Here is a 55,517-nt window from a genome sequence, read left to right as displayed (position 1 = left end):
ACTTACGAAAACGGTGCAAAGTTCCAGTTAAAACCACGACAAAAACTAGCGATCTTGACGGAATTACGTGCACAATCTGCCCGGCGCTGGGATCATTGTTTTAGCCTAAATTGGCCACCAGAGGGCGAAGGTGAACGTAGTTCAAGATCCTAAGCAGCGGCTTATTCCCTTGACCCTAACATTATATCATGTTACAACCACAAGCTCCAAAAGATTTAATGTAGTAAACAACTAAGTAATGCGTAATTTTAAGGTGGAAGGAAAAGGAAGCTCCTTGGATCCAGTCACAACTCCAAGTCTTTTGGGGTATGTCTCCATTAGCGTTCAACATCTAGAGACACATTTCTTTCTTTTTGTTCATGTGTCAATACAAAGTTGATCATCAGTCAGATTTAATAATAATAAGCATCCGTTCACTAATGTTTTCTAACAAACCTGTGAGGCCTTCATAGGACAGCTGGATTTATACTGAGATTAAAATACACACAGTTGGTCTCTTCAAGTTACTTTTGAAGGAAGTTTGTTGCACTAGATATTTTTAGGGGTGTCAAATTACAGGAGGCTGAATACAAATGCATGCAACAAGCTTCTGATTTTTTTGTTGTTGTCATTTTCTGTCTTCATCACAATCATACATTACTTTTTTTTGTTTCTGTTGTGTTGGTTCATCACATAATAGACTAAAATACTTAAAATGATAGAGGGAAGTTTGTGCTTTATTTAGTTTGGTGAACTTTGATAGAAGTGGTTTGAATACTTTTCATATTTATCTTGAGTGTTTTATGAATTATTAACAGAATTGTCATCTTGTCTTAGAGTTGCATTTGGGTGGTTGCTATGCAGACTGAGCAGGAACTTGTGTGCATGCAGGGGATTTCTGGGAAGAGGGCTGTTCACACCACAGCCAATCTTCGTGTCTTTGAATGCCAGATGTGGACATGTGTGCTGTATCAGTATCTGGACAGAACCAGTTTTATTCAGTAGAACTTGTATTTGTGAAACTCTGTGTGGTCACACACACGATGCTGTAACATGAGTGTTTTTTTTTTTTTTCCTTTCTCCAATAACAGGCTGTGTTTTAGAGAGGAGCCCCCTTCTCTGAGTTTATCAGTGTGTCTAACTCTAAACACAGTCACAGGCCACAAGCTTTAACCACTCAAACGTGCAAAATTTTTTCAAATGCTTTGGGTGGGTCATGCAGAGGTATAATTATGATGGGAGCGATATATGGAATGTGGATGAAACTAGTGTAACAACAGTGCAGTCACCCAGCTGCGTTGTTTTACGTCATGTAGTCGAGCACATGGCTGTGCTTGTGTCAATAGCATGCCCTGTACAAGCACTGCGATATACAGCTGCCCTCTTTTTTGTTTTACCACGTAAACGTTAATCTGGCAACTGCCTCCTCTTCTCCAACTCATATAGTCTCTTCAGACTCATCTGAAAAGTCATGATGTCACCATGCTGGTTGTTTCCAGTTCGCACATTCAGTCCTTTAGCTCTATACGCCCATTCCCAAAAGCTGGGTCAGTCTGAAGAGGAAATCTGAAATTCTTACTAATACACCAGTTAAAAAAGGCAATGACAGAGGAGAAACAGTGCAAAAATGCAAAAAACAACATGCTGGGGAAAAATAAAGAAAAACTATCCTAAAAGCTGGATGCAGTGAAGGTTCCGAGATTTCAGGTGAAGAAAACAGTTGTGTTGTTTGTACTTTCATTTGGTAACTCCACGCCAAGAGAAACGTGGGTAAAATGTGGCCTGTGCAGTCTTTTGGCCCACCAAGCCAACACTGTGATTCAGATTAAACACAAACAAACACACTAACTATGTGATTGTTTGTGTTTTCTGTCAGAACAGTATGTTTTTTGTTTTTACGGAAAATGCACAATGAGCACTGATCCTGTTAGAGTTTGTTTTGCAGACAGAGGGTGTGGTTGAGTCACCGCAGCATGTGTTGCAGCTTACCCCGGTAGTGTAAAGGGTTGTAATAAAGGAGGACAGTAACTTACATACAGTGCCTTGCGAAAGTATTCAGCCTCCTTGGACTGGTCAAGCTCTTGCCACATTTCAGGCTTCAAACATAAAGATAGAAAATTCTAATTTTTTGTGAAGAATCAACAAGTGGGACACAATCGTGAAGTGGAATGAAATTTATTGGATGTGTCAAACTTTATTAACAAATAAAAAACAGAAAAATGGGGCGTGCAATATTATTCAGCCCCCTTGCGTTAATACTTTGTAGCGCCACCCTTTGCTGCAATTCTCTTGGGGTTTGTCTCTATCAGTTTTACACATCGAGAGACTGAAATTCTTGCCCATTCTTCTTTGCAAAACAGCTCGAGCTCAGTGAGGTTGGATGGAGAGCGTTCGTGAACAGCAGTCTTCAGCTCTTTCCACAGATTCTTGATTGGATTTAGGTCTGGACTTTGACTTGGCCATTCCAACACCTGGATATGTTTATTTGTGAACCATTCCATTGTAGATTTGGCTTTATGTTTTGGATCATTGTCTTGTTGGAAGATAAATCTCCGTCCCAGTCTCAGGTCTCTTACAGACTCCAACAGGTTTTCTTCCAGAATGGTCCTGTATTTGGCCCCATCCATCTTCTCATCAATTTTGACCATCTTCCCTGTCCCTCCTTGGGATGTTTAAAGCTTGGGAAATCTTTTTGTATCCAAATCCGGCTTTAAACTTCTCCACAACAGTATCTCGGACCTGCCTGGTGTGTTCCTTGGTCTTCATGATGCTCTCTGTGCTTTGAACAGAACCCTGAGACTATCACAGAGCAGGTGCATTTATACGGAGACTTGATTACACACAAGTGGATTCTATTTATCATTATCAGTCATTTGGGACAACATTGGATCATTCAGAGATCCTCACTGAACTTCTGGAGTGAGTTTGCTGCACTGAAAGTAAAGGGGCCGAATAATATTGCACGCCCCACTTTTCAGTTTTTTATTTGTTAGAAAAATTTGACACATCCAATAAATGTCATTCCACTTCACAATTGTGTCCCACTGGTTGTTGATTCTTCACAAAAAATGTGAATTTTATATCTTTATGTTTGAAGCCTGAAATGTGGCAAAAGGTTGACCAGTTCAAGGAGGCCGAATACTTTCGCAAGGCTCTGTATACATTTGTGATACATTTCCAAAACGGCTTTTAATTTATAAACCCTTCACCGGAAGCTGTAGAGGAAGTCCACCCATAACATCTCTGCGGGACTCCGGGAGACAACAGATGCGCGGAGCCGGGATGAGGTGCTGGTAGCAGCCTGTTGAGGCATTTTTTCCCCGGAAATTAAAGACAACAGACTGTTGGCAATGAGAGCTTTCATGACGATGTGGTTTTTGTCTAAATGGTCGTAGGAAACTGCGCGGACCGGTGAAGAGGCCATAAAGTAGAAAACAAAAAGGGAGTTTTTTTGTCAGGGACGCTGTTGCTCCTCTTTGTGCTCCCCTTTTCCCCCTTTTGGGCAGTAAGGTAAGACCACCCTGCAGGATTTACACGCATGTGTTCTGAGGCTGTTACATGTGGGCTGTTTGGTCACACAGTCTTGTTTATAAGTTGCAAAATGAACATTTTTAGAGTTGTCACATTCTTATCATTATTACCCTGATCTGCGTGTTGAGGAGTGAGGAGCTGGAAAACATCTCTGCCGCTGAATTATAACTTGTTTGCACGCTTTCAGGTGCTCCTAAAAGACGCGCACACGCTGTGTTTGTGCGCGTTTACGCACGGCGCGTTTAAACCGGGCAGCTTTGAAAGGCGCATCTGTGAGCCCTGAGCTCGCAGTGGTCACAAGCGTTTCTGCGCCTGGGGTTTGTGGTGGAGTTATAGCCTGTGGCTGCTTCGAGTCGCATTATTGCATGTTGGGTGTGTTTGCTTTGTCTTTAATGGCACCTCTGCCAGTTGGGGTAGGGGGGTGGGGATTTGATTTCGGTTTCACACCCACATAGAGTAGGTATAAATATATCTACTGTAGAGAAAATAAAGATAAAAACCAAAACATGCACATAGATGTGTATATTTTTCTTATAAAGTTAGGTTGTGGTAATGCATTTATATTTATTTTGTTTCACAGTAGAGTAGCTCATTACTTAAGTTTTGTGTTCATCAGGAAGCCAGCCTGGGGGAATAACATGTCTCAGCAGCTAGTTCTTGCAAAATAGCGCTCTGAAGCCCGACCTGAAGGTAAAAGTTTGAACAGTTTGTGTCCAGGATGTGTGGGGTCTGCAGAGATGATAGCTGCCCTTTTCTGGACCCTAGACATGTACAAGAATTAGATGGAGGGGAGGGCAGCCCTGATGATCCTCTCTGCAGACCTGGTTGTTCGTTGGAGGCTGGACCTGTCCTGTTATATGGCTGAGTCATAAATAGTGCGGACTGAATAAAACAGTGTGAACGATGAATCTCTGCTGGGCCTTCTTCCAAACCGTGTCCATGTCTAAGCATCTTGGGTCACGAGAGTGGGTGACTTCTAGAAACCAGAAGTGATCCACAGTAAACACTGTGTTGCTAAGGGTGGTGAAGGTGAGGGGGGAGTGTTTTCTGAAGGACCACTGTCATCACCCATCTTTTCTGAATATACACTTTAGCGAAGGGAAAACAAGTTTGAATGAGTTGGAAAATGTATTTATTTACGCTAATGTGATTATGAATCCTCTCAACCAATCAGTATGCTTTAAACCGCCTAAATCCTGCGAGATAAAATGCAGTACAGTCCTGCACAAAATCTGTAAAATAGTCTCCCTATTCTTAGCAGCAAGATGTGGGAGCCTACTCCCCATTTACTGTGTATGCATTAAAGCATTTAAAAAGGTCAAGGCAAAAATCGAAGGTTATATTTTTGGTGCTTGTGCACCCCTCTTTTTAATGCCACCCTGGGCAACTTTGTACATTTTTTAAAATGTTTGGTGTAGCGGCATTCAAGTTTGACTCAATAGTGCCAATACAGGTATAACAGATTGTCATGGCTATCCTCTAGGTCCTATCAGCTTGAAATTCTACACATTTCTTAATGAGCTAAATTAAACCCCTTCTTTTTGTCAATTATCGAGCCAATTTTAAATGCCCATCCCTTACCCTCTATATAAAGCGACAACATAATAAAGCTTCTGAATCAGTGGCCACATATTTCAGACCCTTCTGGTGGCACCTCTGCTTGCTGTTTCTCCAGGCCACACCTGGCTACTGGACTGTGTTGATGGGTTGTCACAGTTGTCAATTATTGTATCAACTTAGTTTTTCATTTTACCTCAGCATGAAGGGCTTAAAACCAGGATAACCATCGTTGTAAGCATGTTCGACTATGTCTCTTTGAGAAATCCAGTGCAATAAACGCTACTTTTATTCATACATTTTCCTGGCAGGAGAGAACATTTCACTTGCTGGTAAAGACAAGAAACTATCACAATGCAAAACTGAAAGTGGAATAGCAACGCAGGTAAGTTAGATATTTAGATTTGTGACTTAAATAATTAAATCATTATTAATTAATCTACAGTACAGACCAAAAGTTTGGACACACCTTCTCATTCAAAGAGTTTTCTTTATTTTCATGACTATGAATATTGTAGCTTCACACTGAAGGCATCAAAACTATGAATTAACACATGTGGAATTATATACTGAACAAAAAAGTGTGAAACAACTGAAAATATGTCTTATATTCTAGGTTCTTCAAAGTAGCCACCTTTTGCTTTGATTACTGCTACACACACTCTTGGCATTCTGTTGATGAGCTTCAAGAGGTAGTCACCTGAAATTGTTTTCCAACAGTCTTGAAGGAGTTCCCAGAGATGCTTAGCACTTGTTGGCCCTTTTGCCTTCACTCTGCGGTCCAGCTCACCCCAAACCATCTCGATTGGGTTCAGGTCTGGTGACTGTAGAGGCCAGGTCATCTGGCGCAGCACCCCATCACTCTCCTTCTTGGTCAAATAGCCCTTACACAGCCTGGAGGTGTGTTTGGGGTCATTGTCCTGTTGAAAAATAAATGATGGTCCAACTAAACGCAAACCGGATGGAAAAGCATGCCGCTGCAAGATGCTGTGGTAGCCATGCTGGTTCAGTATGCCTTCAATTTTGAATAAATCCCCAACAGTGTCACCAGCAAAGCACCCCCACACCATCACACCTCCTCCTCCATGCTTCACGGTGGGAACCAGGCATGTAGAGTCCATCCGTTCACCTCTTCTGCGCCGCACAAAGACACGGTGGTTGGAACCAAAGATCTCAAACTTGGACTCATCAGACCAAAGCACAGATTTCCACTGGTCTAATGTCCATTCCTTGTGTTCTTTAGCCCAAACAAGTCTCTTCTGCTTGTTGCCTGTCCTCAGCAGTGGTTTCCTAGCAGCTATTTTACCATGAAGGCCTGATTCACACAGTATCCTCTTAACAGTTGTTCTAGAGATGTTTCTGCTGCTAGACCTCTGTGTGGCATTGACCTGTTCTCTAATCTGAGCTGCTGTTAACCTGTGATTTCTGAGACTGGTGACTCGGATAAACTTATCATCCGCAGCAGAGGTGACTCTTGGTCCTGGGGCGGTCCTCATGTGAGCCAGTTTCTTTGTAGCGCTTGATGGTTTTTGCGACTGCACTTGGGGACACTTTCAAAGTTTTCCCAATTGTTCGGACTGACTGACCTTTATTTCTTAAAGTAATGATGGCCACTTGTTTTTCTTTACATAGCTGCTTTTTTCTTGCCATAATACAAATTCTAACAGTCTATTCAGTAGGACTATCAGCTGTGTATTGTATCCACCTCCTGCACAACACAACTGATGGTCCCAACCCCATTTATAAGGCTTGAAATCCCACTTATTAAACCTGACAGGGCACACCTGTGAAGTGAAAACAATTTCAGGTGACTACCTCTTGAAGCTCATCAACAGAATGTCAAGAGTGTGCAGAGCAGTAATCAAAGCAAAAGGTGGCTACTTTGAAGAACCTAGAATATAAGACATATTTTCAGTTGTTTCACACTTTTTTTGTTCAGTATATAATTCCACATGTGTTAATTCATAGTTTTGATGCCTTCAGTGTGAAGCTACAATATTCATAGTCATGAAAATAAAGAAAACTCTTTGAATGAGAAGGTGTGTCCAAACGTTTGGTCTGTACTGTATATATGCTAACAATTAGAGATGCACATACCAGAGATTTTCTTTCAAACTCAGACCTGCCATTACCAAATTTAACTAACTCCAACTTCTCTTTCAGAGCTAGAAATAACAACACACTTTTTTCCTGTTTTGTGTGTAAACTGAAAGTCAAACTGTCTTAACAACATTTTTAGAGTCATATTTCAGAGGGAAACAGGAACCTTCCTGTGTGTGTTTTCTGGAGAATCTTAGCACAGATTTCTGCTAGCATTTCTTAATCCAGCATGATACATTACAAACAGACCTGGAGGCTCTGAAAGGATAAAACAGAGCAGCTTTTCTGTAATACGTTCAGCTTCCTGTTATCTGCTGACGTCTAGCTCTCTGCTGTAGCAGCTTCGATGAACAGCTGACCTGGCTAAACAGAAAATAGTTTCATTTTAAATAGCTTCAACCTTTTGTTGAATGGTTGTGTCCAATGTGAATCAATAAGTTTAAATGAATCACGAGAGGAGAAAAGCTTGTTGATGCAATCAATAGGATTGACTCTATCATGACTGAATGAGAAACAGAGCCATAGAGAGACACCACTGGTTTTGTTTACCTTCACTTCACAAGAGATTGCCTTAAACTCAGAAAAAGCTCAGATATATTTGCTCTTCCTGCATCGGTGTTTTAAGAATTCTGCAGAACATTCCTGCCCATCCAAAGATTCCCAATACACTATCACCATGTCATTATTGCATTAGTCACCTTGAAATACTGTGTTTTGCAGCAGGTGATAAACACCTAGATTTACCTTCCTTACTAAACAGTCTAATTTAACTAGTATTCCAATGTATGAGCATGTAATAGACACTTGCAAAACGTTGCTCCTTTTTCTACAACTAATCTAAAATCGTAAGTAACAAACTGACAAGAAATGCTTTGAAATATTTTTTTTTCAATATTAAGATCTTGATCGTTTTGCCTGAACTGCAGCAAAACTCTAAATATAATATCCATGTCATTAATAGGAATGTGGGTTCTTAGGTCAATGAGATTTCCATTTTTAAACAGAAAGCAAGATGAGTACTCTGACTTGTGTGACACTGTGTCGTAGTGGAGCTATTTTAATCTTTTTTTTTTTTTTTTTTCCATAAAGGCCTAAAGCTGTAATTTTATGATTACACTTGAGCTACAATCACTCTAATATGGCTGCTAAGGTCATTAATTGGGCTGTATAGGTCATAACTCACTGACCCTACCCTCTATTTGGTTCAATGTTTGGGTTGATCCAAACATCCCATCTAATGATGCCAACATGTGAATTGTTTTGGTCACATGTCTCAAGGGTTAAATGTCTGTAAAACCACCTGAGGAGATGAGTCCTTAAAAGCCCTAACAGTGTGATTGTTCCTACTAAAACAAATGAGCCAGATACTTCCAACCCATGTTCTAACCTTACAAAATGTTCTGGGTGAGAGGGGAAACATCTTCGCGAAATAAGAGACGTCCATTTGCCTTCTATTTAAGCACTTAGATCTGTGTCCGTTGAGAGAAAATCCTTTGATAAAGTCGTCCTAAACAATGGTTCTCAAAGCAATTTGAAGGTCCTCCAAAGCTTTTCTTGGGCTTTGGCTGCTTTTTAATTTATTTTCTGTCTGTTACTTGTATCTGAACGTATAAAAGGAACTCATAAAGTTTGTCAAGCCGCTGAACTCAGGCCTAAAAAGTCTGCTTAAGTTCAGGTAAAAAACAGCTATGAAAAAAATCAACCAAAATCAATAAAAAACAGAACCAAGTTGAACACAAGATAGGGGATCTCCAAAGAGCTTTTAGCTGATAACTTGTCATAAAATAAAGGTAATGCGTTATTTAGGGCCCGTGTCAGTACTGTGATGATTTTAAATGAAAATCAGACCTTAGATATAGGAATTATGTCATAAATGTACAGACAATGTGTCTGAGCTCCACACGAGCTCTTTTATCAATTAGAATCAAATTTTCCACATATGTAATTTTAAGTGACTAATTTGTAGACTGAGAACAGACGCTGTAATATTCTCCTCGAGAGGGACACAGGAAGCATTGTACATCATTGACATTATTGCAGCATATTATAGACCAGTTCACCTGAAATGTTTTCCGCTTGAATCCCCATCTACATATGCACCTCTTTGCTTTGCAGAACTTCCCTCAGTAGAAGTCCATGTGGGAATCACATGAAATTCCTTAGTGCAAATTAAAATGTCTGATATAGAAAGCAGAGACAGGAGGTTGGAGCACAAATTAGAAAGCACGAGGACATTCATTATTAGATCTAAGGTTAGTTTGTAAAGTACCAAGAAGATAACAAGATGTCCTGTCCTGATGGAGACAAAATTTTGAAAACAGAAAAAGATTGGGGATTTACAGATGAAGTACAACACATCCTAAATGTGAAGTCGGAGTCACAGCTTTGGTGAAAGGATTGTCTGTTTTTGTTTTCTGGGGTGTGTAGCTGAAGGGTCGGCTAGGAGATGGAGCGCTGAGTTGTTGTTCTGGTCACCATGACAACACCCCACCACCATCTCCCTTCTTTGTCTTTTCTCACCCCTAGACTCCCATTCATCCCCATTGTTGTAGCTGAGCTGTGTTGCCCTGAGAAACCTCAGAGGACACTTGAGAATGCGGCGCTTGGGTGCGGAGAATTCAACACTGCGAAATGCAAGAAAATGTACAGCATGTTGCGTTTTTTATCATTGCGTTTATGGAAATCTAATGTAAAGCTTGCAGGTTTTAGAGCTGTGAAGATGCTCGTCCTCCTTTCTGATGTGTCCTGAGTGCTGGAGATTTGAGGCCTGGAATAGAAGGTGGCATAGTTGCCCTTTATTAGGCTGAGAACAGTCTCAGGGCCAATGTGCTTATGGTTTCTCATGAAAAAGTCTCCCATAAGGCGGTCGGATGGGCTCAGCTACGTCCTGTGCTGCAGACAGCACACAGGCTTTCAACACAGCGCACAGTGCCAACATTTTAACAATGCTGTCTCTCTTCTTTCTGCTCCTGCTTGGTATGTGCCCCTTTCAAGACACTCTTACTTGTCTCACATGACAAATTATCCTCTTCCTTTGGACTCCCTCCTCACTCGTAATCTCTCCTCCGTCCCCTGGCTCACACAGGCTGTGTGCTCTACTAGGTTACAGACTCTACAACTCGCTTCTCACTTTATCTTCCTCTCTCATCCTTTCTATTCTACTTCAGGGCTCCAAGATAGATTCCCTCAGGAGTAAAGTGGATTTGCTGCGTCTCCCGTTGGTCCTTTCCACAAAGTCCATCAGCAACCGTAAGAGTCAATTGGGTGTGATCTGGGAGAAGGGCGGTGGCACGGGGACAGGAGTGGCACGAAAACTCCGCCCACCGCCGGCCTTCGACATGGACAACGAGTCAACGTATTCAGGGTATTCCTACAAGTCATCCCACTCGCGTACGTCCCGCAAAAACAGGTAGGAAATTGTCTTTCTTTCTTGTTATCTTTAGAATGAGACCTTTATGGTGCCTTGCAAAAGTTCATAATTATAGTCATGAGAAGTTGCATGAGCAATTTGCAGAAAGCTGTGAAGGGGAGACAGCAAACATGGAAGAAGATACTTTGGTCAGATTAGATCAAAATGTAACTTTTGGGCTGACATACAAATCAACATTGCACATAACCTTGAACACATCCTTACCATGGTTAAACATGGTGGTGACAGCATTATGCTGTGGGAATGCTTTTCTTTGGCAGGTAGAAGGAAGCAGGTCAGGGTTGGTGGGAAGATGGACACAGCAAAATACAGGACAATGCTGACAGAAAACCTGTTAGAGGCTGCAGAAAACTGGAGATTGAGACAAAGGTTCACCTTCCAGCAGGACATCAACCATACACACAGAGCCAGAGATACAATGTAATCGGTTAGATCAAACAATACTGACATTAAAGTGACCTGGTCGGAGTCCCAACTTTAAACCAATTGAGAATGGGTGGCAAGACTTAAAATGAATGTTAACAGACACTCTCCATCTAATCTGACTGAGCTTGACCTATTTTGCAAAGAAAAATAGACAAATAATTCAGCCATTAAATGAGCAAAGCTGGTAGAGACCTTTAACTACAGTACATGAATATGAATTTAAGGTTATTTGGCTGTTCTAAATTGATTATTGATGTGAGTTTGAATGGGTGCGGTTGGATCTCCGGTGTCTCTCCTGCCACCTATCCATAGCACCCTCCTCTCACCCAGTGGTGGCCGGGATAGACTTTCGGGCCCACTTTCCAAACCGCAGGATTGGTGGACTGTCTTGGTTTTCTACAACATTAGAAGTGGAAGATAAAGTGAGGAGTTAAATTGGGCATTTGTAGTCTAAAGCTTTTCCACCAGATGTCACCAAATAAATAACTAACTGATCCACACTTCTGCAACACTTTTTTTAGCCTTATTCTACAAAGCACGTCACATTTTAGCTGTCAAAAGTAATTGACCTTATGGGCATTCAGGGTGTCTCTAGTGTCTTGTCCCAGGGGATTTCTGGGCTGACGACTACATCCCCAATCTTTCAAAAAGAAGATGATCAAACTACTCTTTTTTTTTTTTTTATGACATCTGTACTTCATATAAGGCATTAAATACAGAAGACAATAATGGATTTGAAGTAACAGTGTCCAAATAGAACAACTGAAAATAGCCTAATGTTTGATAAAAACATTAGGCTATAAAGTAATACAAAAAGGTTAGATTGAAGAAACAAAATGACTGGACCCATTCTCTGCGTGTTTTTTTTATTATGGGTGGAATAAAATGGCAGTTTAGATTCTTATTTATCTAAATCAATGGTTGATTTGGGTATGACAACAAACCTTGGAGGGTAAGTCACCTTGGTGGTTGTGTCGAGGCTGATATGGGCTGCAAAGTACAGACTAAAAAGCTGAAGGGTCTCTAGTCTATGGAGCAACCTGCCATATAGCCGCACAGTCTGTAAGTTAAAGACCGTGCACTAATAATTTTGACTTTTTAGTTGGGCCCACCATTGTTATTTTAAATGTGCTTATATTTAAACATTAATGCTGTGGCTCACTGAGGTTTAATAATGTAAATCTTGCAAAGCCACTTCAGGCCTAATATTATGCATGGCTTGAGCTCATGTATAACCTCCATTAGCATTGCAAGTATTTCCTGAATGCAAACGTAGATGAAACATTGTTATCACTCCCAATGTAACCTAGGCTTTGAATGTTGATTTTTTTTTTGCTATTTAACTATTGATTTGTTGGTTGTTCTTGTCCACATATAAAAATGTATGTCACATTTCATTCACTTCCACCATCTGATAATGCTTCTTTTCCCAAAAATGTATTTCTCTGCGACAGTCAAAAATTCACATAATTAAAAAACATTTGTATATTTTTATGATTCTGGGTCAGCCAGTTAATCTTTCAGGGAATTTAGAGAGAATGAGCATTGTCTCAAAATCTCAAAATTAAATAGCTTATTTACAATTATGGTTAAATATAATGTCATCTGGTTAATATTAACAATTAAATACCGATAGAATGTATAGATTTCTATGAATGTGTTGTATTGTGACACCTCAAAAATTCTAGTAAATTTACTAATTTAGAATAATTACTCAAAAAATGCATGTTGCCATCTGAAACCTACATTTAAAAATAATAACTGCCCCTGAATGATGACCTTTACACTTTTTTTCCATTGTTTCTTCAGAGACAGAAGGGACCGGCATCGCTTAAAGAATCGGGATGGCTCAATCCGTGGAGATAAATCTGTGATGATCCAGGCCCCGGGGGAGCCGCTGCTGGATCCTGAGTCGACTGTAGTAGACGACAGGGTCAGATTTTCATTTAATAATGCTCTGTCTTAATTTGTGATCAACATGAACATACCATCACCAACACCTGCTCTTATGTTTCCACAGGACGATAACTGGGGTGAGACCACCACCGTGGTCACTGGTACTTCTGTGGACAGTATCTCCAATGAGGATCTGACTCGGATCTCTAAGGACTTGGAGGACTCTTTACCTCTCGACTGTCGCCGTTACATCAGCCCGGTTCTAGGAGCTATTCTGGGGCTCATCTCTGTGATCACTCCTCTGGCTTTCCTTGCCCTTCCACAGCTCCTCTGGCGGGACACATTGGACCCTTGCGGAACACCATGTGAGGGCCTTTATATTTCTCTGGCCTTTAAACTCCTGATCCTCCTCATCTCCACGTGGGCGTTGTTTCTCCGCCCCTCCAGGGCCACTCTGCCACGCTTCTTTGTCTTCCGCTGTCTGTTGCTCGCACTGGTCTTTCTCTTTGTAGCGTCTTATTGGCTCTTCTATGGTGTGAGGGTTCTGGAGCCCCAAGAGACGGACTACAGGGGGATCGTGGGATATGCTGCATCTTTGGTGGATGCGCTGCTGTTCATTCAGTATCTGGCTCTGGTCCTGCTCGAGGTCCGACACCTGCAACCCGCTTTCTGTCTGAAAGTTGTGAGGACTGCTGATGGAGTCAGCCGCTTCTACAATGTGGGGCATCTTAGGTTAGTGTGGGTAAAAATCCGCTTGTTATATAGCAGCATCTCCCATCAAAAAGTCATCCCAGATCATTGCAGACAGTATTCAGACCTAATCTGAATGCAGTAAGAGTAAATAAAGTCCAACTGAAACTGAAGTTGCACCATGAAGTAATTTCTGGGCCGATAGCAGTTCCCACATTCTTTAGAAACCTGCCAATTCTGAAATTTGAATGATTTTTTTTTTATTAGGCACAGAAATGAAAATATTACAATTCATCCTTCATCCACCTTCTTCTGTTTTTCTTCTCAATAAAGTCCAAAAAGCTCATTGGAATGCATACTGTTGATTAAAGCGTCTATAAACCAAGTCATTTGTTTAGGTTCATTTAAGCATTTGAGCTTCTAATCATGGATTCCAACCAGTTAAGGGAAATTTAGCTGATTCAGATGTTTGGCCGATTGATTGGGCCATCCTGACCACCTAATAGACTGGAGTACAAAACTGTTCAGTCAAAACATTGGACACAAAGGTATTATAAGGACATGATCGCATGTTAGAAACTTCCCAATATCTTTACATACGTAGACAAATTTAAACTAGGTTAAAAACTGGGTTGATGAACAAAGACCTACATGAGTCACCACCTACTCACAGTTTAGAAGAGGATTTTAGAAGGTAAACTCTTGCAGTGACATTTATGTGGACGTTGCTGTGGTAGGGAAATGAAACTTCACAGACTTAAAGTAGTTCAACATAACACTCTCCAAACGGTGCAGCTGTAGGGACATCAGTCAAATCGAAAACTAACGGTCCGATTAAAGCTCTCACCATATTATATGCCGCAGATTTTAGCTTACAAGCCAAGAATATGAAACATAAATGTGAACTGTTATTTGTGCTTTAAAGTAACTCATAGAGTTTGTGTAAAACTGAGTATCTCTCGAGCCCCTTATCATTGCTCCCCAGTGATGCCTTGCTCATTGTGGTTCACCACTTCCTTTCTGAATTTTTGCTAGTGTGTTACCAAGGGTTGCACATTGTGACAACAACTTTGTATTTCTGACATGCAGCCACAGTATCATGTCTTTCTCTTTCTGCTGTAATGTAGCATCCAGAGAGCAGGAGTGTGGGTTCTGGACCAGTACTACAAGGACTTCCCAGTCTATAACCCTGCATTGATTAACCTCCCCAAGTCCATCCTTACTAAAAAGATGTCCTCCTTCAAAGTCTACAACCTGGAAGAAGGTAAACATGTGTGCTATTTTAAAATTTTTTAAGTGATACATACAATACATGAATAAATCAGTATCTTAGTTCAAATAGAAAATTTAATGCTTCAGCAGTCTTATCAGCAAACTTTCCACTTGCCTTATTTTGTCCAAGCAAAGATTAAATGGATCATCCTTTTTTTGCACCCAGAATCTCTCATCCTTTAGACAAAGCCATTTAAAGGTCTGTTTCTGCCCATAGAGAACACCAACAACTCCACAGGCCAGTCCAGAGCCATGATAGCAGCCGCTGCTCGGAGAAGAGACAACTCTCACAACGAATACTACTACGAGGAGGCAGAGGTGGAGAGGAGGATCCGCAAACGCAGGGCCAGGTAGCAATAGAGATACAAGTACTGGATGTTGCACTGTGTAGACACTGGGCTCCTAGACAATGATAGAGCTCAAACTCCTCTGGATCAGTGTGGTTAAAGTAGTAGCTCATTTTGATCAGGTTTGTCCTTAGTTGATGATCTGGTAAGAACTAACTTGAACAACATTCCACATCACTTGGATCCTGTTGTGTATCCTTATAGACTGGTGGTGGCAGTAGAAGAAGCCTTCACCCACATCAAACGTCACCAGGATGAAGAGACGGCCACATCCTCACCCAAACACCCACGAGAGTTGATGGACCCCAGGGAGGCCGCCCAGGCCATCTTCGCCCCCATGGCTCGGGCCATGCAGAAGTACCTGCGGGCCACCAGGCAGCAGTCCTATCACACCATGGAGAGCATCATCAACTATCTGCAGTTCTGCATCACGCACAACATGACACCTAAGGTTAGGAGGTGTTCTTCTTAACAACTGCATAGAAGTATGTTCTGTGTAAATAGAACCAGACAAGGCTGGAGTGCAGTATTTCTTATTTTAGACCTCATGTCTTCTTTCCATTATATACAGATCCTTCTCAAAATATCAGCATATTGTGATAAAGTTCATTATTTTCCATAATGTCATGATGAAAATTTAACATTCATATATTTTAGATTCATTGCACACTAACTGAAATATTTCAGGTCTTTTATTGTCTTAATACAGATGATTTTGGCATACAGCTCATGAAAACCCAAAATTCCAATCTCACAAAATTAGCATATCATTAAAAGGGTCTCTAAACGAGCTATGAACCTAATCATCTGAATCAACGAGTTAACTCTAAACACCTGTAAAAGATTCCTGAGGCCTTTAAAACTCCCAGCCTGGTTCATCACTCAAAACCCCAATCATGGGTAAGACTGCCGACCTGACTGCTGTCCAGAAGGCCACTATTGACACCCTCAAGCAAGAGGGTAAGACACAGAAAGAAATTTCTGAACGAATAGGCTGTTCCCAGAGTGCTGTATCAAGGCACCTCAGTGGGAAGTCTGTGGGAAGGAAAAAGTGTGGCAGAAAACGCTGCACAACGAGAAGAGGTGACTGGACCCTGAGGAAGATTGTGGAGAAGGGCCGATTCCAGACCTTGGGGTACCTGCGGAAGCAGTGGACTGAGTCTGGAGTAGAAACATCCAGAGCTACCGTGCACAGGCGTGTGCAGGAAATGGGCTACAGGTGCCGCATTCCCCAGGTCAAGTCACTTTTGAACCAGAAACAGCGGCAGAAGCGCCTGACCTGGGCTACAGAGAAGCAGCACTGGACTGTTGCTCAGTGGTCCAAAGTACTTTTTTCGGATGAAAGCAAATTCTGCATGTCATTCAGAAATCAAGGTGCCAGAGTCTGGAGGAAGACTGGGGAGAAGGAAATGCCAAAATGCCAGAAGTCCAGTGTCAAGTACCCACAGTCAGTGATGGTCTGGGGTGCCGTGTCAGCTGCTGGTGTTGGTCCACTCTGTTTTATCAAGGGCAGGGTCAATGCAGCTAGCTATCAGGAGATTTTGGAGCACTTCATGCTTCCATCTGCTGAAAAGCTTTATGGAGATGAAGATTTCATTTTTCAGCACGACCTGGCACCTGCTCACAGTGCCAAAACCACTGGTAAATGGTTTACTGACCATGGTATCACTGTGCTCAATTGGCCTGCCAACTCTCCTGACCTGAACCCCATAGAGAATCAGATGATTAGGTTCATAGCTCGTTTAGAGACCCTTTTAATGATATGCTAATTTTGTGAGATAGGAATTTTGGGTTTTCATGAGCTGTATGCAAAAATCATCCGTATTAAGACAATGAAAGACCTGAAATATTTCAGTTAGTGTGCAATGAATCTAAAATATATGAATGTTAAATTTTCATCATTACATTATGGAAAATAATGAACTTTATCACAATATGATAATATTTTGAGAAGGACCTGTATGTGGCTAGAAGTTTACAGTGTCTTAGACAAAAAACTTTCTCACGTGTTATCAGATTACAACCAATAACTTCAGTGTATTTTATTTGGATTTACTGTCATAGACCAGCACAAAAAAATAACTACATATGAAGAGAAGAGATATATGGTTTAAAAAATTTCTTGCAAATAAAAATCTGTGTTGTGTGAATTTTTGGTTAGCCCTCTTTACTCTGACACAGTTAAATAATATAAAATGCAACGAATTGACTCCAGAAGTCACCTAACTAATAAATCCATCCGTTTGTGGTGGTGGTGAGTTATACCCCAAAACACATAACAGCTGTAATTCAAACAAAAGCACACTTTTCAAATCTTTTTATAAAAAAAGTCTAAAAAAATGTGTATCCTTTCTTCCACTTAACAATGATGTGCTACTTTATGTTGTATTTGTAATGTGACACATTAGGGAACATGTCACTAGACATTCCAGGCAAAGTACTGCTCAGATCTTTAACATTCAGTCATTTAAAGGGACTTGTGACCGACCGATTCTTCTTGTCCTGAAAGGCCTTCCTGGAGCGCTACCTCAGCCCCGGTCCCACCCTCCAGTATCTGGATAACAACTGGGGGCGCCGGTGGACACTAGTGAGCGAGGAGCCGGTGACCACAGCCCTACGCCAAGGCCAGGTCTTTTCCTTAAAACGCCTCGACTTCGCCCTGGTTGTCAAGGTAATGCCTCTTCCCTTTCTGGATTTGGCTGAGGAGTTCATCGACCCAAAAAGCCACAAGTTTGTCATGAAGCTCCAGTCAGAGACGTCTGTGTAGGCAGACAGAACCCACCCACACAGAAGAAAAGAGGACGTTCAGATGCTACTTCTCCAGGGCATGTTTTTTTATATATCTTTTAACATTACAGTGTTATTTTACATGGTTCTTATTTGATGTGTCCAAATGTAAAGCCAACGTGGTTTACATTTTAGAAAGCCAAACTTAATAAAACATATATGGCCAGCTAAACAGAAGATCCAGCCATAGTCCTTAATTGTATGAGTTTCAAGAAAGAAAAAAACTGACATTTTTTATCAGAGTGCTGTTTACTTCTAATAATGTGCTGGGGGAGGAAGTCTGGCCCGGTAGTCTAACACACTGTTCTTTAGTCGCAATTTCTGTACAAATGTCAAAGAGTTTGAGACTGAAAAAATGTTCTTCAGGCTTTACCTCAGATCTTGTTGTTTTTGTACTGTCTTCGTTTTCCTGTTTTGTTTTATACAATTCAGCATACCACTCTGTTAACATTCTTTGTTTTTATAGACTTTGTTTCTTTTTCTTTATTGTTGTCTTTGCTCAAACTCAAACGTCGACGTTAAAAATCAGAGTCGAGCAAAAACCAACTGAAAGAAAATCTGACCTTTTCTCACCTTTATACAGGTCCTTCTCAAAAAATTAGCATATTGTGATAAAGTTAATTATTTTCCATAATGTCATGATGAAAATTTAACATTCATATATTTTAGATTCATTGCACACTAACTGAAATATTTCAGGTCTTTTATTGTCTTAATACGGATGATTTTGGCATACAGCTCATGAAAACCCAAAATTCCTATCTCACAAAATTAGCATATCATTAAAGGGGTTTCTAAACGAGCTTTGAACCTAATCATCTGAATCAACGAGTTAACTCTAAACACCTGTAAAAGATTCCTGAGGCCTTTAAAACTCCCAGCCTGGTTCATCACTCAAAACCCCAATCATGGGTAAGACTGCTGACCTGACTGCTGTCCAGAAGGCCACTATTGACACCATCAAGCAAGAGGGTAAGACACAGAAAGAGTGAAGAGAACGTTGAGAGACTCAAGACCCAACACTCTGGATGAGCTAAAGGTCGCTATCGAAGCATCCTGGGCCTCCATAAGACCTCAGCAGTGCCACAGGCTGATTGCCTCCATGCCACGCCGCATTGAAGCAGTCATTTCTGCAAAAGGATTCCCGACCAAGTATTGAGTGCATAACTGTACATGATTATTTGAAGGTTGATGTTTTTTGTATTAAAAACACTTTTCTTTTATTGGTCGGATGAAATATGCTAATTTTGTGAGATAGGAATTTTGGGTTTTCATGAGCTGTATGCTAAAATCATCCGTATTAAGACAATAAAAGACCTGAAATATTTCAGTTAGTGTGCAATGAATCTAAAATATATGAATGTTACATTTTCATCATGACATTATGGAAAATAATTAACTTTATCACAATATGCTAATATTTTGAGAAGGACCTGTACAACTCCCTTGAGCACTGCCTGCATACAGTGTTTGACCGACGTCGCTTTAAACAGACGGTCCCTGTGAGAACACAGTTGTGAAACGGTGGGGGCGGTAATGTGGAGGTAATGCATATTTCATCCGACCGATAAAAGAAAAGTGTTTTTAATACAAAAACGTCAACCTTCAAATAATCATGTACAGTTATGCACTCAATACTTGGTCGGGAATCCTTTTGCAGAAATGACTGCTTCAATGCGGCGTGGCATGGAGGCAATCAGCCTGTGGCACTGCTGAGGTCTTATGGAGGCCCAGGATGCTTCGATAGCGGCCTTTAGCTCATCCAGAGTGTTGGGTCTTGAGTCTCTCAACGTTCTCTTCACAATATCCCACAGATTCTCTATGGGGTTCAGGTCAGGAGAGTTGGCAGGCCAATTGAGCACAGTGATACCATGGTCAGTAAACCATTTACCAGTGGTTTTGGCACTGTGAGCAGGTGCCAGGTCGTGCTGAAAAATGAAATCTTCATCTCCATAAAGCTTTTCAGCAGATGGAAGCATGAAGTGCTCCAAAATCTCCTGATAGCTAGCTGCATTGACCCTGCCCTTGATAAAACACAGTGGACCAACACCAGCAGCTGACACGGCACCCCAGACCATCACTGACTGTGGGTACTTGACACTGGACTTCTGGCATTTTGGCATTTCCTTCTCCCCAGTCTTCCTCCAGACTCTGGCACCTTGATTTCCGAATGACATGCAGAATTTGCTTTCATCCAAAAAAAGTACTTTGGACCACTGAGCAACAGTCCAGTGCTGCTTCTATGTAGCCCAGGTCAGGCACTTCTGCCGCTGTTTCTGGTTCAAAAGTGGCTTGACCTGGGGAATGCGGCACCTGTAGCCCATTTCCTGCACACGCCTGTGCACGGTGGCTCTGGATGTTTCTACTCCAGACTCAGTCCACTGCTTCCGCAGGTCCCCCAAGGTCTGGAATTGGCCCTTCTCCACAATCTTCCTCAGGGTCCGGTCACCTCTTCTCGTTGTGCAGCGTTTTCTGCCACACTTTTTCCTTCCCAAAGACTTCCCACTGAGGTGCCTTGATACAGCACTCTGGGAACAGCCTATTCGTTCAGAAATTTCTTTCTGTGTCTTACCCTCTTGCTTGAGGGTGTCAATAGTGGCCTTCTGGACAGCAGTCAGGTCGGCAGTCTTACCCATGATTGGGGTTTTGAGTGATGAACCAGGCTGGGAGTTTTAAAGGCCCCAGGAATCTTTTGCAGATGTTTAGAGTTAACTCGTTGATTCAGATGATTAGGTTCATAGCTCGTTTAGAGACCCTTTTAATGATATGCTAATTTTGTGAGATAGGAATTTTGGGTTTTCATGAGTTGTATGCCAAAATCATCTGTATTAAGACAATAAAAGACCTGAAATATTTCAGTTAGTGTGCAATGAATCTAAAATATATGAATGTTAAATTTTCATCATGACATTATGGAAAATAATGAACTTTATCACAATATGCAAATTTTTTGAGAAGGACCTGTAAGTATCATTACAGTCTGTATCAAAGGGCAGCTGGACGTTTTTAAAATTGCTTTTATGGCAGTTCGGCCTTCTCTACATTGCTTAAAAAGGCAGAATTAGTTCACTTCCACAGGGAAGGCTATCAACTTCATTTTGTGGTACAACCAATGTTGGGAATCCTGTATTAATTGCTTTGTTTTAAATGTTTTTTTTTTTCCCTGAACTTCAGTGAGTTACAGTTATGCACTGTGTAACAAACCACCTTGTAAGTTTGGTGGATTGTTCGTAATGTTAGGAATTTCTACTATATTTCCATTGCATCTAAATGCTGCCATGTGGTACTTTCTGCAGCTTAGGTTAGTGATACAGTCTTGCAAATAAAACAAGAGTGTAAGCCTATGTGTGTTCTTGTGTTGAGGTTTTCAAGGAGTGTTGCAGCTTTGCTTGGACTTGTGGGTACAAAAATACTGGACTCTTAAAGGACTGTGGTTAACAGTACAGGTTGGGGGTTTTTTCAGGTGCGGTTTGCTGTGCTGCCAGTATCTTATCTGCAATAGACAGCAGTCACAGCAAACTTGGTGTCCTGATATGACAGTGGAGGTAAGATATATTTTAAGAGCTATTTTTGAATGAACACAAGCTTTAAACTAAGAAGAGCAACACGAGCAAATATTGATTTAGCTTAAAACTTTCTTTTGTTTTTGCTGCTGGACGCCACTGTTTCTGTTTATGTCTAATTATGGTTTCAGTTGTTACATTAATAGCACAGAGGCTGCTAAATGCAGAGAGATTTGCATAATCTGTGACCATCAGTTCTGCAGTCTAACCTCAAAATGTCAACTAAAGACAATAAAGTAAAATCATTTCTAAAGCTAAGACTGCATGGCTTTTTTTGTGGGGAGGAGGAGGATTGGTTAGGTTTGCAGCACAAAATCTAAGGGAGTTGGCTCATCAGTTGCTGGTAATAATATTGATGCTGCAACAAGAATATTTCCTAGATGAGAAAATAGCTAAATAAGTAGCTGTGTGGAGTAAAAGTAATAAGGAGAAAAATCTGAATATATGATTTATCTGCTTGGAAAATTCAGAGTTAAAGTTGTTTTAAATGGTGTACTGAGTTTGTTGCTTTACTGCATAATAGGAACTTATCTCAAATTTTATTCACTGACGGCTATCAACTAAAGGTAATATACTCAGTACTTTTAAGGTTTCTACACAAGCTTAATTATTTTAATAATACATTTTAGTGACAAGAAGTTTCTCTGGAAGGCATTAGGTCAATGAACAGTCCCCACTAAGGACGGTGTGTACGTGCTTGGTTTACCACAGCTGTTTAAACTCCTGAAGAGTTAGGAACTGCCCTACGTGTACTTTAATGTTGCATATGCTAAACATATGCTAAGCAGAGGCACCTTAGGATCAACTTATGACCTCATCAATTTGTTGCTTAACATGCCTCTTTGCAGGCAGCGTAGCAAATACGCTGTTATGCTGGATTTGATTTGTTTCTGAAGTTGTGTGGATCTATGAGTCTAAAAAGTCATGAGATTGGCTGATTTTATGGTACTATTTGCAAAAGAAGATAACTAGAAGCCTTAACATACCACTCAGCATCCATGAATGTAGACCTCGGAGAAAAACCTGCTGTTACTATTTTCTGCTCAGCTTAACCACAGCGTTCCACTAGGAGAAAACCAGCACCTACAGCCTCATAGGGGGCGATAAGGCACAGGCTCATGTAATGTCTAATCAGAGAAGAAGAAAAGATCCAAAAACAAATACACGTTCACAAGCGCATAATTGTGCAACATAATATATGACCCTACTTTAATGAGATGCAAACTGTCAGAAGTGCTAACAAATAGTTTATATCTGTAGCTGTTCTGCACACCTTCATGTAGGAACCAAAATAGAATGGAGGGGAGATCTGACCTATTCTGAGCCGTCTGTTTAGACCTGACTTTCCGAGTAGGGTTGAAGCGTGATTGATGAATACAACAGTAGCTACTTAATTAAAATCAACAGCCTGGTTATCAGTGGTTATCTCGTTTCTGCTTCACTTACGCAAGCAAACGTAATCACAGGACTTGGCTGTGAGTTATCATAGTAAAAAATGTTAAAGATATATTTTAAAATTAGTGTCTAAAAACAAATTAGGAGTCTGACACTGAACAACAAGAAGGTGTATCAGATCCGGCCTAAAGCTCATCAAGGATTATAGAGACTCATTCCCTGGTGAATACAACTTGTGTTATAAAGTATAGTGATGTTCTAGGGTTAAAATGTAATCCAAAGACAAAACCTTAGATATAATTAGTACTGCAGTGGTAGAAGAACTATGAGTTGTTTAAAGAAATACCTCAGAAGTCACATTGGAGCAAGAGGTTTGGTTTTCATCATGTGTTTCCTGTTGGCTAATTTGGAAACTTTGCAATCTTACTCAGTAAGGCTCATGACTTAAAGATAGCATTTTGAGTGGGTGCGGTTGTGGTAGCTCCTCCTGTGTGTGTGGTTTTTTTTATACTGAAATAAGAGTCCTCAATTGTGACTCCCTTTTTAATCACCGTGGGTATTAGAATAATATCCTAGATAGGTTCCTCTTGGCCCACCTGAGTAAGCGAACAATAAACTATCAGGACTCCCTTCAGTTTGCTTATCACTGTGGAGTTGGAGTTGAAGATGCCATCATACACCTGCTTCAACAAACCCACTGTCATCTGGACAAAGCCAGTAGCACCGTGAGGATCATGTTCTTTGATTTCTCCAGTGCATTTAATACAATCCAACCTGATTTGCTTTGTCAGAAACTCCAGAAGACTCAACAACCTCCTGGATCAAAGACTACCTGACAAACAGACCACAGTTTGTGAGACTGAGGGGTTGTGTGTCCAACCAGGTAGTCAGCAGCACAGGAGCACCACAGGGGACTGTACTCTCACCATTCCTTTTCACTCTGTACACCTCAGACTTCCAGTACAAGACAGACTCCTGTCATCTGCAGAAATACTCCGATGATTCTGCAGTCACTGGGTGGATCAGAGATGGACAAGAAGCTGAGTACAGGAAGCTGGCCGACCACTTTGTGGCATGGTGTGGAAACAATCATCTCATCTTGAACGTGGATAAAACAAAGGAGATGATTTGAAGAGAAACAAGAATAGGTCAAACACTATTTCCACCATCGGAGAAGACGTGGAGGTGGTGGAGAAGTACAAATACCTCGGTGTTCACCTGGACAACATTGGAATGGAGATGCAACTGTGAAGCCGTCTACAAGAAGGGACAGAGCAGACTGTTCTTCTTGAGGAAGCTTAGGTCCTTCTGTGTTTGCAGCAAGATGCTGCATATCTTCTATAAGTCAGTTGTGGAGAGATCAAGCTATTAAAGAAAGGCTGGCTCTGTTCTGGGGACTCCTCTAGAACTTCTGGAGATCATTGTACAAAGAAGGATCCTTTATAAAATAAAAAAAAACATTATGTGGAACCCTGAGCATCCTCTTCATGCCACTGTTGTACAACAACAGTGTCATCAGTCAGAGGGTTCTTCAGATCTGCTGTAAGACAGAGCGCTACAGGAGATCCTTCCTGCCCACAACCATCAAGAAGAAACCTGCATAATATGAGCTACAACAACATTTAATTTCCCTTTGGGATTAAAAGGTATTTTTGAATTGAATTGAATAACAACCAAGTGTAAGTCAAGCTTTCAGCTTTCATTCCATATAAAGTTTTGATGGTGTACACAAAGGACTGTATGAACCTCTGCACCTTTCAACATCACACTAACCTATTCCTAACACTGCCCAGGAAGAGGAGAAGTCAGAGCTGGAATATCTGAGCCAAGGGCACGATTCCCCCTTCGCTCTCTCACTCCGGCTGCATCCACCACAGCTAATGGAGAGGCCAAACAACACGTCAGCTGAAGGCCTTTAAACTGGCAGGCGAGCCCAAGGCCTACCTTCAAAGAATCTTTGGATCCAAAGTAACTGCGAACCTTCAATCGAACCTCGGCCGATCGAAACCAACAATTTAGTAATGATTTGCTGCGTCAGTACCCGACATTCATTCATAAAAAGGGAGTAATAAGACAAGCATAGCTTGACTTTCTTTTGAGGCATCCATAAGCAGCCATAATTGAAGCGGATTTTTCCCAACAACCTGAAGAAGAGGTATCGGTTCGGCTGGCTAAATTGATCAGAGGCATCAATTTCCATCATCATATGTATGTATGTACATTAAAATGTTTTTTTAAAAAGCCTGATGAAACAGCAGCTTCAACAAAATGATTAAATGTGTCTTGAAATACATTAAAAAATAAGAATTCTACGGTGGCCCTGAAGTGCATACCACATCAACAAGTTACTAAACACAACTACATTTCAAAAAATGCAACATTTCAAAAAACGCAACATTTCAAAAAACACAACTACAAACAGGGGTGAAAGTAGTTTTAAATTCTTGCCGGTACTCAGGGGCGGAGCTAGAGGGGAGGCTGGGGAGGCACCGGGGCATATATGCATGCATATATATATATATATATCTATATATATATATATATATAGAATATGTGTGTGTCCAGGTCAAAGCTCAAACTAATTAAAATGTATCAATATTTTACTGTCCTGTAGTCTGTCTGTATAAGGCAGAAATTAGAATAACTTAACAATGTAGAATATATATATATATATATTCTGCATTTTCCGTTGCTCACATCCAAAAATTGCTGTAAATGCTACAAATATAACAAAATTGGCAAAAAAAAAAAAAAAAAAAGACTTGTCCTTAGAGGGCAAAGAAAAGCATATATCTTTGCATATTACTAAAATATGTGGTCATGGAATAAATAATGAGACCACCCTGTTTTCTTCTATGTTCTGTTTATCTTACTGCCCTATAACTCCTCTGTGCATCATGTGGCTAAAAACAAAAGAGAGAAATTAAAACAAGGAATGCCTAAAAGCACTGTTTTTGGCAGTGCAATATCGTAGCTATTGAAGTGATTTTGGTCATTCTCGCAACAGATTTTGTAGAAAATGAATAGAGAAGTTTTCAAAGTAAACTCTTGTGAGCTATTTCTGTTATTGTATTTGCCTAAACAAATGTACCTTTACTTGAACCAGACAGTAAAATGAACAAGACGCTGAAGAAATCAAGGGTTGTCTAATAAAGATTTCCATGCCTGTTTATTTGACACTTCAAAAACAAACAAGCATCCAGAAAATAAACAAGCAATACAAGCACTTTATAAGATATATGCTATACAAATAACCAAACTATATAACATTAATACATACTGCATGCAAATACAGTAAATGCTAAAATACCTTTGGTACACATACACACACATCATGCTATGATATATTCTTAAAATATAACTTACTCTGTTTCAGCCACTTTTTGTAAAGGACTGCCTTCATCCAGAGGTTCGCATGGCTGAAGTAAAGACACACAACACATTTCACATAAAAACAGTTACATAGTTCTAAGGAGCTGAAGTAAAAGGTAAATGGTGCTTGTGATCATCGAACAACCAAAACAAGAAGGACAGACCAAATACATTTTAAATTGTACTTACCAGTGTATCAGCAAGATCAAACTCTGAGGATTTTTTTATAACAATCTCTGGGTCAGAGTCAGACAAGTCTGACAAATTTCCAACTGCAAAACATAAAAGAAACAAACAACAACAACAACAAAAATTCTACTAAGTGATAATACTATATTCGCTAAACAATGTTAAGTCATATCCAAATGCATAAACACAGCATTGGTAAAAACTCGTGACTCGGCAGATCCCAAAGCTTTCTATGTTCTAGGAAGTAACTTGACATGTAGGAGCTAATGTATGTATACAATTGACTTGATTGGTTTATGCCAGTGATGCTTACTTGCACAACTTCAAAATTTACATTTGTTGAAGTTTAGGCAATGTGTGCCAAACTCCACACACAAACTCCACAGCTTACTTTCTTCAAAAGTCCCTTTTCAAGCAGATGAAAACAGTAATGCTTTGATATGACTTGCCAACTTCAGCCTTATAAGAAGCAAGGGTAAAAAGGTCTTTGTGTTCCAGGGATATTAATGACCTCTGTCCCATCTGGATACAGAAGAAGGAAAGGCCCATCTTTTACATCTTTCTTGAAGTCCTTCATTTTTTTAACAGCCTGACTGAGCAGAGTTGTAGCAGAGATATCTGGGTCTGTTGTAAGGGAAATTGTTCTTCCACGCTGTGGCCTTAGACCACCCTTCTGAATTACCATCAAGCCAACATTTATATGAAAGAAAAAAGATGTGAAAGACTGAGAAATGTTTAAAAATATTGTCAAAATTGTTCTTTTTGCTTTTAATTATTGTATTACATTTTGCAATAACAACCAAATGGACCAATTAAATAATAATATCAGTCAAAGCAGAATGATGGAAACCTTTACTTTTAAACCACAGATTTGGATACAAATAGATCATAATAATGGTTGGTAATTTATTAATCAATAGCTGATTTACTATTTTGGCTGATCAATGAATTGACAATTTGCTATGACGGGTTAACAAGTATTCTGCATCGCTTTGTTACGCTGAACTTTATTCATACCAGAATCCTTGATAAAAGCTGCTTGTTTTTAGTCGGAGTCATAGCTAACCTACCCCAACTTTTATTTTTAACCCCTTTCTCCCTAGAGAAAACTTTTGTTGCTCCTCGTTTTTCTTTTGTCGGTATTCTAGGAAGGTGCTGAAGGCTGGAGTCGGGCAGGGTGGGATAGCCTGTCGTGCTAAAGTCGATGGGGGAAAAATGACAAAGGCGCACATCAGAGAGATGCATAGTCATATATGCAGACATGCCATACTAACCAGAGCAACACAGATTTCCCTGGTAAATAGCGCCCACGAATGCATCGGACATTTATATTTTACCTATAAATGTTGCTGCATGACTGAAACCTAGGTACATGTTTAATTCAGCATTTGAATTTACCAGGCCCATTTAAATGACTACGAGCAGTCTGGACACCGCTGACGTTAACAAGGTACTATAAGACAAATAAACTATTTTTCATGCTTATAAACTTACTTGAAGGCCGTGGAGTAACTCCAACACATATTTCTTGAATCCTCTTGCCACAGCTGCTGCAAAAGTTTGGTGACAGCTCAACCATCTCTTTTCCGCAGCTTGTTGTTGTGCTTAGTTAATGTTGCGTTTTTTGAAATGTTGTGTTTTGATTTGTTGTTGTGCTTAGTTAATGTTGCGTTTTTTGAAATGTTGTTGTGTTTTTTGATTTGTTGTTGTGCTTAGTTAATGTTGCGTTTTTTGAAATGTTGTGTTTTTTTATTTGTTGTTGTGCTTAGTTAATGTTGCGTTTTTTGAAATGTTGTTGTGTTTTTTGATTTGTTGTTGTGCTTAGTTAATGTTGCGTTTTTTGAAATGTTGTTGTGTTTTTTGATTTGTTGTTGTGCTTAGTTAATGTTGCGTTTTTTGAAATGTTGTGTTTTTTGATTTGTTGTTGTGCTTAGTTAATGTTGCGTTTTTTGAAATGTTGCTGCGTTTTTTTAAATGTAGTTGCGTTTTATAATTTATAGTTGTGTTTAGTAACTTGTTGATGTAGTTTGCACTTCTGGAGAACTGACAAATATATACTAACTTAAAAATGCCATTTAGCTCTGAAGAGTGTGCGCTGTTTTCTGTTACTTCTCTAGGGAAGTAATATAAAGGAAGTTGCCTTGCCTTCCTATAAGCCATCACTGCGTTTTGTGTGACGGTGCAGCAATGAGACTTATAATCGTCCTTCTATTATTTCAAGGTAGGTACTTGTACTTATAAAAGGTTTTGGAAAATATGATGTCAGTTTTCAAATACATGTTAAAAAAATGTAATATGATGGTTCAGAACAAAAAAAAACAGAAGACCTACTGAAGCTAAAATGTCAGGCTAAACTTCAAGCTCACGACGTCTAAGCTTAAGTGGTGATCCTACTGTTGTCACAAAATTAGTATAGCTACCTTTTGAAAAGAAAGGACATGATTCGTTTGATGGGTAATTCTGCTCATGAACATGAAAAAAGGAAACATGGTCAAGGACATGTAATGTGAGAATTTGTGTGTTGAGCTTCAACTGCAAATGCAGCTGAATCTGTCTTAATGTCTATATCCGTTTTACTAAGAAGTGACACTTCTCCAGTTTGAGTCTCTGTGGGCAAATGTTTGTTTTCTCATTCATCACTGATCCAAACGGAGTAGTATAGTAATAAAATATTGAATATTAAAAGTCTCATTCACAAGTATCTCCTCAATTATCATCAAAGTGCCTAAAAATTTAACCCTTTACATTCGTCCACATTTTATTGAGCTACTTTATTCAGTGTATCTTATTTGGACTTAAGGTGACATACCAACACAACGTAGTGTGGTGGAAGGGAAATAATACATGATTTTGTATTTTGTTAGTTACCCTCCACATGTAGTGTTTATAGTGTAGAACCAAACAGGTGATGTTTTTTAATCTGACCAGAGCATCTTCTTCCCCATATTAGTTCTGTCCCATGGCATTTGGCAAAGTTTACATGTGACTTAATACAAATTTGTTTCTACAACTGCTTTCTTCTCGCCTTTTTTCCTAAGTTTGCATTTGTAGTGTTGACAGATTCTCAGTTTCTGTGAGATTAGGTGAACGGTACCAGTACCAGGTACCGTTCACCAGGTACCAGGGGAAATATATAGTCGACATAAAGAAAAAAAGTGTAATTGTTGCTGCTGTTAATAATGATTTAATTTATAATGCTCTGTAATCTACATTTTACAATATTGGAATCAATACATAGCCTATATAAGCTATGTATAATTCTAATATATAATCCATAGGCTAAAATATAATGAATGTAATACAAAATGTGATTTTGAGCTTGGTTGGCTAATAAGAAATTATTTGTTGTAATAAACATATGTGCAATAATGTTGGGATTATGAATATTGATTAATTAATATTTATCAATAATTATCATAATTTGACCAAATTAATTTCTTAACCAAAAATCCTTATTTATGAATCGACATCAGAGATGTCCTCTGGGATTTTAATTGTGGCTCAAAGCCCTTGATAATTACAATTATCAAATTCTCAGTAATAGTTGATAACTATTACTAGATGTCACTGTTTAATCAACCGTTTCTGCCGAAATGTGGGTAACTTTTACCTTATTTTGACTGACAAATCACTCTTGCACAAAATAAACACAAACGCCTTCTCTTTATCTATGTGAATATTTATTAAATCAACAGCCCTGATACAACCCGATCTTCCGATTCAATAATCTTCACCTAATCAAACATGCAAAGTTCTACACAAAAAGGGTAAAATATCTAACTAAACAAAATAAAAACAGCAAGAAGTGTGTATGAGATCAAACCAGCAGTTATGGCAAAATTACAAGAGGAGTATGGTGTTGAACGAAGCTTTGGGAGGCCAAAGTGGGCCCTCCCAAAGTGTAGCTCAGGGGAACACAGGCCATCATAAAACTTCCCCCACACAAAATTGTAAACCCAGAGGACAAAGGATAATAAAATCTTTTGGCGGCAAGCCAGTAAAGCACGAAGTTGAAGACAAAGAAAATGGTTGATTTTCACCATACTGTTATTATAGCAGTTCAGTTCCGCAGCGCACCTGCGTTCAGGTATTCCAGACAGTAAAAACACAACTTGCGAGACTCGGCGGCCTCCAAAATTCAACGGCAGTCAAGTTTCAAAAAAAGGTTGCATGCACATACAATTCAGAACACATTAGACTATAAGTGGCAACTCTAAATCGCACTATGACCTACTCTATCCTGCCCACGCTATTTCTAATAAAGAAATAAAAATAAAAGGATGGATTTTACTTGTCGTTGTCTCCTCTGAGCAGAGGGAGAGAGAGAGAGAAAGGGGTTGAAGAGTTCCACGCGTCCGTGGATACTCAGCAAAGCAGTCGGTTTTTTCGTCCTTTGTGACCTCCTTGGCAGAAAGGTGAAAAAATATGACAGACCGTCACTAGTCGACTGGAACAAAAAAAAAAACAAGGACCAAAAATTGCATCTCCTTGAAAACTCTGTGTTTTTCTGGTTACGTGTTAAACCCACGTCTTCGATCAGTAAAGTTGAAAACTTACAAGCCTTCTTATTCCTGTAACCTTAATTCGTTTAGTTTTCTGGTGTTGTTTAGTTGACTGTGGCATCAGAGCTGCAACGCCCCGTCCTATCAGCCGCAGTGGCCGCTGGGATTTGTAGTAGCGGACTGTCCTGGGATACAAAATGGCCGATCATGCCGGAAGGCATGCTGGTGTCCAGCAACTTACAAATGGTCCAATATTAAGCAAAACATGGTCCAACAATGTAATGTAATGCAGTTTGCTGTCTGAAGCTTGGGAAATAGATTTATAACACCAAACCTGTTTAAACCTCACAGCTTTATCCCATGCCTGACCAGTTTGTTATTCTTGGTCTTCATGAGGCTGTTTGTTCACGTATGTTTTCTATTTAATGCTCTGAGGCCTTCACAGAACAGCTGGATTTATACTGGGATTCAGATCAAATTCAGAATGGTGTTGTTGTCACAGACAAACCTAAAATAGTGGATCACTTTAACAGACATCTTATGAAAGTTGGCTGTGCCTTCAAGGACAATTCCAGCTCTATTTGCTCTCCTATCAGTCTTCCACCAGTCACTGACGTCACGTCCCCTCCATTTTTTTCAACCCTTGACTGATGTACTAGAGGAGCCACTCAAATTGGATATTCACATAGCTTCCATCTGGAAGGTCGGATTTCCCCCAAATTTTAAATGGTTCACGTTAGATGAGAACTCTGTGTGTCCGAACATCATATGACATGTTGCTCACAGTCCCTCCTAGTGGCGATGTGTGGAATTGAATAGCAGCCTCGTTGGTCATGCGCAGGCAGCGATGCCAGGCTCCCGCGGTCGCTGCACAGGCCGAGTTACGCAGAGGTGTGAGGGCCTTCAATGCTGCTTCCAGCTTTAATTTAGTGTCGTTAGCATCTTCAGGACACAATCTTAAATGTGCAGAGGAGCAGTTTGCAGCTGAGAGTTAACAGGCCGATATGAAAGTCAGCTTTACTACATCTTGGGCTGAATCTCTGGTTAAAGTGTTAAATGTTTAATCATGATGGTGTTCTTTTCATGAGGGGAAATAAAGGACATCACTTTGGTCTATCATGGTAATGAAAACATGAGATAAAATGCAAATCAAAATGCAAAGTGAATTTTGGCAAAAAAAAAAAAGAAAACAACACGATTCCAGATGGTAGGAATCTAAAATAAGCTTCCTCGGTAAGCTTTCTGTGTCTTGTCCTTATGGTGGTGATAGTGGAGGTGGTGGTATACCTGGTGTGGGTGGACAGGTTACTTTCTGGTTTCCTGCTGTCCCTTTGGTGCTTTTGGTGCTTAAAGGAAATGAATGCATTCTTCACTGTAACAAAGCTGTCTCTTTGTAAGTTTCTTTCGTGGATTAAGAATATTCCTGAACTTTAACAGGGGAGATAGAAAAATGGCTGTTTATATAGGAAATGTAAGTTTTTCATAAACTAATCCAACAGCTAAACCAGTTTAGAAATACAGTATCTATCTAACACGTGCATGAGGTGAAACCCGTTCAGTTGCTTACTGACTCAAATAGTGAACCTGCTAATATGGTAAACTGGTGCATTTAAACATCTAGACTTGTTCTTATAAACCATACATCAGTTCAAACCAAGTGTAAGAATGGGAAGAAAAGTGGATTTAAATGACTTTGAATGAGGTAAGGTTGTGGGTCTGAGTGATTCAAAAAATGTTTACTGTATCTAATGGGATTTTTACACACAACCATCTCTCAGATTTACACACGATTAAAACATTTTTTCCAGTGGAAGTTGTGTTGAGGAAAATGCCTTGTTCGGGTCAGAGGGAAATATGATGAATCAAATCAATACAAATCTTTTTATAGAGCGCTTTACACACCCAAAGTGACCAAAGTGCTGTAGAGGTCCATAAAACAAAGAAAAAAAAAAGAACATACAACATCAAGATTGAAATAAAAAAGACTATTAATAAAACCAGTTTGATGCTCCTGCTCAACTCGCATTAAAAAACAAATTAAAAAGATTATAATCCACAAAACAATGAAAAGACAATTTGTACTTTTTAAAACCAGACTCCAGAGGAAATACAAAGAGAACAAAGGGGATTCTAAGATGGACCTCAAATAAAAACATTTAACAACCAAGGTATGTAGAAAACCATCTCTGAACACACGACACTTCGAACCTCAGGGCAGATGAGCTGCTGTTGCAGAACACCTAACTGGGTGACACTACTGTCAGCTAAGAACAGGAATCTGAGGCCTGAATTGAAATAGTCTCAGAATTAGACAAAATGGATTACATAAATACTTTGTCCAATGAGTCTTGATTATACTTGGAAAATTCAGATGCTAGGATCAGAATTTGGCATAAACAATGTCAAGGTGTGAATCTATCCACCCTTGTATCAATGGTTCAGTCCTCTGGTGGAGGCATAATGGGATGGGAGAAGTATTTTTTATTTTTTGTATATGCCTGGGGAAGTGGTACCAAACCAAGACAATGTTTCTCTTCACAAGATTTAAATTGGAATTGAAGAAATGACTAACAAAGCACAAACTAATTTAACACTGTTTTATTAATTCCTCTGTTCTGCTTTAAAAAATAAAACTAGTGAGATGCAGACCAGATGGCCAGAATTGTTTTTATATTCTTGACACATTTAAGTAAAAGGTCACTCTAGAATGTCTGTATTTAGGGAACCTGAGGCACATGAAGCCATTCAACTGATCCTTGTTAAATTATTCCTCCAGGGGTGCAGGGTAAGGAACTTGGCAAAGTCTCAGGTTACGTAGGTGAAACCATTACCTTGCCATCAGGAGCTGACCCATCATGGACTCTATCCAGAATTGACTGGTCAATATTCAGCAACACCACCTGGATTGCCACCTTTGACAATGGAGGTATCAATACTGACCGTCGCCCAGAATACAAAGGGAGGCTCAAACTTGACGAACACTCAGGTAAAATGAAAATGGTCACCTGGAACAATACAAAGAAATGTTAATTTCTCTGTTTACAGTGTTTACTCTGTTGCTGCAGGTAATTTAACCATTCAAAGTCTGCGTCAAAGCGATGCCCTGGAATACACAGTGGAGTTCCTCAATAAAGAACGTCAGAATCAGGATCAAAACAAAATCAGGCTAATAGTGAAACGTAAGTGTTCAGGCAAAATACTGAGCCTTGCTTAGCCACTTTTAATTTGTCATACAAATGTTTTTATTGTTTTAAACACTGTTTAACAGCATCCCATGATTCCCTATTAACTTTTTTGTAGTCATTGCATCATTTTAGATATTTAAATAGCTTACTGGTTTCTGTGATCATGGATTCATGTGAACAATCAACCTTTTAATAAATGATGATTGCAGAACACCTCAAGCAGCCGACCATAACGGTGATCCAGTCTACAGAAACAGAAGCAGGCTGTACCTTGGTGCTCAATTGTTCTTCGCCAGATAACGGTGTTAACTACTCCTGGGAGATTAAACCGTCATGTCGTCATAGCAGCAATATTTCTTGGAGTGGAGCTTCAGAGCTTTTAGCATTTTGTCAGACATCAGCAGATCCTGTAAATGTCACTTGCACCGCCAGGAATAACATGGAGACTGCATCAAGCGATTGGACATCAAAGTGTAAAGGTGAGTTTTTATTAGTTGGAACTTACTGTTATTTAATGCCATGCAAAAGATGCCTCAAAGACATTAGCTGTAAACCAAAAGGTTAAGTTAGGAAAGTATGCAGTTGACAGATATTTAGATAAACTTTTTTAAATGATTGGCATTGTATTGGTGCAAAGAGGATTGGGCGGCGGACGAAGTTGGACACCTCGGCGGCCTGATCTCCAGATGCTTAGGCTGGCTCTAGGGACGTGGAATGTCACCTCACTGGGGGAAAGGAGCCTGAGCTTGTGCGGGAGGTCGAGAGATATCGACTAGAAATAGTCGGGCTCGCCTCCACGCACAGTGTGGGCTCTGGAACCCATCTCCTTGAGAGAGGCTGGACTCTCTTCTACTCTGGAGTGGCCCACGGGGAGAGGCGGCGACTTGGGGTGGGTTTGCTTGTTGCCCCCCAGCTCAGCCGTCTCGTGTTGGGGTTTACCCCAGTGGATGAGACGGTCGCATCCCTGCACCTTCGGGTTGGGGACAGGTCTCTGTTGTTTCGGCCTACGGGCTAGGCGGTAGTATGTAGTCCCCGGCCTTCTTGGCGTCCCTGTCCGGGGTGCTGGATAGTGCCCCTCCCGGGGACTCCATTATTTTGCTGGGGGACTTCAACACCTATGTGGGAAATGACAGCGACACCTGGAGAGGCGTGATTGGGAGGAATGGCCTCCCCGATCTGAATCCCGGTGGTGTTTCGTTATTGGACTTCTGTGCTAGTCACGGATTGTCCATAACGAACACCATGTTCAGGCATAAGGGTGTCCATCAGTGCACTTGGCACCAGGACACCCTAGGCAGGAGGTCGATGTTCGACTTTGTTGTCGTATCGTCAGACCTTCGGCCGCATGTTTTGGACACTCGGGTGAAGAGAGGGGCTGAGCTGTCCACTGATTACCACCTGGTGATGAGTTGGATCCGCTGGAAGAGGAGAAAGCCGGACAGACTTGGCAGGCCCAAGCACATAGTGAGGGTCTGCTGGGAACGTCTGGCAGAGCCCTTGGCCAGGGATGTATTCAACTCTCTTCCTGTACGCCTTCCTCGGGAGGTGTTCCAGGCACGTCACACCAGGAGGAGGCCCAGGGGACGGCCCAGGACACGTTGGAGGGACCATGTCTCTCGGCTGGCCTGGGAATGCCTTGGGCTCCCCTCGGAGGAGCTGGAGTAGGTGTCTGGGGAGAGGGACGTCTGGGCGTCTCTGCTGAGTCTGCTGCCCCCGCGACCCGGTCCCGGATAAAGCGGAAGACGACGAACGAACGAACGGGCATTGTATTGAAAAAGTATGCAGTGTTGCAATGTTGTGTAAAGCGTGAAGCGATACAGAGACACCCAAGATGGATTCTGTCAAGGCTGTTAATGGGGCCCTTTGCATTAATATGCTTGAATACAGCACTCTGTGAACAGCTTGTTTCTTTAGCAATGACCTTTTGTGGCTTCACCTCTATAATGAGGGTGACATTGGCTGTCAGCTGGGCAACTCTTGAAAGAGTTTTACTTTTTTAAATTGAATTATTGAAAAAAAAAACATTTTAATTATATTTGTATAATATATATGATGAAGTGCTACTGATTGTGCCATCATGAGCTATACGGTGGCGCACTTAGTAGCACTGTTGCCTTGCAGCAAGAAGGTCCTGGGTTCCACTCCTGGCTGGGGGTCTTTCTGTATAGAGTTTGCATGTTCTCCCTGTGCATGCATGGGTTCTCTCTGGGTACCCCAGCTTCTGCCCCCAGTTAACCTAAAATATGACTTTTAGGTTAACTGGTCTCTCTACATTGCCCTTAGGTGTGAATGAGTGTGTGCATGGTAGTTTGTTCTGTGTGTGTCTGTGTTGCCCTGCGACCTGTCCATGGTGTACCCTGCCTCATAGACTGCTGGAGACCAGCTTCTCCACGACCCACTATGGAAGAAGTGGTATAAATATTGACTGACTATATTCCTATTATTGGGATGCATCTATATCATTGTGAAACAAACTTACAGGCCAACTTTCCAATAGCATTTTTTTAATGCATTATTTAAACTGATTCTGATACACAAATAGTCTGTCTGAATATTATATTTATTAACTATACTGAACTATATTGACTATATTGACTATAACAGTATAGTCAATAAACATCTAATAGAAAGTGTTTCCTTTAATTTGTCAATATAAAATACTGCTTATTTAACATGTAACCTTCTGTATGTTTTACACTGTTTTCACCATCTTTTTTATTTAGGTCCAGATAAAACACATACATCCAGAGACAGATGTGGTCTGGTATTTTTCTTTGGATTTCTTATTGGAGCAATGGTCATGGTTGCAGGGGTTTTGGGTTACCGTTTTAGAGGTGAGAGAAAAACATTCTTAATATTTATATAATTTTTACATTCTTTCGCTACATTCGCTTACATTCGATCGCTACTTTCTTTGTAGCGATCATTGACCACGCAGAGAAAACTATTTGAAGAAAAAAAACAAAAATTAAACTAAGAAATTAATTGTCTTCAGGCACAAAGAAGGAAACATCACCAGGCATTATCACACACAAATAATAACATTTGTTATTTGCTGTTTTCATATTAAAAAAATTGAACCCCAATGAAGAAGGTGGGATTTAAAGTAAGGGGCAAAACAGGTACTGCAATGTTAACAAATGTGGAACATGTGCATACTGTACTGAAAAGAAACCAAAAATGCAAATCTGTTTGGTTTGGTGAGACAGTTTTTTTTTAAATGTAAAAACAGAACATAATTTAAGAAGAAAATCACAAGAAGAAATCAAAAATTATCTTTTAATTTTTTGTTTCAAAACTTGCATCCCTCGTATTTAAATGTAACATGCTACAGAGTCCCTGTAGTCGTATTCGCTTTTCAAAATGGAAAAGACAAGAGAACATCTAAGACAGATGTGATTGGCAAAGGTGGTTTCTTACAATAATAAATTAATTCAATATGTACATGTTTTTTTATATTACTTTATATCCATTTTAAGTTTCATGCTTCTGCTTAAATGTCCACTTCACCATAAAAGGTTTGTCTTGAAACACATAACTCCATAATGTTCACTGTTAATTTTATTTTTTATGTAGTGATATATAAAAGAATTAATTATGTATTTATGTAATTATGTATTTACAATCACATTGTTTTTTTGGACCAAAAGAAGGATTGTGAATTCCATTTTTTTTTTACTTTTTCACATAATTTCAGTTTGAGACATTTCTGAACCGAAAGTTGTTGGGGAATATTTTGTGTTTGCAGTTTTCATGTTCCTCCTTTGACTATGTGGGTTTTCTGTTTAATAAGTGAAACCTCTGGCTCAGGCTTTGTCGTTCGTATAGCTCTTGTATCAAACCAATGCAATAACCCAAGTCTTTTATCCAAGTGGAACTGTGCTTTCTCTACCCAGAACCAGATTTAATGAGACATGCTGCAAACACTGCTTTAAAATTCCTGCTGCAAACCACCCAGAACATAGATAGCTTGATTCACCGCAGATGTTCATTTGAAAATGTCTAAAGGCTTTCTGAAACAATAAAATGATTTCTATTTAAGTAGGAGTTGTCCCTGATCACAACAAATGCCCAAGGAATTTTAGATTAGGCAATAGCTGATGCTGAATCCCAATCTGATAATACATTAAAGTAAAACAAAAATCAGAGCCCAGTGCATGCTAGCTTTAAAATGCTATAAATTAACACTACATGTCATCAGTATTACACAAGTTGTATTATTTAACTAACTTGATGTTCATGCTATAAGCCTCTGTGAACATGTCACATAAAACTTGTATAGATTCATTATTTGTTTCTAAAGAGACTGAATACCTAACTCCACACAAGCTGCTAAAGTCGCTAGTAGCTCCCACTAATCAAGTTTGCTAAGGTTATAGGCCAATGCTAGCATATTTGCTCTCTGTTTTGATATGACACAATCAGGGATGGTTCGGCTTGTAACATGGTTCCGTGCGGTTCCAGCTAACTGTGTTGAGATGAATCTCCTTCTCCTGCTTTATAAGCTTAGCACTTTGCTCTGACCATTCAACTGTGCATTTCTAATTTACATAGACAGCTGTGGGGATTCTGTAAGCACAGCACGCAGATTATAGACAGACAAGAATCAGCAGCAGATAATAAACTTAGATTGTTGGGAAAACTCCATATTTATCAGATAAACACAATAAGGTGCACTACCTATAATATTTGTTACTAACCACCATTTTTCTGTAAACAGATAAAGCATTGGGTGCATTTTATACCACATTATCTATACTGCACTGATGCTCATTGTTTGTTCTATGGTTGTAAGTTGCTTCAGCTGAAAGCTTTTGCTAATGAATAAATACTGTTTTGTCTTGATTATATCTTTCATTGAAATGTATTTATGTGTTAAATGTGACTTGTCATACAGGGGTTGGACAATGAAACTGAAACACCTGTCATTTTAGTGTGGGAGGTTTCCTGGCTATCCTGCAAGAAGAATGGCTTAAAATCCCTCTGACCACTGTGCAGGACTTGTATATGTCATTCCCAAGACGAATTGATGCTGTATTGGCTGCAAAAGGAGGCCCTACACCATACTAATAAATTATTGTGGTCTAAAACCAGGTGTTTCAGTTTCATTGTCCAACCCCTGTATTTAATTATTAATTTCAACTTATAGTCTGGTTGAGTTCAACCAGACTATAAGTCTAACTGTCTTTTTGGGTTTGGTCAGCCATATACTTACATTTAATTTTAATTTTAGGTAAGATCAATAAAGCGTTTCAGCTGTTTTGAGGTATGTAACCAATTTAGCCCCATATAGTTACATAATTATATACAGGTCCTTCTCAAAATATTAGCATATTGTGATAAAGTTCATTATTTTCCATAATGTCATGATGAAAATTTAACATTCATATATTTTAGACTCATTGCACACTAACTGAAATATTTCAGGTCTTTTATTGTCTTAATACGGATGATTGTGGCATACAGCTCATGAAAACCCAAAATTCCTATCTCACAAAATTAGCATATCATTAAAAGGGTCTCTAAACGAGCTATGAACCTAATCATCTGAATCAACGAGTTAACTCTAAACACCTGCAAAAGATTCCTGAGGCCTTTAAAACTCCCAGCCTGGTTCATCACTCAAAACCCCAATCATGGGTAAGACTGCCGACCTGACTGCTGTCCAGAAGGCCACTATTGACACCCTCAAGCAAGAGGGTAAGACACAGAAAGAAATTTCTGAACGAATAGGCTGTTCCCAGAGTGCTGTATCAAGGCACCTCAGTGGGAAGTCTGTGGGAAGGAAAAAGTGTGGCAGAAAACGCTGCACAACGAGAAGAGGTGACCGGACCCTGAGGAAGATTGTGGAGAAGGGCTGATTCCAGACCTTGGGGGACCTGCGGAAGCAGTGGACTGAGTCTGGAGTAGAAACATCCAGAGCCACCGTGCACAGGCGTGTGCAGGAGATGGGCTACAGGTGCCGCATTCCCCAGGTCAAGCCACTTTTGAACCAGAAACAGCGGCAGAAGCGCCTGACCTGGGCTACAGAGAAGCAGCACTGGACTGTTGCTCAGTGGTCCAAAGTACTTTTTTCGGATGAAAGCAAATTCTGCATGTCATTTGGAAATCAAGGTGCCAGAGTCCGGAGGAAGACTGGGGAGAAGGAAATGCCAAAATGCCAGAAGTCCAGTGTCAAGTACCCACAGTCAGTGATGGTCTGGGGTGCCGTGTCAGCTGCTGGTGTTGGTCCACTGTGTTTTATCAAGGGCAGGGTCAATGCAGCTAGCTATCAGGAGATTTTGGAGCACTTCATGCTTCCATCTGCTGAAAAGCTTTATGGAGATGAAGATTTCATTTTTCAGCACGACCTGGCACCTGCTCACAGTGCCAAAACCACTGGTAAATGGTTTACTGACCATGGTATCACTGTGCTCAATTGGCCTGCCAAATCTCCTGACCTGAACTCCATAGAGAATCTGTGGGATATTGTGAAGAGAACGTTGAGAGACTCAAGACCCAACACTCTGGATGAGCTAAAGGCCGCTATCGAAGCATCCTGGGCCTCCATAAGACCTCAGCAGTGCCACAGGCTGATTGCCTCCATGCCACGCCGCATTGAAGCAGTCATTTCTGCAAAAGGATTCCCGACCAAGTATTGAGTGCATAACTGTACATGATTATTTGAAGGTTGACGTTTTTTGTATTAAAAACACTTTTCTTTTATTGGTCGGATTAAATATGCTAATTTTGTGAGATAGGAATGTTGGGTTTTCATGAGCTGTATGCCAAAATCATCCGTATTAAGACAATAAAAGACCTGAAATATTTCAGTTAGTGTGCAATGAATCTAAAATACATGAATGTTAAATTTTCATCATGACATTATGGAAAATAATGAACTTTATCACAATATGCTAATATTTTGAGAAGGACCTGTATATATATAACTATTTATATATAGTTACATAAACGTGGAGTCACATTTTTCTTTATTTTTTTCAGATAAATATTCTCTTATCACCGAACTGAGCTGTCAAATGGTAAGCCTGTCTTTTGGTTTTGTCTGCAATGTAACAAATACTGAGGGGTTTTCAAAATTATCTAAAATGACCAAGTATATCATTTCCTTCTCTCCTTAAAGGAAAATCCCAGCTTTTATGAAGCTGCAATATCATCCTGTCCTTCACAGTTTTGATGACTTCTGCAAAATAAATTCACAAACTTTTACTTTACCTCCACAGACAAGGCACTTCTTTAAATTAGTTTGATGGTGTACTTTATGTGTAATCCAAAGTTCCCCCAAAGAGTTAGTCTTCCTAAAAATGATAGTTTGGGACATTCAAAAATTTGACACAGCTGTTAAGAAAGGAGCAGAATATTCTCAATCCATCTAAAAGACCAGTTTCTTTTAACATTTATTTCTTTTTAGAAACTAGTCTTGTGTAACTCATTTTATCAGAGATAAAAACAACTGAGATAGTTATCATGCCCCATTTCTATATTTTTTTTTTATTCCTCATGAAATGATTTGTTGAGAGATAACTTTCTTACATAGTGTTATACCTTACTTTACCTTTGTTGCCATCAGAGCAGTGCATCTAGATGCTGCTGCGTTTACTTGGGCTCAGAGAAGTCATCTTCAAGCATTTCAGTACAGATTTGGGGGAAGATGGCAGAGGGGGCCAAGTTTAATTGGCTGAGCTTAAAAGCAATCCGTGATAATTGGTTTTACTCTGGAGAAATGGATCTGTGAACAAACTGAGCTCAAACACAAAGGAAAGATTAAACTTGTATTATCAGATTGTAACAATCAAACAATGAAGATTATTCTTTGCACTTTTACACAAGATCCATTCTTGTCAGGACCTCTGCTGCTAATAGTTTTTACACCCTCCTTTGCTAATAGGACAGCAATTAGACTTCTGCTATACCATTGCCAGTGTTAGAGAGACAGACAGGAGGATCTTTCAGCACTCTCTCTAGATCACCCAGATTCCTAAAATGAACAATGCTTATATATGATTACAGTCTGGAGTCTCTAATGGCCATGGAAGAAGTTTGATTTTGTATCTGGTGAACAGTTTCTGTGCTGATATGGCTAAAGGTCTGGGATTATAACCTAAAAAAAAGACAAAGGGGGAAGCTCAATTTCAAGATCGCTGATTCGCTCATTCCGCTGTCAATCAAAAAGGGATTCAGCCTCAGACAGATCATCCAATCATCATGCAGAAGCTGAGCGTCCAGGCCAGCCGAGGCCAGCCCACTGACCCCCAGAGACGCTGAGCGTCAGATGGGCGGAACAAAGCCCAGCATTTTTGCTTCGCTATTGAACTCACTGTTTAAAGTACTGTGAAGCTGCGGGAATGAGTGAGAGGACAGCCGCGTCGTTACCAGTGATAAGAAGTTGATTCTGAACAAAAGTTGAGCGCGTTGTAGCGCATATTTAGTCAATGACATGTACACACAACAGTATATATTTGATCACTTATTTTTTTAGATTTTAGGGGAAGCTGAGCTTCCCTTGCAGTCTTAAAGCAATCGTCACTGGTATGTATGTACAGGTCCTTCTCAAAATATTAGCATATTGTGATTAAGTTAATTATTTTCCATAATGTCATGATGAAAATTTAACATTCATATATTTTAGATTCATTGCACACTAACTGAAATATTTCAGGTCTTTTATTGTCTTAATACGGATGATTTTGGCATACAGCTCATGAAAACCCAAAATTCCTATCTCACAAAATTAGCATATCATTAAAGGGGTTTCTAAACGAGCTTTGAACCTAATCATCTGAATCAACGAGTTAACTCTAAACACCTGCAAAAGATTCCTGAGGCCTTTAAAACTCCCAGCCTGGTTCATCACTCAAAACCCCAATCATGGGTAAGACTGCTGACCTGACTGCTGTCCAGAAGGCCACTATTGACACCATCAAGCAAGAGGGTAAGACACAGAAAGAGTGAAGAGAACGTTGAGAGACTCAAGACCCAACACTCTGGATGAGCTAAAGGTCGCTATCGAAGCATCCTGGGCCTCCATAAGACCTCAGCAGTGCCACAGGCTGATTGCCTCCATGCCACGCCGCATTGAAGCAGTCATTTCTGCCAAAGGATTCCCGACCAAGTATTGAGTGCATAACTGTACATGATTATTTTAAGGTTGACGTTTTTTGTATTAAAAACACTTTTCTTTTATTGGTCGGATGAAATATGCTAATTTTGTGAGATAGAAATTTTGGGTTTTCATGAGCTGTATGCCAAAATCATCCGTATTAAGACAATAAAAGACCTGAAATATTTCAGTTAGTGTGCAATGAATCTAAAATATATGAATGTTACATTTTCATCATGACATTATGGAAAATAATTAACTTTATCACAATATGCTAATATTTTGAGAAGGACCTGTACAACTCCCTTGAGCACTGCCTGCATACAGTGTTTGACCGACGTCGCTTTAAACAGACGGTCCCTGTGAGAACACAGTTGTGAAACGGTGGGGACGGTAATGTGGAGGTAATGTTTCTACTTTGTTCACCGCCAGTGTTGCCAAGTCCGCTTATTATAAGCGACTTTGGGCTTGTTTTCCTCTAAAGTCACTTGCAAATCTCGTGGGTTGCGGTTTTGTTTTTGAACGTGAAGTTTGGGCTTGGCATTCCTTCCGAGTGAAACCCTGTGATTATCTCCCAGCTCCCACAATAAAGCAAAACACAAGTGGTAGATAGTTTGTGCTTTCCACGTCGCTGTTTCCTGGTTATAACTCCCACCAGAGTTGACGGCACACCCGAGCACACTCACGCTAGAGCCCAGAGTGACAGGGAAACGAGTGATGAGACAGCGTCAGAATGAGATGCAGTAATGGGGAAAATATGGGAAAAATTTTAATACAGAGTGGGAGAAAGAGAGAGCACTGCAGAGATGGGAGTCTCCCTTCTGATCCCGCAGTGTGAAATATGTGCTCACCATGCCTTTTCTTTTAAACAGACATTAAAGAAAGATTTTTTCTTGACTATGTTTATTGTCATTTTGCTGTTAGGTTTGTAAAATGCACTTTTCTTTTGATCAGTTGTTATTCAAAATGTTTATGGTAAAAGTGTTAATAATAATTTTGCTTTGTATAATGCCATAATAAATGTATACATTTATGCTGTTTACAAGCGGCCTCTGTTTTACACAGTGATGTAAAGCCAGATAGGCTTCTTTTGGGCTTGTTTTGATAGAGCTGGTTGCTTGTTTCTCTCGTGAGACCTGGCACCATTGATCCCTGCATATTTTCATATAAAAGGAGCTTTATACAGAACCTTGTCTGAGCTGAATACTGTGGTAAACATTTTGTGTAGTCTTGATATGATTGTGTAAAAGGGTTATTTAGATTATAAAATGTTGTAAATCTATTGTCAGTTTTAATCATATTAAAATAATTCTCAACAACAAAATTGTGGCTGGTGAAAATGCGGAGTGGCCACAAACATTGGAAAACCACTAGCCACAGTGGCTGGTGAACAAAAAAGTTAACGTCAACCCCTGATACTGTATATATATATAAAAACTTGGTTACCTGATTTGTTTGTCACAATTCCAGTTAATTATTACACTGTCTATAGCTACTGGCGAGTTTGGGAGAGTGGCTGTTTTGGCATGTATTTCCTTACGTATGAAGATCAACACACATCTATCTAACTTGATATGTTATTTTTTCGTTCCCATTTTGAAGAGCGTGTAAAAGAAATGGTCAATAGAATAGAAATTCTCTGGAATGCCAACACTTTGGCACCATAAATTTTGACAAAACAAAAAACAATTACCTCCTAATATAGGCATTTCCCCTAAATGAATGAAGGTACTTTATTAAAACATGCCCTGCGATGGACTGGCGACTTGTCAAGGGTGTACCCAGCCTCTTGCCCATAGACTGCTGGAGATAGGCATCAGCTCCCCCACGACCCACTATGGAATAAGCGGTAGAAAATGACTGACTGACTGACTGACTTTATGAAAAGCTGAATGAGTTTCAGTTAGAAACTTTGATGAAATTCATCTTTTACTGTTGAAGTAAAAGTTGATATGTTGATAGAAACAGATGTACATATTAAACTTTTGAATGTTTAAAATCACTTACTTCCATTGTCATTGTACTTTGCTGAGTTGAGCTATCCATTGAAGTAAACTGACCTATTTCACGAAATTGCGCTGTATGCATAGAAACACTTTCTTCCAGATTTTGCTCCGTATGACCTGTGTCAGGGAAGTAGCAACACAGGTACGCTCAGTAGAAGGAAACAAGCGCACCCCAACTAAACCTGTGACCTAGCAGTTGCACGCTGTAATTCTTTTGGCTGATATGGTTGCTAGGAGATGATACGACTTTAATCTGAGAGAGAGCAAAAAGAATTTGTGAGCAGGGAAGAAACTTGAGAGCGCAGTTTTGATCCGAGCAGAGAGCAAGTTTGCACGCATGGCGGATGAAGCAAGCAGGAGGAGAAATTATCTTTGCAAGAAGCATTAGATCAGAGCGCAGAAACAAAGATTTGAGAGAGAACAGAGTACATTTGAAATAAAGTTTTGAGTGCAGGCATTACTAAGTTTGAGCACAAGCAGAATGAAATCCTGCTCTCAAATTGAAAATATGTGCTCTTGATTTTTGGCAATAAATCTCCACCATATGAGTTTAGAATTTTCTACGCAAGTCAACTTTTCAAAAAACAACAGGGCTTGCTCAGAGTTTTCTTTGTGTTTGTTTGCCCCGCTCTCTTCGGCAAAGCTTACATAATTGGCATAGAATACTCTTTTTTGAGGCCAAGATACGGTGTAAAAACCCAACAGCGCCTCCTATGGTCACATCATACGGTGATCACAGAATATGGTGTAACACTGGGGCCCTGTCCCAATACCCGCACTTCCACCCATGTGTCCCTGAATTGTGCGTTCCCGTTGATGGGTTCGAGTGCGTAGTGTGTCCCAATTCTCCAGAGTCGTCCTTAGCTCCGCCCCATTTGTGCCCCACATCCGCCCTTCGGCGGAAGTATATTACCCACAATTCACTGCTGCAGATGATGTTCTGAGCAAAAACCAATCACAACCATCAACGTAACCAGCCATCAAATCAGAATAATAAGAACTGCGTAAACTTTAGACAGCAAGCCGACAAATATTTTTTTTACTGGTTTTCCAGGCTTAACATTGTAAGATACCACTGGGTTCAGAGTGAGTCTGGGCAGTCAGTACCCCATAAAACTGAAGTTACCTTTCAAACAAACACTGGCGCAGCGAGAGTCTGGTGTATAAGCCTCCGTCGCTTCCTGCACTTTCTTCTCCTCAAAACAATTGCTTATTGCAGTTTTAAATAGTTGTTTTAGCAGCAAGACTGTAAAAACAGCACTGGTTCCAGCCCTTTTCGATGTTGCAGTTACGGTGCAGAGGTGCAAATCGATGACGTAACCCCTACTATCCCAATTCTCCAATTTTGCACGCTTGTAACCTGCGCACCTCAACCCTTACATGCTCTTGTACAAAGTAAACACTTCATAGAGGGGCGTAGGGTGTAGTGTGGGAATTGGGACAGGGCCTGGGAATCAGGCACCTTCTCCGGAGGAGGGAGGGAACACTGCTCGGTCGGCTGACAGATGCTGAAGCGAGCTGTGGAAAATTGTAAGTCACGCACTACAAGGCCCTGTCCCAATACTCGCACTTCCACCCTTGTGTCCCTGAATTGCGCGTTCCAGTTGATGGGATCGAGTGCGTAGTGTGTCCCAATTCTCCAGAGTGGTCCTTAGCCCCGCCCCCTTTGTGCCCTTAATCCACACTTCGGCTAAGCGTGCATCTAAGTGGACTTCGCCGAAGTATATTACCCACAATTCACGTTGCAGGTGACGTTTTGAGCAAAAACCAATCACAACCATCAATGTCATCAAACATCAAATCAGAAAGTAAGAACTGTGTAAACTTTAGACAGCAAGCAGACAATATATTTTTTTGTTGGTTTTCCATGGTCAACATTGTAAGATGCCACCGGCTTCAGGATAATTCTGGGCAGTCAGTAGCCAACAACATTTAAATGACCTTTCGAACAAACACTGGCGCGACGAGAGTGTTGTATAAGCCTCCTTCACTTCCTGCACTTTCCTATTCTCAAAATAAACATTTAAGCAGCAAGACTGCAAAAGCAGTGATGGGTCCCACCATTTTTGATGTCGCAGTTATGGGGCAAGTCGATGATGTAACCCCTACTGTTCCAATTCTCCAATTTTGCACGCTTGTAAACTACGCACTTCAACCCCTACATGCACTTTTACAAAGTATACTCTTCATAGAGGGACGTGGGGTGTAGTGTGGGTATTGGGACAGGGCACTCTGCTGTGGCACCGGGGCTGCTGCCATATCCGATCTACCGGAAGTAACAAAAATTACACTGTGAATGCGATAAATGATCAAACTGAAGTGGTAAAAGTGGAGGCGCTAAAATCAAGGTAGTGAATAAAAAACAAGCAACGTTAAATTTGATAACCGTAATATTTAAACATGAATATTTACCATGTTATCATTTTAATGACCTCCAAATTCACAAATTCTAATTTTCACAGAGGCGATATTAATTACAAGTTGGTTTTTACGGCGCTCAATTTTACCATGTTCAGTATTTTACACCTTTAATTCATTTCAAGTTAATTTTTGTTACATTGTCCCCTCATAGTACCATGTTTAATTTAAGTAAAAAGCTTAAAATGAAATTCACCTTTTACTTCAGGGGTAAAAAGTGAATTCATAAAGTTTCCAACTGAAACTTAGTATCTCAAGTATCTTCATTCATTTAGGGCAAATGCCTATATTAGGAAGTAATTGTTTTTTGTTTTGTCAAAATTTATGGTGCCAAAGTGTTGGCATTCCAGATAATTTCTATTCTATTCTATTGACCATTTATTTTACTCGCTCTTCAAAATGGGAAAGACAAAAGAACATACCTGCCAAAAAAATAAATATGCCAATAAATGAAGATGGTGCTGTCCACTTGGAAATGTTTTTTTTTTTACTCATATAACAACTACTTTTGTTACCTGCTGTTTACACATTTATTATCTTAATGCTTTTGATTTGATTTTAAGTAACATTTTGGTTTTTCTAAACCATTTTCTTTGTGATTTTGTGATAAAGCACCATTGTACGTGCTATTAAATTCCAAAGATTGTGAATCCAGCGTTTGTTTTGTTTCAGATTATTCTGTATTTATGGTTGCTGTACATGTTACCAGCTGAATATCAAGCCTATTTTGTATTTGTTAAATAAACAGAAGTTTTTGTAACTCTGTCAGAAAATCTCTGAATGATCTTGAAATCTAAGTCAATTTTTCAGGGAAATGTTGACTTAAAATTTTAAGGAAGCCGTCTTGTTAAACATTTTGTGTTATTTATTCCAACCAGCCAAGTTGGAAAGAAAAACATTTTCAGGTTTACCTCTGACTCTGTAACTGTGTTTCAAAAAAATTAAAGATGAATTTGTGCTTTGATTGATGAAAACATGGCAAGTAATCTTCCATCATTTTGAATTTGGCTGACCAGAAAGTTTAGCTGTACCAGTGGGATTTCCCACGGCTTTCCTACATGTGCATCCTTTCCTTGAAATTCAAGTTTGTAGAGAGTTTAGAAAGGATCACACTAACCTTACTGTACAAAGGTATCAGTCAGGTAAAGAAAATAAAAAGCTCAACAATAAAGATAGTCATTATTAATTGGGGAAATCCAAGACAACGGTGACATTAAAAACCTAGGAGTTTCCTGAATATTTATGAAAACATGAGACAAAAATTGGTCAGGGAGGTGTACGAGAGAGCAACTCTGAAGGAGCTGCTGAAATTTCCAACAAGGACTGGCTGTGTACTACATTAGACTTTTAAATCCTGGATTCTCTATATATTTGAGCTAAAGTCTAGGATTGCAAAGAAAACTTCCAGGTCTGGCATCAATTACAAAACCTCGTGGAAGAATCCTGCCTGGTCTGATTGAACAAAACCTCAGGTTTTTGGCCACCATTTCAAAAGATGTTGTATGTTTGGCACATCTGTCTAGGTAGTCTGACTTCCTCCCACAGTCTGAAGACATGAGAGTTATTTTAATTTGTCACTAATTTGCCCTTAAGAGTGCATGCAGAGTGTGTGTCATTGTTACCGTGCTATGGAAATGGGCCTGTCTAGGGGTACCCAACCTCATCCAATGACCTCTGGAGATAAGCACCAGCTCCATCGCAACTTGACACAGATAAGTGTAGATGATGGATGGATGGATGGATGGCACAAAACATAACCAAAAAAATGATGCCATGTGAAACATGGAGGTGGTGGCATAATGTAGTATCAGCATCACTGAGCCCAAGCACACGTCTAAATTCAAACAAGCATGACATCATGAAAAGAAAGTTTGGAATGGCCAAGTCAAAGCCCAGAATTAAATTTGAAAGAAATTTAACTAAATCAAAAATAAGCAGGGCTGTGATGTCATCACAATCTGACAGATATGAACAACCTTTACAAGGTACAGTAGGCAAATGCTGATAGACTTCTTCCACAGAAGACTGAATGCTGAAACTGTATCAAAGGTGCTCCGACTGTGCTCAGTTTAAGTCCCTATGAAATGGGATTATTGCACCTTTTTACATATTTTTTTCCTTATAAATTTGTTTATTATGTTTGACCTGTACATAATATACAGGTCAAACATATTTTGTTTTATATCTGGAATAAAATTCTAAAATTATATATCAAGATCTCCTTTTTATGCATCACAGACATCTGGTGTGAAGTCTTTTGAGAGAATGTATTTATAGACTGAAAAATATGACATCGGAGCTGCATTTTTGAAAGAAGTGATGTCTGAATGACAAATAGATTATAAACGTTGTCAGAGAGGTCAAAGGTGTGAAAGTATGTTTTTAACTTTTTATTATGGTACAATATGGTAAAAAACAACTTGAAATTAAAAAAGAAAAGAACATAAAAAGCAAGCATACAGCTGGATGAAAAGCTACACAAATATAGCTCAATAAGACAAATAATATATTACACATTAACCTGACATATACAAGAGGATGTAAAATATTTATTCATATAATCTATATGTTTACAGCATGTACATATAATAACAGAAATTACAAGTCCCAGGGGCACATTTAAAACTGGGAAGTACTATCCATCCAAGCTTCAAATTTGGGAAAAATATTAATAAAATGTGACGATAAACAATAGCTTTGAATATTTTATTGATCATTATCTATGACTTAGGTTTCAAATTAAATCTTTCCTGATTAGTAAACACATCATCCAGCAATATCTGATCAGTGAATTTTTCTGAACTTGTTGTCTAATTAGTTGTTTCACCTGTTCTCACTCTTTATTTCTCCAGACAGTGAGAAAATAAACACATTTTGCTGTTATTTTGAGAAGGTATGAAAACAATCATGCTATTATAGATGTATTAAAAAGCAAACCTATAAGACAGTATTGCTTCTTTGATGTCACATTTTCCGAGACCCCAATCAGAACCCACTCTCTGTCCGTCTCAGTCATTGTGTCCTTGGGCAAGACACTTGACCCTCCTTGTCTGCTGATGGTGGTCAGAGGGCTCGGTGGTGCCTGGCAGCCTCAGTTCTGTCAGTGCGCCACAGGGCAGCTGCGTGAATTTGTGAATGAATGGGTGAATGACTGATTATAGTGTAAAGCGCTTTGATTGTTCTGGAGCTGATTGTGCCCCCTGTTGTTATTGTGTTGTAAAATGTCCCAACTTGCACTTCCATTATTACATGTATTTGTAATAAAGGTGTGTAGAGCGGCAGATGCTTTTCATTCTCCTTTATGTCTCTTATTGGGTCTATTAAGCTAGTGTTAGTATCTCAATAATACTACAGACCTAATGAATCAGTGATTTTACAGTAACTGTAGTAGACTTGCTGATGGTGTTGTTGACAGCCCGTTGTAAAACATGGCTATGTATGTTTATTCATGAAAAATCTTTCAATTCATATTTTAATACCAGGTGTGAGGACCTGAGCTAAAGGCTTGTCTAGTTAAAGTATTCACACCCACATGGATAAATGACTTTGAAGTTTGTGATTGTATTGTTACAAAATGTGAAAAAGGGACTGTCCATCTTAATTGACCAGGAGATCTGTTTATACCAGGTCTGAAGAGGGACTGACATTAAATGTTGCACTTCACACCATAAATTCCAAATCTATCACTGGCATAAATAGGTAACATGTAATTTATATAATACCTTAAAAAAACATCAGCAAAATTGTTGAACATGTCACAAGTTCTTGCAATGAGATTTGTATCTTCATTACATCCACCCGATGTTTTCTGATCTTTTTTTCTGAGATGCACCAAAACCTCCAGCAGGTCAAGGTTCAGACCATCTAGGAAACCTCCTGGTAGGGAGACACTGACGCCTTCCTCATACGATCAAACTGGATCTTGTCATAGATTGTCTGAGGCTAGGAGGATAAATAATCAAAGTGGAATAAATGTTACCATAGGATACAATTCTTATTACTACATTCTGTTTGATAACAGGTTTGTTTTTTTTCTTACAGGAAAGCAAATTCAGCAGATTGTGCAATAATATTGGTAAGGATGTCCAATAAAATCTGGTTTACCATTTTTTTAAGATTGTTAAACAACATTTACAAGCAACCAGTGTCATCAGCCTAAAGTAAGCTACAGTATATTGAAGTTTCATTATTAATATAGACTGCAACAATAATAAGTTTGTGGACATATAATTTGTGCGAGTAAAGTGTACTGTAATCACATTCTGCCCTCATAATTGTAGAAAAAGGACAAAGTTTGGGTCTTACCTTTTGTTGACCTGGACCGGTTCTGTTTTCGATTGTGTCGTACAAGGAGCAGGGCTTTGACTTATCTGAGGGGTCCTGGAGATTTGTGTGCACATATATCAAGGACAAAAAAATCAGTTAGGAAACTTTAAATGATTGTAAACATTGGCTCATTGTAAACACAAGCGCACTTACAACTTCAGGTGAAAAATCCGAGATATCAGCATAAACTGTGAGTTCGTTTGAATCACTGCCTGCTTACAGAAAATTAAATATTAGACATACGTCAGTCATAAAGAAAATACCTCATGCTGTAAGAGGAAAGAAAATGGCACATTGAACGGTTTCTTACCGGACCATCTTCTTTTGCAGAGACAGACGGTCATTACTATGATTATAACAAGGATCAGCAAACCTCCTCCTGCTGCACTGAGAATCCACACAAGTTGCTGGTTATTTTCTGCAAAAGATAGTATTTTAACAATAAGTCATGTTTAAACACAAAATAAGAACCATAAAAAAAAAACAAGAAAACAACTTTACACATAATTTCATCAGTGATAAACACAAAGACATATGCACACATAATGAAATCTAATATCCATGCTCCATATATCAAATTACTCAAATCTCTAAGAAAGAGACATTTTCCAAAAATCTGCATTCTGTACATCATGTTCTGCAGAAGAAATGTCAGTATATAGATGATTTCAACCTGGTAACTTTTAACACATGCTTAAACTTTAATATCAACAGGCTGTTTTGCTTATTAATTGCCTTAGTGCTGCTCTGATGATTGTTCTTCATAAAAATCAATTTTAATAAAAAAAATCTTTAAGACGCCATTGTTAAAGTGACTTAACTATGAGAAAAAACTTTGTCCAACAGGGTTAGACATTCTTCTTACGCAGGGACAGAGAAACTGATCAGAGTTGTTGGGAAGATAGATGGAGCTAAAAGAGGGCCATACTAGAAGAAAACCTGTTGGAAGCAGCTGCCGACAAAAGACTGGTGGAGGTTCACCTTCCAACATGACAATGATCCTAAACATACTGCCTGTGCTGGTATGATCAAAACTTTGATCAAAACATAATTATGGATTAAAATGACCCTCTTAAAGTTGTTACCTAAATCCAATTGAGAAACTCTGGCAAGACGTGAAAACTGATGTTTACAGACACCGAAGAATCTGGGTGAGCTTCAGCTGTTTTGCAAAGAAGAATGTTATATTTCTGCAAATGGAAAGTATTCACTCCGTGGGGGCTGAACACAAACAGACTCCATAGATTATTATTTGCAAAACAATTCAAAACAGTATACCTTTTGCTTTACATTAATAGTTTATAACCATGATATAAAACTCCAGGGTTATAAAAACAGACAAGAAAAAGACATACACATGCAATATCATCAGGATATAATTTTGATCAATCCAACCATTTACAGTCAGCTTATGTATAATGCATTCTAACTTTTGAAATATTATTGCCATTATTTATAAATGGCACTGTTCAACATCAATGCATGTTAGATGAACCATATAACACATCTCTAACTGCTGAATCTCACTTTGTCCATATAATTTGAAATACCTGGGGTCCCCCGAACGTCATCAATACTTTCTGACTCACAAAAAGGTTTTTCTTTTAAAGACTCTGGATCAGTGATTTTCTGTGTTTTGTGTACTTGCACCTTTTATAAACCAATGCATCCAACAGATTTACAAAATCAGTGGACTTGTGCTTGCTGTCATCTTCACACATTTAATTTATATAACTTCACATTCAAAGCAACATGGATAGCAACCATTGGGTAAAGACCAATATTTAGGATTTAAAAATTGTAATTATATCCCTTTTTCTCAGAATTTAATTGCTTGTTAACTTGGTTCATTGTTTGCACTTTATGTTTGATATTTGATAAAACTGACCTATATTTTCTTTACAAAAATGCACCTGATACACAAGTAAGTAAAACATAATATGTTTATTCAACCAGAAGGATTCATGTTTCTATACATACCTTCCTTAGAGAGGATGTTGGTGTTGTTTCTACACCTCACTGATTTAAATGCTGACATCTCACCGACAACATTAGAGACAGTGCAGGAGAATATAGTGTCTCCATCTTGTGGTCCGATAGTGTATTGCAGCTTAGGGCCTCTATATCTTTGGTTTCCTACAGTCCAGATGTAGGTGATGTTGCTCTGAGAAGCTGCTCTGCAGTCCAGATAAACTGTACAGAATCCATTAAGGCCGGGCCCACTGATGTTGGAAAACAGGTCGGGCCGCTTAGATATCGGTTCTGATGTGAGAACAGAGGGAGAAGGAGAGTGACACGGAAATAATCTCACTAATCACAGTTAATTTATACTTTAACAACAGGAGCAATGACTTTTTCACATAGGGCTAGGTTGGTTTGGAAAGCCTTTCTCCTTTGATAAATGGGTCATCATTTAGAAACTGCTTTTTGTATTTCTTCTGGATGTCTTTGTCTGATATTAAAGTTCACCTGATGATCTGAAACGTTTTAAGTGTTTTAAACGAAATGAGAATCTACGTACAATGCATATAGTTATAAACATACAGTAAACCCTTAAATGAGAAAGGTGTTCTAAAACTTTTGACCAGTAGTTTATATATGTATTCATTTATCCCTCGTATACGACACATCTGCTTCATCCTTGTTAAATTGATGACATCACATCAAGTCTCCCATTCATAGCTAAAGAATTTGTAAAATGGGATCATTATTATTATAGATTATCATGAAATTAAATACATTTTTAATCAACACATCATGTCATAAAAGACATTAAAGAATACAAAGCATCAATAAAATAAAATTGTTGTTTTCATCTGTAGATGTTTCTATGAAAGTAAAGAATGAATTCAACTCACTGGAGATGATAGGAATTAAGCCGAGCTCTTGTACTTTATATGTTGTACATGTATAGAACAGGATATCAATAAATCTGTTCTTCAAGAATTCTACACACATTTTCATTCCCACAAAAGTTGTTCTCTATTGTTATTATTTAAACCACCATATTATTAAAACCATTAAAAAATATATAAAAGGAAAAAAAAAAAAAAAACATCATCTTACCATGAACTTGCAGAGTGATGATGAATGTAGGTTTTTGTTGGTCTTTGGTTGCTGAGGTAAAACTGAAATCACCAGAATCTTGAAGGGTCAGTTCTCTCACTGTTAAACTAAAGTTCACATTATTGAACTCCACTCTATCCTGAAATTGATTGTTTGGAATAACACCATTTTCATATGCCACTGCTAAGTTTTTATATTTCCATGATGCTCTGCTGACTCCTTCTGTTGGTAAATTGGATGAAAGCTCCACAGAGTCTCCAACTTTTCTATGAATAACTTGTTTTTCTCCAGAAGCCTCCACATCTGAAACACATTATAAACACATAATATATTATTTAAACTGAGTGAGATGTTTAGATTTATTTTATACAAAGTAAAGG

The 55,517-nt window shown here is 39.4% G+C and overlaps 3 protein-coding genes and 1 long non-coding RNA gene across 16 annotated transcripts in view; 2 read left to right on the top strand and 2 right to left on the bottom strand.

The window, feature by feature from the left end:
- Positions 1–3,208: 3,208 nt before the first annotated feature.
- LOC124880752 (vang-like protein 2) lies at positions 3,209–18,685 on the top strand. Of its 3 annotated transcripts, none has more exons than XM_047386080.1 (8): positions 3,209–3,489; positions 10,335–10,576; positions 12,833–12,956; positions 13,044–13,651; positions 14,737–14,873; positions 15,099–15,231; positions 15,433–15,679; positions 17,738–18,685. In XM_047386080.1, exons 2-8 carry the CDS (start codon positions 10,506–10,508, stop codon positions 17,993–17,995), a joined length of 1,578 nt encoding a protein of 525 aa, XP_047242036.1. In that variant the 5' UTR covers positions 3,209–3,489; positions 10,335–10,505; the 3' UTR covers positions 17,996–18,685. The 3 variants fall into 3 exon arrangements, with proteins under 3 accessions (XP_047242036.1, XP_047242038.1, XP_047242037.1); XM_047386082.1 differs by lacking the exon at positions 3,209–3,489 and adding an exon at positions 5,424–5,452; XM_047386081.1 differs by lacking the exon at positions 3,209–3,489 and adding an exon at positions 9,436–10,143.
- On the bottom strand, positions 10,544–28,177 carry LOC124880754. 11 transcript variants are annotated; one of them, XR_007041447.1, is made up of 7 exons: positions 28,029–28,177; positions 26,340–27,729; positions 12,770–12,939; positions 11,350–11,419; positions 11,046–11,153; positions 10,802–10,948; positions 10,544–10,685 (listed from the first exon to the last, which is right to left on the bottom strand). It is a non-coding gene; the product is annotated as an uncharacterized LOC124880754 (long non-coding RNA). The 11 variants fall into 11 exon arrangements; XR_007041451.1 differs by having other exon boundaries at positions 10,802–10,938; XR_007041444.1 differs by having other exon boundaries at positions 11,046–11,419.
- A 311-nt stretch (positions 28,178–28,488) lies between these two features.
- On the top strand, positions 28,489–41,435 carry si:cabz01074946.1 (SLAM family member 9). Its single transcript, XM_047386083.1, has 8 exons — positions 28,489–28,755; positions 33,813–34,022; positions 34,102–34,215; positions 34,431–34,700; positions 36,945–37,055; positions 39,455–39,487; positions 41,206–41,243; positions 41,345–41,435. Exons 1-6 carry the CDS (start codon positions 28,722–28,724, stop codon positions 39,484–39,486), a joined length of 771 nt encoding a protein of 256 aa, XP_047242039.1. The 5' UTR covers positions 28,489–28,721; the 3' UTR covers position 39,487; positions 41,206–41,243; positions 41,345–41,435.
- Positions 41,436–50,120: 8,685 nt separating this feature from the next.
- Positions 50,121–55,517, bottom strand: part of LOC124880476 (signaling lymphocytic activation molecule-like) — a 15,891-nt gene continuing 10,494 nt past the window's right edge. The window contains exons 2-7 of the mRNA XM_047385615.1: positions 55,138–55,440; positions 54,052–54,333; positions 52,382–52,489; positions 52,225–52,283; positions 52,051–52,125; positions 50,121–51,687 (exon numbers count right to left, since the gene is read on the bottom strand). Of these exons, the coding sequence (XP_047241571.1) occupies positions 51,610–51,687; positions 52,051–52,125; positions 52,225–52,283; positions 52,382–52,489; positions 54,052–54,333; positions 55,138–55,440 (905 nt within the window). The 3' untranslated portion in view covers positions 50,121–51,609. The remainder of the gene's footprint in view (positions 51,688–52,050; positions 52,126–52,224; positions 52,284–52,381; positions 52,490–54,051; positions 54,334–55,137; positions 55,441–55,517) is intronic.

The sequence above is a fragment of the Girardinichthys multiradiatus genome, chromosome 14, assembly GCF_021462225.1.
Source record: "Girardinichthys multiradiatus isolate DD_20200921_A chromosome 14, DD_fGirMul_XY1, whole genome shotgun sequence".
NCBI classification, from domain to species: domain Eukaryota; kingdom Metazoa; phylum Chordata; class Actinopteri; order Cyprinodontiformes; family Goodeidae; genus Girardinichthys; species Girardinichthys multiradiatus.
The sequence above is the reverse complement of the archived record's forward strand: the minus strand, read 5'-3'. Positions and strand labels throughout refer to the sequence as shown.

What these genes read in the sequence shown, in the direction of transcription:
- LOC124880752 (XM_047386080.1), top strand. Translation starts at nt 10,506, where the DNA reads ATGGACAACGAGTCAACGTATTCAGGGTATTCCTACAAGTCATCCCAC. An exon ending in ATCCGCAAACGCAGGGCCAG is followed by an intron (nt 15,232 to 15,432) that starts GTAGCAATAGAG and finishes GTATCCTTATAG; the next exon opens with ACTGGTGGTGGCAGTAGAAG. An exon ending in CGCACAACATGACACCTAAG is followed by an intron (nt 15,680 to 17,737) that starts GTTAGGAGGTGT and finishes TTGTCCTGAAAG; the next exon opens with GCCTTCCTGGAGCGCTACCT.
- si:cabz01074946.1 (XM_047386083.1), top strand. Translation starts at nt 28,722, where the DNA reads ATGAGACTTATAATCGTCCTTCTATTATTTCAAG. An exon ending in CAAACTTGACGAACACTCAG is followed by an intron (nt 34,023 to 34,101) that starts GTAAAATGAAAA and finishes CTGTTGCTGCAG; the next exon opens with GTAATTTAACCATTCAAAGT. An exon ending in TTTGGGTTACCGTTTTAGAG is followed by an intron (nt 37,056 to 39,454) that starts GTGAGAGAAAAA and finishes TTTTAATTTTAG; the next exon opens with GTAAGATCAATAAAGCGTTT.